The 72089-nt window shown below is 44.3% G+C and overlaps 1 pseudogene; it reads left to right on the plus strand.

The window, feature by feature from the left end:
- Positions 1–38375: 38375 nt before the first annotated feature.
- LOC126163238 (5S ribosomal RNA) lies at positions 38376–38493 on the plus strand (annotated as a pseudogene).
- The last annotated feature ends 33596 nt before the right edge of the window (positions 38494–72089 follow it).

The following is a 72089-nucleotide window of genomic DNA, read 5'->3' on the forward strand; positions in this document are numbered from 1 at the left end:
GGCAATACTGACCTTACGACTTCTCTTAGAAAATAGATTAACGAAAGGCAAACCTACATTTCTAGCATTAAAGGCTTAGAGAAAGCTTTTGACAATGTTGACTGGAATACTCTCTTTCAAATTCTAAAGGTGGCAGGGGTAAAATACAGGGAGCGAAAGGATGTTTATAATTTGTACAGAACCAGATGGCAGTTATAAGAGTCGAGGGACATGAAAGGGAAGCAGTGGTTGAGAAGTGAGTGAGACAGGGTTGTAGCCTCTCCCCGATGTTATTCAATCTGTATATTGAGCAAGCAGTAAAGGAAACAAAAGAAAAATTCGGAGTAGGTATTGAAGTCCATGGAGAACAAATAAAAACGTTGAGGTTCGCCGATGACATTGTAATTCTGTCAGAGACAGCAAAGGACTTGGAGGAGCAGTTGAACGGAATGGACAGTGTCTTGAAAGGAGGATATAAGATGAACATCAACAAAAGCAAAACGAGGATAATGGAATGTAGAATTAGATTAGGAAATGATACACTTAAAGTAGTAAAGGAGTTTTGCTATTTGGGGAGCAAAATAACTGATGATGGTCGAAGTAGAGAGGATATAAAATGTAGACTGGCAATGGCAAGGAAAGCGTTTCTGAAGAAGATAAATTTGTTAACATCGAGTATAGATTTAAGTGTCAGGAAGTCGTTTCTGAAAGTGTTTGTATGGAGTGTAGCCATGTATGGACAAGAAGAGAATAGAAGCTTTCTTAATGTGGTGCTACAAAAGAATGCTGAAGATTAGATGGGCAGATCACATAACTAATGAGGAAGTATTGAATAGAAGTGGGCAGAAGAGGAGTTTGTGGCACAACTTGACAAGAAGAAGGGACCGGTTGGTAGGACATGTTCTGAGGCATCAAGGGATCACAAATTTAGCATTGGAGGGCAGCGTGGAGGGTAAAAATCGTAGAGGGAGACCACGAGATGTATACACTAAGCAGATTCAAAAGGATGTAGGTTGCAGTAAGCACTGGGAGATGAAGAAGCTTGCACAGGATAGAGTAGCATGGGGAGCTGCATCAAACCAGTCTCAGGACTGAAGACAACAACAACAACAACAACAGTTTATGACGAATGATAGAACTGATACAGTCATATTTGAAAGGACCTTACTCCAAAGTCTTAAGTTTTTATGAACTCAGGAAAACATTCTGCGGATGAGTATATGGAATCTAACAGGATGGGTTTTCCAATGTTTGAAGAACGGAATGAAATGGCTATTTCCCCATTACAGCAAGTGCTAAGTTTTGTAGTCTCTTTGAAAAAAATAAGTCCAAAATCTTGAAGTAAGGTCCTTTTCTTGAGGAAGTAATTCACTCGCATTGTCAAATTACGTTTCAGTAGTGTTTTTAATTGTTTCTTTTTTACTCGAACATTTTCATGGTATTGTAACTCTAATCAAAACAGAATGGTGTCACTAATCGTCATCAGCAGCTGCAATGTTATGTACAAGGCATTTCATCAAATCATCGTAGAAATATCTATATTCAAGTTGAATATAATCAACTTCACGTTGTATGTATTGCGTTTTGTTTCTGTTAACAGCCACTGGTCCAATAAAAGCTTTTTCAAAATTAAAAACAACGGACATCTCCGGAAATAAAAGAGTCATGGTACTTTCACTACATTCCAAGACTATATCTGACACAATTTTACATCTCACAACACAGCTCATAAATAACAGTTAAACTACGAAACGGGTAGTTTAACACACGGTGCATTAGATGTTCGACAGAGAATATGCGAAGACAGTCGCCATTGAAAGGGCGTAATTCCATAAGTAAAGCCCTTTTAAAAATGACGTCATTCTAACGAAGTCCCAAAAACACATTTACAATGAGTGGAATAAAGCCCTTTTCAAGCAGAACGATATATCTGTGTACACAGAATCTGGTACCATTCTTGACTCGTCCTGTCAAAACCTGGGGTACGTTCTATTCAGAAATGACCGCGTCAATTGCTTATTAACAACACATGTTGACTAGTGACTTACTAGGCAGTTCCTTCCCTATTTTCATGCTTTATTTGGGGTGCGACGTGTAGACAACCTCCAAGATGGTGTACCCCGGGCAATGGACTGCTAAGGCAGGACGGCGAAAAGTCTACACTACCGGCAGCCGTACTACACTCATGCTCATAAATTAAGGATAACTGCAGAATGTGGTGCCACACGACGTGGCACTACACAAAACTGGCGCTAATAGCACAGGCACATAGGGAACACACACGACACAGATCTGTAAGTCCACGGTATTGGTGATAAGTTGAGAAAACCTTCCCGAAACACAAAACGCCACTGTTTCCTGCGCATGTACCCCGACATCAATATGGGATATGATCACCACGCACATGTACACAGGTTGCACAACTATTTAGCATACCCTGGATCAGGTGGTAGAGCAGTTGCTGGGGTACAACCTTTCATTCTTGCACCAATGCCTGTCGGAGCTCCTGAAGTGTCGTAGGGGTTTGAAGACGTGCAGCGATACGTCGACTGAGAACATCCCAGACGTGTTCGATGCGGTTTAGGTCTGGAGAACAGGCAGGCCACTCCATTCGCTTGATACCTTCTGTTTCAAGGTACTCCTCCAGGATGGCAGCTTGGTGGGGCCGTGCGTTATCATACATCAGGAGGAAGGTGAGACCCAATGCACCCTTCAAAAGGAGGACACATTGGTGCAAAATGACGTCACGATACACCTGACCGGTTACATTTTGTCTGTCAAAGACATGCAGGGGTGTACATGCACCAATCATAATCCCACCCCACACCATCAAAGTACGACCTCCATACAGGTCCCTTTCAAGGACATTAAGGGGTTGGTATCTGGTTCCTGGTTCACGCCAGATGAAAACCCGAAGAGAATCCTGTTCAGACCATACCTGGACTCGTCCGTGAACATAACCTGGGACCACTGTTCCAATGACCGTGTTCTGTGTTCTTGACACAAGGCTTTATGGGCTCTCCTGTGACCAGGAGTCAGTGGAATGCTCCTTGTAGGTCTCCAGCGGAATAAACTATGTCTGTTCAATTGTCTGTAGACTGTGCATCTGGAGACAACTGTTCCAGTGGCTGCGGTAAGGTCCCAAGCAAGGCTACCTGCAGTACTCCGTGGCTGTTTGCAGGCACTGATGGTGAGATACTGGTCTTCTTGTGGTGTTGTACACTGTGGACGTCCCGTACTGTAGCGCCTAGACACGTTTCCGGTCTGCTGGAATCGTTGCCATAATCGTGAGATCACAATTTGTGGCACGCAGAGGGTCCATGCTATGACCTGCTGTGTTTGACCAGCCTCCAGTCTCCCTAGTATTCTACCGCTCATAACGTCATCAATATGTGTTCTTTGAGCCATTTTCAACACACTGTCACCATTAGCATGTCTGAAAACGTCTGCACCAACACACCGCTGCTTGTGTGGACTGCTGCCACCGCCACCGTGCTACGACCACAGGTCAAATGCACCGCATGGTCATACCCCGAGGTGATTTAAACCCACAAACGGCCCACCAGAGCGTTGTTTCACCATGTATCAGTATTATCCTTAATTTATTAGCGTGAGTTTATATCCGTCTCTCATGGCTCCTCAAGACAGCAGCACAAGAAAACTATATCAAAGGCTCTTCTCAGAGCCAGACAAAGCATATGAAGAATTTTGTACAAAGTATTAGTATTTTAGAAATCAGTGTAGAAGAATTGACAAAAGAAAAATGTGACTACTTGAGCAAACTGGCCACAGACCGTGGACTGATATCATAGCCCTCCAGGAATCCCATCTAAACGAAGACAATATAGCAAAGGGAAAGGTTACAGGTTACGAAATGATGGGATACTTTCCATCATTTACACATGGCTCTATCATCTACGCCAAAAACTGGGTTTCTGATATTAAAGGAGTGTGCTGCCAAGTGGTCAGTGACACAGAAATGATAACCCTGGAGCTGCATGGCTTAACTGTTGTCTCAGTCTACAAATCACAGAACGTCCAGTGGCCCACCCCAGTCTTACCATTCGTACCCCAGCCGTGCATATATCTTGGTGATTTCAACAGCCACCACACAACCTGGGGTTACAGAAACGGTGAAATAAATGAAGAGAAAAGAGTGGATTGGGCAGAAGGAGAAAAACTCTATCTCAGCTATGATTCCAAAGAACTGAAAACCTTCGCTTCGGTAGGTAGCACACTGACAGTAATACTGACCTGTGTTTCCTCTCCACCGATGATAACTCACTCTCCTTGAGACATAGAAGGAGAGTCCTAAAGGGCTTCCCAAGAAGCCAACACCGCTCAACAATAATCAAAACTGGGCTGGAGATGCCCGTAACAAATTCCATTAACAAGCCAACATGGAATTTGAAGAAAGCTAACTGGGACCAGTATACACGAAAAGTTGACAGCAACCTACGCTGGGTAGCCTCAAAAGCAGAAAACCACAAAAGATTCGTGGGAGTCATAATTGGTGCAGCCAAACTTATTATACCTCGAGGCCTCAGGAAACAATACATCCCTTGCTGGGACGACGCAATACAAAACTTGTGTGCAGAATACCAACAAACCGAAAAACCTGATACTGGTAAAATAATACTAGAAAAGCTAAATGAAGCAAGAAAGCAGAAATGGATGGACCCGACGTCTAATTTAAATTTCACCCATTAAAGCAGAAAGGCATGGCGATTATTAAGAAAACTTGGCACTGCAAAAAACGTCTGCAATCAGCAGCCGAACATAACACTATCAGAACGGGTACTGCACATAAAATCAAGATCTGAGGAGGTCCCTGGAGACAATCACGAAAGAAAAAGTAAAGAACGAACTGAATGAAGTCAATAGGCACCTCCATGATAACATCACACTATCAGACCCCTTTTCTGAAATAGATATAAACGAGGCCATCAAAACACTGAAATTGAGAAAAGCTGCAGGACTGGATGGCATAATCCCTGAATTTATGAAACACAAAGGGGAAACTTCCTGGCAGATTAAAACTGTGTGCCCGACCGAGACTCGAACTCGGGACCTTTGCCTTTCGCGGGCAAGTGCTCTACCAACTGAGCTACCGAAGCACGACTCACGGCCGGTACTCACAGCTTCACTTCTGCCAGTACCTCGTCTCCTACCTTCCAAACTTTACAGAAGCTCTCCTGCGAACCTTGCAGAACTAGCACTCCTGAAAGAAAGGATAATTGCGGAGACATGGCTTAGCCACAGCCTGGGGGATGTTTCCAGAATGAGATTTTCACTCTGCAGCGGAGTGTGCGCTGATATGAAACTTCCTGGCAGATTAAAACTGTGTGCCCGACCGAGACTCGAACTCGGGACCTTTGCCTTTCGCGGGCAAGTGCTCTACCAACTGAGCTACCGAAGCACGACTCACGGCCGGTACTCACAGCTTCACTTCTGCCAGTACCTCGTCTCCTACCTTCCAAACTTTACAGAAGCTCTCCTGCGAACCTTGCAGAACTAGCACTCCTGAAAGAAAGGATAATTGCGGAGACATGGCTTAGCCACAGCCTGGGGGATGTTTCCAGAATGAGATTTTCACTCTGCAGCGGAGTGTGCGCTGATATGAAACTTCCTGGCAGATTAAAACTGTGTGCCCGACCGAGACTCGAACTCGGGACCTTTGCCTTTCGCGGGCAAGTGCTCTACCAACTGAGCTACCGAAGCACGACTCACGGCCGGTACTCACAGCTTCACTTCTGCCAGTACCTCGTCTCCTACCTTCCAAACTTTACAGAAGCTCTCCTGCGAACCTTGCAGAACTAGCGCTCCTGAAAGAAAGGATAATTGCGGAGACATGGCTTAGCCACAGCCTGGGGGATGTTTCCAGAATGAGATTTTCACTCTGCAGCGGAGTGTGCGCTGATATGAAACTTCCTGGCAGATTAAAACTGTGTGCCCGACCGAGACTCGAACTCGGGACCTTTGCCTTTCGCGGGCAAGTGCTCTACCAACTGAGCTACCGAAGCACGACTCACGGCCGGTACTCACAGCTTCACTTCTGCCAGTACCTCGTCTCCTACCTTCCAAACTTTACAGAAGCTCTCCTGCGAACCTTGCAGAACTAGCACTCCTGAAAGAAAGGATAATTGCGGAGACATGGCTTAGCCACAGCCTGGGGGATGTTTCCAGAATGAGATTTTCACTCTGCAGCGGAGTGTGCGCTGATATGAAACTTCCTGGCAGATTAAAACTGTGTGCCCGACCGAGACTCGAACTCGGGACCTTTGCCTTTCGCGGGCAAGTGCTCTACCAACTGAGCTACCGAAGCACGACTCACGGCCGGTACTCACAGCTTCACTTCTGCCAGTACCTCGTCTCCTACCTTCCAAACTTTACAGAAGCTCTCCTGCGAACCTTGCAGAACTAGCACTCCTGAAAGAAAGGATAATTGCGGAGACATGGCTTAGCCACAGCCTGGGGGATGTTTCCAGAATGAGATTTTCACTCTGCAGCGGAGTGTGCGCTGATATGAAACTTCCTGGCAGATTAAAACTGTGTGCCCGACCGAGACTCGAACTCGGGACCTTTGCCTTTCGCGGGCAAGTGCTCTACCAACTGAGCTACCGAAGCACGACTCACGGCCGGTACTCACAGCTTCACTTCTGCCAGTACCTCGTCTCCTACCTTCCAAACTTTACAGAAGCTCTCCTGCGAACCTTGCAGAACTAGCACTCCTGAAAGAAAGGATAATTGCGGAGACATGGCTTAGCCACAGCCTGGGGGATGTTTCCAGAATGAGATTTTCACTCTGCAGCGGAGTGTGCGCTGATATGAAACTTCCTGGCAGATTAAAACTGTGTGCCCGACCGAGACTCGAACTCGGGACCTTTGCCTTTCGCGGGCAAGTGCTCTACCAACTGAGCTACCGAAGCACGACTCACGGCCGGTACTCACAGCTTCACTTCTGCCAGTACCTCGTCTCCTACCTTCCAAACTTTACAGAAGCTCTCCTGCGAACCTTGCAGAACTAGCACTCCTGAAAGAAAGGATAATTGCGGAGACATGGCTTAGCCACAGCCTGGGGGATGTTTCCAGAATGAGATTTTCACTCTGCAGCGGAGTGTGCGCTGATATGAAACTTCCTGGCAGATTAAAACTGTGTGCCCGACCGAGACTCGAACTCGGGACCTTTGCCTTTCGCGGGCAAGTGCTCTACCAACTGAGCTACCGAAGCACGACTCACGGCCGGTACTCACAGCTTCACTTCTGCCAGTACCTCGTCTCCTACCTTCCAAACTTTACAGAAGCTCTCCTGCGAACCTTGCAGAACTAGCACTCCTGAAAGAAAGGATAATTGCGGAGACATGGCTTAGCCACAGCCTGGGGGATGTTTCCAGAATGAGATTTTCACTCTGCAGCGGAGTGTGCGCTGATATGAAACTTCCTGGCAGATTAAAACTGTGTGCCCGACCGAGACTCGAACTCGGGACCTTTGCCTTTCGCGGGCAAGTGCTCTACCAACTGAGCTACCGAAGCACGACTCACGGCCGGTACTCACAGCTTCACTTCTGCCAGTACCTCGTCTCCTACCTTCCAAACTTTACAGAAGCTCTCCTGCGAACCTTGCAGAACTAGCACTCCTGAAAGAAAGGATAATTGCGGAGACATGGCTTAGCCACAGCCTGGGGGATGTTTCCAGAATGAGATTTTCACTCTGCAGCGGAGTGTGCGCTGATATGAAACTTCCTGGCAGATTAAAACTGTGTGCCCGACCGAGACTCGAACTCGGGACCTTTGCCTTTCGCGGGCAAGTGCTCTACCAACTGAGCTACCGAAGCACGACTCACGGCCGGTACTCACAGCTTCACTTCTGCCAGTACCTCGTCTCCTACCTTCCAAACTTTACAGAAGCTCTCCTGCGAACCTTGCAGAACTAGCACTCCTGAAAGAAAGGATAATTGCGGAGACATGGCTTAGCCACAGCCTGGGGGATGTTTCCAGAATGAGATTTTCACTCTGCAGCGGAGTGTGCGCTGATATGAAACTTCCTGGCAGATTAAAACTGTGTGCCCGACCGAGACTCGAACTCGGGACCTTTGCCTTTCGCGGGCAAGTGCTCTACCAACTGAGCTACCGAAGCACGACTCACGGCCGGTACTCACAGCTTCACTTCTGCCAGTACCTCGTCTCCTACCTTCCAAACTTTACAGAAGCTCTCCTGCGAACCTTGCAGAACTAGCACTCCTGAAAGAAAGGATAATTGCGGAGACATGGCTTAGCCACAGCCTGGGGGATGTTTCCAGAATGAGATTTTCACTCTGCAGCGGAGTGTGCGCTGATATGAAACTTCCTGGCAGATTAAAACTGTGTGCCCGACCGAGACTCGAACTCGGGACCTTTGCCTTTCGCGGGCAAGTGCTCTACCAACTGAGCTACCGAAGCACGACTCACGGCCGGTACTCACAGCTTCACTTCTGCCAGTACCTCGTCTCCTACCTTCCAAACTTTACAGAAGCTCTCCTGCGAACCTTGCAGAACTAGCACTCCTGAAAGAAAGGATAATTGCGGAGACATGGCTTAGCCACAGCCTGGGGGATGTTTCCAGAATGAGATTTTCACTCTGCAGCGGAGTGTGCGCTGATATGAAACTTCCTGGCAGATTAAAACTGTGTGCCCGACCGAGACTCGAACTCGGGACCTTTGCCTTTCGCGGGCAAGTGCTCTACCAACTGAGCTACCGAAGCACGACTCACGGCCGGTACTCACAGCTTCACTTCTGCCAGTACCTCGTCTCCTACCTTCCAAACTTTACAGAAGCTCTCCTGCGAACCTTGCAGAACTAGCACTCCTGAAAGAAAGGATAATTGCGGAGACATGGCTTAGCCACAGCCTGGGGGATGTTTCCAGAATGAGATTTTCACTCTGCAGCGGAGTGTGCGCTGATATGAAACTTCCTGGCAGATTAAAACTGTGTGCCCGACCGCGCACACTCCGCTGCAGAGTGAAAATCTCATTCTGGAAACATCCCCCAGGCTGTGGCTAAGCCATGTCTCCGCAATTATCCTTTCTTTCAGGAGTGCTAGTTCTGCAAGGTTCGCAGGAGAGCTTCTGTAAAGTTTGGAAGGTAGGAGACGAGGTACTGGCAGAAGTGAAGCTGTGAGTACCGGCCGTGAGTCGTGCTTCGGTAGCTCAGTTGGTAGAGCACTTGCCCGCGAAAGGCAAAGGTCCCGAGTTCGAGTCTCGGTCGGGCACACAGTTTTAATCTGCCAGGAAGTTTCATATCAGCGCACACTCCGCTGCAGAGTGAAAATCTCATTCTGGAAACATCCCCCAGGCTGTGGCTAAGCCATGTCTCCGCAATTATCCTTTCTTTCAGGAGTGCTAGTTCTGCAAGGTTCGCAGGAGAGCTTCTGTAAAGTTTGGAAGGTAGGAGACGAGGTACTGGCAGAAGTGAAGCTGTGAGTACCGGCCGTGAGTCGTGCTTCGGTAGCTCAGTTGGTAGAGCACTTGCCCGCGAAAGGCAAAGGTCCCGAGTTCGAGTCTCGGTCGGGCACACAGTTTTAATCTGCCAGGAAGTTTCATATCAGCGCACACTCCGCTGCAGAGTGAAAATCTCATTCTGGAAACATCCCCCAGGCTGTGGCTAAGCCATGTCTCCGCAATTATCCTTTCTTTCAGGAGTGCTAGTTCTGCAAGGTTCGCAGGAGAGCTTCTGTAAAGTTTGGAAGGTAGGAGACGAGGTACTGGCAGAAGTGAAGCTGTGAGTACCGGCCGTGAGTCGTGCTTCGGTAGCTCAGTTGGTAGAGCACTTGCCCGCGAAAGGCAAAGGTCCCGAGTTCGAGTCTCGGTCGGGCACACAGTTTTAATCTGCCAGGAAGTTTCATATCAGCGCACACTCCGCTGCAGAGTGAAAATCTCATTCTGGAAACATCCCCCAGGCTGTGGCTAAGCCATGTCTCCGCAATTATCCTTTCTTTCAGGAGTGCTAGTTCTGCAAGGTTCGCAGGAGAGCTTCTGTAAAGTTTGGAAGGTAGGAGACGAGGTACTGGCAGAAGTGAAGCTGTGAGTACCGGCCGTGAGTCGTGCTTCGGTAGCTCAGTTGGTAGAGCACTTGCCCGCGAAAGGCAAAGGTCCCGAGTTCGAGTCTCGGTCGGGCACACAGTTTTAATCTGCCAGGAAGTTTCATATCAGCGCACACTCCGCTGCAGAGTGAAAATCTCATTCTGGAAACATCCCCCAGGCTGTGGCTAAGCCATGTCTCCGCAATTATCCTTTCTTTCAGGAGTGCTAGTTCTGCAAGGTTCGCAGGAGAGCTTCTGTAAAGTTTGGAAGGTAGGAGACGAGGTACTGGCAGAAGTGAAGCTGTGAGTACCGGCCGTGAGTCGTGCTTCGGTAGCTCAGTTGGTAGAGCACTTGCCCGCGAAAGGCAAAGGTCCCGAGTTCGAGTCTCGGTCGGGCACACAGTTTTAATCTGCCAGGAAGTTTCATATCAGCGCACACTCCGCTGCAGAGTGAAAATCTCATTCTGGACACAAAGGGGAACATGGAAGAACTTGGCTGAAGAAGTTCTACAACGATATACTCGAGACCAGAAGGGTGCTTCAAGAGATAAAGATCGCATACACATTAGCAATCCTCATATCTGGAAAGCCAGTACATGACCCCTCAAGTTATTGGCCAATTGCACTGGTGAGCGTGTGCTTGAGACTACAGACAGACAGACAGACATAAGCGCAACATATCAGGCTGGGTTCAGAAGCAAGCGGAGCTGCTGTGAGAAGGTCCTAGCCTTGACATCCTACATCGAGGCTGGATTCCAAGAGAAACTAAAGACAATAGTGGCCTTTGTTGATCTGTCAGCGGCATATGACACTGTGTGGCTAGATGGACTCCTGCTGAAGTTAAAAAAGCATGTCCCAAGTAAGAAACTGACGACACTTGTGGGAAATATGTTAATCAATCGCTACTTCAAGGTTAGCGTTGGACAAAAACAGAGCTAGTCATTTACCTTGAAAAATGGGCTCCCCCAAGGGTCCGTTCTAGCACCCCTACTCTTCAATCTGTACACCAGTGACATGCCAAACACTGCTAGCGCAAAGTTTTGCTATGCTGAAGACCTTGCAATAGCCGTACAAACCAGCACACTTGAGGAAGGAGAAACTATGTTATCTAGAGACTTAGAAACTCTCAACACATACTACAACGCATGGAGACTCCATCCAAATGCAGCAAAGACAGAAGTCTGCGCATTCCATCTAAACAACAGGATTGCGAAGTAGCTGTTGAATGTGAGCTTCTGCCAACAAAAGGTTAGACATAATTTCCAGCCTAATACCTTGGTGTCACACTAGGTCGCTCCCTGACGTACAAAAAACACTTGGAAAAAACAAGCCAAAAACTAAAGACGCGAAACAACATCGTAAAGAAACTAGCTGGTACAATATGGGGTGCCGACGCATCGACTCTACGTACTTACAGTACTTACGCTGGTGTACCCAGTTGCCGAATACTGTGTTCCAGTGTGGCAACATAGTGCCTACACGAGGAAGCTGGACGTACACCTGAACTAGTCGATGAGAATTATTACGGGCACATTAAAATCCACCCCGATCCCCCGGCTGTACACCATCAGCAATATCCCACCACCTGAATTACGACGCCAAGATGCAGTCGATCGAGAATGGAGGAAATTACACCACCCCGACTACCCACAAGACCTCCCAATTCATAGAGTCTTAAACAAACCTTCCGGAGACCGCCTAAAGTCTCGCAATCCACTATGGCGTAATGGAACGAACGATAAGAAGTACGACATTAAAGAGTGGCGCAAGAGGTGGACCGCTGCAACAATAGCATATCAAGGTATCCAAGATCCAACTGACAGCCTACCAGGATTTCATCTACAGAGAAGTGAGTGGAGAAGGCTGAACAGAATAAGAGCTGGCCACGCCAGGTGCAACGCTATGATGCACAAGTGGGGACTCCAAGATTCCCCAGCCTGTGATTGTGGGGCCCAAGAACAAACTGTTCAACATATTGTTAGATACTGTCCTCAGAGAAAGTATCCTGGACCATATAGCGACTTTATTAATGCTACTCCCTCTGCTGTTAGTTGGCTTCAATCAATGCTACTCCCTCTGCTGTTAGTTGGCTTCAATCATTAAATATTTAACTATGTTTAAATGTATCTGCATTTTTAACTTGCAATTATATCAGTCAAAGTAGTCAGTAACATGAAGTTAGTAATTTTCACAATTTAAAAATGTGTATACAATTAGTGCCAAAAGGTAAAACTAAAGTATATGTAAGTTCTTAACTAGACATACATGTAAAATTAAACTTTATGTACCTGTCAATGTTTGCTGTTCTTGCCATACGATAAATAAATTAATGCCTTATTTAAATGTGATTAAAATAGGATGCCGACATCTTGTTGGTGCGAGATCAGACGAAGCAGTAGCTAGATGAAAGTCGTTCTGACGATTAATTTATGTACACCGAGGCAACGTTGGAAATAGATGATAGAATTCAGCACAATCTCTTGCATACTTGTTCAGGAATTGAGCAAGGTACGTCGATGTACGTTCCTGTGCTCCTGTTTACTGCTGTGATACGTGCGGTAACACTGTGTCACGGAATTATTATTGTTTCATGTACGAGGTATGTTGTTGTTCTCTTGAATGTTTTTTTGTTCTTTTTTTCATCTAGTGAATTCACTATCGTCTGATGAATACATGTTTGGGCAATAGCCCCAGAGTAGGGCCATTATAAGCGAAAAGCGAAAACGTACTAGTACCACTTGTTGTATTCAAGAAGTTTTTTATTTATGTACTTCATTAGGTTCCAGCAAGAAAATGTTATTACACGTAGTCATATCTGGCAATCACTTGTGTTAATACAGGCATTGATAGTATTAAGGAGTCATTTGGAGAGTACTTTATCTTGGAACGGAGTTACTTACTTAGTTACTGACGCTACTTTGAGATAAGCAGACCCTTTATAATACCGTTGTATTCATTTATATGAAAGGGCATAGAGGCTGATTATTTTAGAGGGATTATTCGAGTCAGATGGCGTTGGAAACGTTTTCATGCGCATTATATATTTCAGTTTCCATATCACTAAATTTCCTGTCTATGGAGGTGGCTGAAGCATTTGCAAACAAACTAACATCTTTCGTTTTCGGTGTATCGTCAAAGGATATTTGTTTCTTGGTATACTTCTGCTCAACTGCTATTAAAAGTTCAATTTAATGTTTCTTGTGCAGTGTCACACTGTCTTGATAAAAATTTGGATCTGTCTGTAATATTATTGGCCACATATTTACTTTTTCATCAGTTCCAAACCAGTATTGTCGATCAGAATTCTAGACTATCTTTACCGTACTTCTTCTTGTGGGTTCAGATTACTTTGTATACACAGATGGCTTTACGCAATTACGATATTACCCTTTTATATATCATTTCTTTTTGAGGAATACAATATTTAAACAGTTTGCTGACATTATAGTGACAATATTTCAGCTTCAGTGATGCTTGAATGGAGCTACATATTCCCATATAATAATAAATTCAGTTTATTGCATTTAATTTCTGAACTGGAGTAACAATTAAATTAATGGAGTGGGAAAAGTTATCAGGATTTGATGACAGAATGGGCATACTTCTCTTCTTTCAATTAAAAACTTCCAAAATCAGCAAACAAAGAACTCAATGAGAGAAATTGTAAGTGGCTTAGCGTATTTAACATCCATGAATTATATGGGAACTCTTCCCAAAACGTGCTTGCCTTGTGAAAAGTTACAGTCCATTTGCGGATTATACTGTTTCTGATGTACAGGTGGGCATTATTTATGTTTTGAGGAAGTGTTGTTATAAATTGTCTTTAATTTTTCTTTTCAGTGATGCCCAATTTGTGTTCTATCCTAAGGTAACATTAGCTTGTGCTGTGAAAATAAGATTTATTCTGAAGTGGTAATGCTATTTCTTTTATGTTTTATGTCATCTATGATATGTACTTCCACACTTTTGTACGGGTGAAAGAGACATGTATAGTGATGACTGAGGAAGAGTTAGGGCTTATTATGTACTTCATTAGGTTCCAGTTGCAAAATAATTTTGCGGGAAGTCATAGCTGAGAATCGATGATCTGAGTATAGAAACTGACAGTATCTGAGACTCATTTGGAGAGTACTTTATCTTGGAAGATCGCAGTATATGTTTTGAAAGAGTGAGCTAAGAAAACCATAGCTGCCTCCCAGCTTTCTACTCTCGAGTGGCTTGTGTAAAAGACTGATATTACATAGCTAATTGAAGGACTTTGGATCAACTGGAGATATTGTGGATTCTGCTCATTTTTGTGAGGGGAGATAGACTCGTGAAAAATTTTGGTCGACTGGTTGTATGGGGAGGCCAGTTTGAGGTTGTTGTTTGGTTCTTGGTCGTATTACTGCTCAGTACATGATGGAGAAAACTACAGTTAGTCACAGTGAGACCAGGTAAGCACGTTTTGGGAAGAGTTCCCATATAATTCATGGATGTTAAATACGCTAAGCCACTTATAATTTGTCTCATTGAGTTATCTGTTTGCTTAATATAGAAATTTCTCTAGACTTAGGAATGTTGTGTACCATACGTGGTATGGGGCAATGTTGAACATAATGAAGGGTTGTTAAGGAAATTCGAGTTCTTGTGGATGACTGCAGGGGATTTTTGAATATTTCAGTTCTGCAGTGCCCTATGAGCAATTTACAGCTTGTACCATGAATTTGTAATTCACTACAATTCTTGTTCCCTGTCCCGCTCTAGCTGGCTGCATTGGAGCGGCTTGGTTAGGGTGCACGGTCGGCGGCTGTTGGGGGCGGCGATATGCATACGTTTTCAAAACTAAAAACTGATTCTGAAATATTCGCTGTTGTAATAAATAAAATAGCAGTTCAATAATTACCATGCAATATTACAATGATAATAATAATCATATATACAGTGAAATTTAAGTAACCAACCACTTCCGTATATTCTAGCGGTTACGAGCTGCTGCGTATTGCTACATTGACTTGTTGATATTTTTTTAATGAAGCCTAAACAGCTGGCAGAACTTGTACATGGTAAAAAGATTGAACATTTATACATATGTGCATGAGGTTTCCACCGGGAAAATTTCTGTTGCAAATAAAAGACAGTAAAATCTAATGTACAAAGTTGTAGCCAGTGGGCATGGCATGAATTGTGTATCTGCAAGGTGCGAATGTAAGCTTATGCACTGGCATGCTGTTAATTATTAAAAAAAGCAGGGAAATGATGAAGCCTGGTCCAAGTACACTCGTTACATACCTCTATTAGCGTAAGGGATGTGTACAAGGAATGGTGCTCCATTTGCAACTTTGTAACACGGCGCAAGAACTATGGTCTTAAAAAGATGGCAACCAGCAGGGACTGGATGCGTGTCGCTCCTTGCCAATGAGAATCAGTTGCAAACTCGGCAGGAATTGCTGCTGTTACTGAACGTAGGTCCATCTCAACCAGTTTTTGTGCGAACATTACAAAGGGATTTGGAGTAGGGTACTTCGTAAAAGACCATTTCTCACAGTGGTTAATAAAGCTGTACATCATCGGTAAGCAAGCAAAGGAAAAATTGAAACAACGGAAAAACTGGATAGAGGCTGAATGGAGGCTAGAAGTACGATCCGTCGAGTCGCAGTTTTGCTTCTTTCCAAATAATTCTTCTGTGCTTCACGGAATAAGCTTTAAATCTCTCCTACCTTACCAAATTATCTCGTAATCAGTCACCGCTCGTCTCTCAACAGACGGTACCTGCTCCGTTCATAACCTCTGCCTGCGCCACTGGAGAATCGTCTGAAGATGGTCGTAATAGGCTGAAACCGGTCTTGTTAGATTTCCCCATACGTCTTCCACTTCCCAGCAGTGAGTTACTGCATCGTTAGAAAACATTGTGTTCTGCATGCTATTTATGTTTTCATACAGATATTAACTGATCTATGTTTAATTCCTTACCATTATTGCTCGCATAATCTGGGACGTTCCAATATTACTGATATGTGCCAGTATTGATATTTTTGCTTTCGTACATGCGATATCGATTCGGTGCCAAATAGTCGATGAATTCGTAGTGTCGTAAGAATTACCAGAGTATCGGTGTCGGGAGTTTCTAATGAAGCACAGAAGAATAATAAACTTTCACCACTAATTTAATGAGAACTAAAATGCTTGCGATATCTAATATACAGAGGGCACCAGAGCAGTTGTAAAAATTTCACACATTGTTCAGTCCATCATGTCGGATTATGGCAGCTTGTGGCAGCAGAGGAAGGTAGTCACTACGCTACTGAAGTATTTCAAGCACTGATTGTATACTCGGATTGGTTTTCACAAACACAGCGTCATATGCATATTTTTTCTTGCAACCATACTGAATGCTTTTATCTTAAAGAAAAACTTTTAATGATGCACTACAATAATAACACATACACTATCTGATCAAACGTATCCAGACACGCTATTGATGCGGAGATGACCACTATATACTTCAAGAGGCGGACCTTCCACTAAAAACGAAAGGGGGAGTATTATGTTGTCAGTAAGGAAGCCGTGAACGCCGAATGGGCCGGTCACGACAATTCAATGGCTTCGAACATAGAGTAGTCACTGGATGTCATCTGAATAACCTATCCAACATGAGGATTGCAGTCTTTCTAAAGCAGCCCAATTCTACCGTTGGTTAAGTCGTTGGGAAATGAAAACGGGAAGAAACAACCGCAGCTAAACCAAGGCCAAGCAGATCTCACGTACTAATTGACAGGGAGCTTGTAAAAAATAGCAGGGGGACAGCGGAAGGAATCACCTGTGAGTTCCCAAGAGCTCCCATCCATCCAGTCAGCACAATAACTTTGAATAGGGAGTCAAAAGGAATGGGGTGCAACGGTCGAACAGCTCTTCGTAAGCCACACATTTCTATGGTCTGTGCTAAGCGACGCTCAAGGTGGTGGAAAGCCCGATGCTACTGGACAGTGGATGACTGGAAACGTTTGACTTGGAGCGATGGAGTCACGTTATACCTTGTGCCAATCCGATGGGGAGATTTAGGTTTGGCGTTACCTGGAGAATGTTACCTACTATGACGTGCATTGCCAACAGTGAGGAGGTGGTGTTATGATTTGTGACTGTTTCTTGTGGTTAAGGTGTGATCGCCTTATTGCGCTTAAGAAGCGCTAAATGCAGGAGGATATGACCTCATTTTATAGCATTTTATACTTCGTACTACACGGGGTGTTTCCGTAAGAGGGCGAAAAAATGTAACAGGACATAGAGAATGCTCCACTGCATAATTTGAGGTAGGGGACCCGGGGTCGGAGAAGTCAACTTAAGGAGGTATGGAAGTAAACTTGTCTACCGCTTTGTCTAGCATTACTGTTTTCCAACTTACTTAGAACTAACATGCAAAAAAGTATACATGTACTGTGCTGTTTATTAACAAGTACATTCTTTATATCCTGCAAGGAAACAAGGAGGACGGGACTGATTACCAGGAAGTCATGACGCAGTAGGCCTTCTGAATGGCCACGTGTACTTGAGGTTCGTGCAGAGTTCTACATGAGTTGTTGGGGAACGTACCCTTGGCTGTTCATGAGAGGATGTGGATACAACATCACGTTGCACAGCCTCACTTCATTGTGGAAGTCCACAACCATCTCAGTGCTCTATATCATGCTCGCTGGATTAGAAGGGGATGTCCTATTCCACGGTCTGCGAGGTAACCCCACCTGAATTCCCTTGATTGTTTTCTATGGAGGTATCTAAAGTCTCTCGTTCATGAGACGCCAGTGGGTACGGAGATGGAATTCCAGAATAAAATTTTCACTCTGCAGCGGAGTCTGCGCTGATATGAAACTTCCTGGCAGATTAAAACTCTGTGCCGGACCGAGACTCGAACTCGGGACCTTTGCTTTTCGCGGGCAAGTGCTCTACCAACTGAGCTACCCAAGCACGACTTACGCCCCCTCCTCATAGCCTTACTTCTGCCAGTACCTCGTTAGTTAGGTTTAAGTACCCTTAAGTCTAAGGGACTAATAACCTCAGATGTTAAGTCCCATAGTGCCTAGAGCCATTTGAACCATTTGAACTTCCACACAAAACACACTGAACGATGACAGCAAAACACCTTATTGAATCATTAGGTAATAGAATATTTGTTGTAAAGTTTAGTCTTGCATCATAAACGAAGTGCCGGCCGTTGTGGCCGAGCGGTTCTAGGCGCTACAGTCTGCAACCGCGCGACCGCTACGGTCGCAGTTTCGAATCCTGCCTGGGGCATGGGTGTGTGTGATGTCCTTAGGTCAGTTAGGTTTAAGTAGTTCTAAGTTATAGGGGGCTGATGACCTCAGAAGTTAAGTCCCATAGTGCTCAGAGCCATTTGAACCATTTGAACCATTCCCTATTTCCTGCTAAATTTTTGCACGCTCTTACGGAAACACCCTGTAGAGACTCCGTTTAGACACAGTGATTGTATCAGTTTGACTAAGCACCCTTTGATAAAGCAGCATCTATGAGGCTATGGTCTGTGGACAATAACATTCCTGAAATTGACTGGCCTGCGGACAATCGAAACCTGAATCAAATGGAAGATCTTTGGAATGAGGTATATCGTCGTGTTTCCCCATTGCCCAACATTACAACCTTCTCTGGTTTCGGCTCTTGAGGAAGAATGGGCTCAAAATGCCTCTGAGTACTATGGGACTCAACATCTGAGGTCATTAGTCCCCTAAACATAGAACTACTTAAACCTGACTAACCTAAGGACAGCACACACATCCATGCCCAAGGCAGAATTCGAACCTTCTACCGTAGCAGCAGCGCGGTTCCGGACTAAAGCGCCTAGAACCGCTCGGCCACAACGGCCGGCGAGGAAGAATAAAAAAAAATGGTTCAAATGGCTCTGAGCACTATGGGACTTAACATCTATGGTCATCAGTCCCCTAGAACTTAGAACTACTTAAACCTAACTAACCTAAGGACAGCACACAACACCCAGGAGGAAGAATAGGCTACCATTCCTCCACAGACACTGTCACCAGAGTTCAAGCCGTCCACTATTAGCCATCTCGATGCTTTTGATCAGGCAATGTACAGACAGTTGTGCATCATGCATTCCATACAAAACCTAACTGATTTTTTTTCTTCCTGCCTACGTTGCCTTTTCTTCACTTTCAAAATTTTCTGGTACTCATCTAGACGCATTCTGCTTGCAGCAGTGGCACCGTAGAACGACGCCTCGTAGACGACACCAGTGACGCGGAGCGTCGAAAGCTGTCGAGGCGGCGGGACGCGCGCGGCGTTGCCGCCGACGGCGCCGCCGTGGCAACAGTGTTGCAGCCGGCGCTACCTGGCCGGGGTTGCCTGGCAACGCAGGCCGCCCTCCCTTCGCCGCCCCCACTAATGCCTCCCGCGAGGAATCCTTCACACCGCGAGCGCGAAACCCATTCCTTCTCCTCGGCCGGCCGCCCTCAATCGCGAGATAGCGAATGATGGCCACTCTGCCGCCAGCCGAGAGCCGAGCGCCGAGCGCCGGCCACTCCGGGGGCCGATGCATTATTAAGATAGGCCGAGAAATATGGGGGCAATTCCGGCGCGATAAGACGCTAATGGTTTCAACTTTGCACTCTATCGCCGGCTTCCGAAATACGCATAAAATAATGGCGTCTGCGGGGCCGGGCGGCTGCAATCTTCCCGCCCTCCCTCGCCGCGGCGCGCTGGCGAATCGGCGCTGCGGCCGCCACCGCCGCCGCCGCCTCCGGGAAAAGCGGCTTTTATGGTGCTGCTCCTGGTGAACCGCCCTCGGTGGAGAGCGGCAGCGCCGGCGAGGCTGCAAAGGGCTGCGCCGACGCCCGAGAACAATGCGGGGGCGGTGGGAGCGGCGCACGACAAATTGGCTGCCCCCGGCTCGCCGCCCACTCCGACAAATTACCACGCCGCGGCAGCCGTGTGTTTGTGTGTGTGCATGTGTGCGCGCGTTTGTGTGTGTGTGAGGGTGGGTGTGGGTGTGGGGAGGAGGGGCGCACGTATTGCGAGAGCCTGCTGCCTCGTAATCCGCGCCGCCACACCCCACAGCCGATAGCCTGCCACCCCGCCCGCCCCCTGGGATATGTTTAATGGGATAGAATCATAACCGCCGCAGGGAAGAATATTGAATACATTAGGCTGCAGCCGAGACAGGGCTCTGTAACCACGACGGTCTACTGTGGCCGTCTGCAGCCTTGTCGAGATGAATCTACGCTCCAGCGCTAATAATGAGCGAAATACATCGCTTCAGAATTGTCCTCTAAAGGCCACTCTTCACCTCGTTTCGGGGAGGACTGTTTCGCAATATACAGAGACTATATAGTGTATATACTTTTTTAATATATAGCTTTTTCGATAACAGTACACCTATCCTTGATTTTATACATAAGAGGGCTGTTAGGGAAGCAAGGTCTGACCAATCGCGAAATGGAAACCACACTGAAAATCAAAAATGTGTTACTTGAAGTTTGCTACACCTTCCAGCTACTTCTCTTCGTAGTCGCCGTTCCCACTTAGACATTTGTCGTAGCGTTGTACTACATTTCCAGTACCCTTATCATATATGGTAGATGCCTTTGCTTTCAACCACTTCCCTACGATGGTCTGCATTCGTTGTCTGTGCAAAATTGTAGTCTTCATAATCAGCAGTTTATGGGAGCAGAGATGAACATCAGGGCAAGCAAAGTCCGGGCTGTACGGTGGGTGATCAAACACTTCCCATCGAAAACGCTGCAGGGGCGTCCTCACTGACCCTGCAGTGCGCGGCCGAGAATTGTCATGAAGAAGGAAATGCACGGTAGGTGTTACGTACGGTTGCAAATTAGGCGAAATCTCTCAGTGGGCACCTATACCTGGCGGGAGGCGCTATTGTTCTAGACATGTTTATGTGTTCACTGTGTGCTCGGAACTGAAAAGAGTGATGTGACGTGATCAACAGGCATACTTGAGACACTTCTCGACACATCTGTGGAAAGCTTCATCAGATTTTCACTATCATTTCGATTTCGCGTCCTATCGGACCTTAGTTTCCGCATAGCCTTTGCATTAGCAACAACTCATAAATTTGTAGGCAAATACATTATATTTTATTGTGGTGTTGAACAGGCTTCCAGGAGTGCCAGTCCTGCAAGTTTCAAAGGAGAACTTTTCTTTAATTTATTGGCTTTCGTAATGCCCCCATACAGCCATCCCAACACTGGAAAAGTTATGTTACAGTTTGTTTCGCGAATTCAGAGTATACGTTAGTGTAGGCTGTACCCTGGCACGAAGCTGCATAGGCGTAACAGAGCAAAGATTCCTACATTAAACATATTTTACATACACAGTGTACTGGGATGAGAAAACAAGACGAAAATGTAACACAGGATACATATAGATAGTATGCTGTAAAAATCCTATTGGTAACACTAGAACTAAAATATTCCGTTGTATGTGCTGCAAGAATTCAAAAGCTGCGGAAAGAGAATTGAATATTTTTGCAGGCCTATAAGTACCATCTAGACAGAACATGAGAACAGTATACAGAAATCAGTTTTGGGTATTACAGTCATATGTATAAATACAGCAGTATTCAGACACATACATCTAGGAGTTACATAGTGACGTACATTCATAGCTCGACCGTTACATATCCTGCTGAGCAGAACTTCGAAATATAGTCAATTAATTGTGCTTTGGTCTTCTCCTGGCGTTATAATTACAATAGCATTAGATTAGCATATCAGACAGCTATATCGGCATGCTGGCACTGTTGACAAATTCGCACTGTATTTTTTACGTTGCTGTATCGTTGTATGCTAACAATGTTCGGAGACTACTTGGGAACTGAAGACCAAAAGCCAGAAGATTACTTGCTAGCACATTTATGTGTAACGTGTTCCGAGATCATTGTGGGTTCTTATGGTTTGGATCTTCTTCCTCTCCGCAACCACATAGAAGGATGGCGCTTCAACTGAACCAATATAGGGGTTTGTTGACCTTTCCAATTATTCCATTTTGTGAAGTGGGGAAGTTAGGAGACTAGGTACTGGCAGAAGTAAAACTATGAGGACTTACAGTTACTATTGTTTGAGTAGCTTTTTTGGTAGAGCATTGGCCTGCGGAAAGCGAAGATTCCGAGTTCTAGGTTTAATTTTGCACACAATTTTAATCTACCAGGAAGTTTCTTATCCACATGCACTCCGCTACAGAGGAAAAAATCATTTTGTAAACATCCCACAAGCTGTGGCTAAGCCGTATCTCCTCAGTAATATTCCTACCACGAGTGCTAGTCGCACAAGTTTCGCAGGAGAACTTCTGTGAAGCTTGGACGGTAGGAGATAATGTAGTGGTGGAAATAAAGGTGTGAAAACCTGTAGTTAATATTCTTGGGTGGTTCTTTGGGTAAAACACTTTCCAGCGTATGGCAAAGATACAGAGTTCGACTCTCTTTCTTTCTTTTACTTGTGCCGTTTTTCCAGCGGATACGCCGGGCCGGCATGGTTAACCGGATGCGGCAATGTTAGCTGAAAGGGTGGCCGCACCCCGTACCCCCCGGGAAGGAAGTAGTGTACCCAAACTGTCTGCTACTAGTGTAATCCATGGAATAGTGCCAAAGTGTGCAGATGTCTACGCGCCGTGTAATTGAGGCGGGACGTGGGGACCAGCTCGGTATTCACCTAAGAGTTCGACTCTCTGTCTGGCATAAAGTTTTAATTTGGCAGCAAGTTTCATATCAGCCCACACTCTGCTACATAGTGAAAAAATACCGTACTAAGAGATTTTGCCACTTACAATAATCTAAAAATAACAAATTCACCTTTTGCTAAAGAAAAGAGGGATACTTAAGTACACTTTGGCCCGTAGAAATCTTCGATCAATAATTGACTACATTTTGGTAAACGATAAGCTATTTGGTCACATAAGGGACACAAGAGTTTATAGAGGAAAAGAAATAGGATCAAAGAAATCTCTAATAATCTCCACAATAGATCTTGTGATCTATTTTGTGTGAAAATGAATTGATCTTTTTGCGAAATGGAAGGAAATGACGAAACAAAACAAGTAACCAAAAGTATCAAAACGTTTATAAAGTATGCTTGCTTGATGAGAAGAGCATCAAGCATCCTTACCTAAGCAGACTAAGGAAAGTGCTAGCAAAAATTCAAACTAAAGATAATTCAGAAGAAGAATGGCAAAATCTAAAGAATGTGGCACATAGAGTAGCAGGAGAAGCTCTCAGTAAAAAAAAGGCCTAAAAATTATTTGAGGATCTACTGACAGCTGATAAAGAAAAACAGGATACATATATAGAAGACTTAAACATCTCCACGGCTGAGAAGAGGAAATATTGTAAGGAAAGAAGAAACATCGCTAAATGTGTAGTAAGAAAAGCACGCCAGGGACATTGGAATGGATTTATTTCTGATATAGAGAGTGATGTTCACAGAAGACAGCAAACATCGTATGAGGTTTTAAAAACTTTAAACACAACAAAAGAAAAGAAGTACAAACAATACTGAAGAAAATGAATTGGTTAATTATTACAAGGATTATGTTACGTATGATGATACACCACCAGGAACTGAAATTGATCCAATATATGAAAAGGGATTAGATGAAACACAGTCTGACGAAATAATATCTGCTTTATCATCGACTAAGAACAGAAAAGTGACCGGAAAAGACGGTATTAATGCTGAATTGCGAAAATATACAGAAATAATGCTACATGTGCGACAACTTAATGTTGGAGAAGCAAAGACTGTAAAGAGTGTAATATTGCTATAGTGGTAACAGTTATTTTAAAAAAAGGAGACAGAAACCTAAGCAATTAGGAAAGCAGTAAAGGAATAAGTTTTTGCACTCTGCATACAAGATATATGTTAGTATTTAAACACAAGACTCGAACACATAACGGAAGTAGTACGGCATGAGGAACAAACGGGTTTTGGGAAGGAATGCTCCACGATTCAGGTTAAAGTATAAAGTAGTGACACGCTTTCAGTCCTAATGCATCTTTCCCCCAAACGAGTAGTAACGCAGTGGGAAGCTTTGTAATCCATAGCGCTCAGTTAATTTAGTGTCTGATCTGTCATGTCATTCTTTTCGGGACATCCTGATATTGTATGGTTCATGTCTTCTCCTTCTACACACGTACAAAGATGATTGTCGATCAGTCCCAAGTGATGTAACTGTTTTTTTTTTATTTTTTTTAATGCCGTTGTTGAATTTTGTTCGTGGAATAGTTGCACCTGAGGATGTGTCTTCTGCTGATGCGAAGTCGGTCGTGACTTTCAATAAAGTATTTTACAGCAACTGCGGATCATTCGTTCAAAATGTTTGTAGTACCTCTAGGTGACATTGCGTTCCAGAAGCAGGACCTTATTTGGCCAGTTAGTCGGCCTGTCGTTGCCGCGAATGACGCTGTGGCCTTTGGCCCTGAATAGTGTGACTTACTTCTGCTGATTTTGATACGTAATGAGATAAACCACTGCTTGTTGTAACGCTCTGTAAAAAGAGTTTTTCAAGATCAAGACTGCAGCTCCGCTGAGGTAATAATATTATCCTAAATACGGTTTCCCGCGTTCTTAAGTACTGCTAAAATGTTTTACTAGCTCTGCCACCGTAATAACCATTTCAAAAGGTTACGTATAGCGTTCCCAAACACGGTATTGTCTGATCTACGACAGTACTCCTGATGCAATATGCATTCTCGGCCCCGCCCGTGTATAGTATGAGCGGCGATCAAAAAATTTCCGTTAACTTAACCGACTCCGATGCAGATGTATAAGCACAGACATCTACGCTTTCTTGTCTGTTCCAGGTGCGTGTTGCAAATGCGGAAACGTGAAATATGTTGATATTATTACCATATGCGTCCAAAATAACATGCTGTTATTCTTTTCTTGACTGTCGAAGGACAAACACCGGTAGACATCCATCGTAGAATGGGTGTGGAGCAGTATGCCTGTTGAAAACCATCATTGTGGAAGGAGTGCGCCAAGGAGTGCTGCTGCTTCATGATAATGCACGTCCTCATATCGCTAATTTCGTAATACTGTCCGCCCCCGGTGGCTGAATGGTCAGCTTGACGGATTGTTTATCCTCTGGGCACGGGTTCGATTCCCGGCTGGGTCGGGGAATTTTTCCCGCCCAGGGACTGGGTGTTGTGTTGTCCTTATCATCATCCTATCATCCTCATCGACTGCAGGTCGCCGAAGTGGCGTCAAATTGGAAGACCGATACCCGGCGAACGGTCTGCCCGACGGAGGGCCCTAGCCATACGATTAAATAAATAAATTTCGTAACCCTGAAGTTACGCCAAGTGGGAGAGACTAGAGCGCTCACCCTATAGCCCTGATCTCTCCCCACGCGATTCCCCCGCCTTCGATCCTTAAAAAAGGCCTTGAAGAGTCGACGATTCTACTCGGACGAGGACATGCAGCAGACAGTTACTTCTTCACGCAGCAGGACACGATGGTTTACCAAACGGGTATCTTCAACACGGTGCATAATAGGGATGTTCGTGTCAACGTTCGCGGCGGTTTTGCATATCGATTCTGAACTATACGGCCTTCGAACGGCAACCTTTTGATAGCCCCTTATATTCTGGTGTCCGTTATGTGCTAAGAATTGTTGTATCGCTTGTATACACACCCGTCTACAGCGGACAAAAAATTTGTCACTTTCAGAAGGCATCACGCCAGTACCGTCTAACACCGCCTCTAACCTGGAAGGTGTTGTCTTTAGTCCAAAGGCTGGTTTGATGCAGCTCTACATGCTACTCTATCCTGTGCAAGCCTCTTAATGTCCAAATAATTACTGCAACCTATATCCTTCTGAATCTGCGTAGTGCTTTGATCTCTTGGGCTTCCTCTACGATTTTTACCCCCCACACTTCCCTTCAATTATATATTGGTGATCCCTTGACTTCTCGGAATGTGTCCCATCAACCAATCCCTTCTTTTAGTCTTTTTCCCGACACAACTTTCTAGTCTCACTATTTCTATTTAGTATCTCCCCATTACTTACGCTATCTAACCACCTAATGTTCGGCATTCTTCTGTAGCACAACATTTCGAAAGCCTCTATCCTCTTATTGTCTAAACTGTTTATAGTCCGTGTTTCACTTCCATATAGGGGTGCATGCCAGACAAATACCTTCAAAGAACACTTCGTAACAACTAAGTCTATATTCTATGCCGAACATCTCTTCTTCTGGGACGCTTTCTTTGGCAGTGCCAGTCTACATTATGTATCGTCTATAGTTCGGCCATCTTCAGTTATTTCACTCCAAAAATAGCAAAATGAATTTACTGCATCTAGTGTCTCGTTTACCAATCCATAACCTGGATAACAGTCTCAGTTCGGGGAGGACAACAATGAATAAGTTTCTTCTTATGTGATATACTCAAATGAAGCCACGCTTTGGTGATTGGAGCCATCAGGACCGTGTACAGCCTTGTTTTCATCTTTGAAGATGGAAATGTACACAGAATATTCGTCATGAAGAGGTAGACGAAAAGGCAACACTTCGTCGCCAATGCTGAAAACCGGGTGGGGTTCACAGTAACTTGAGTGAGTGGGCCCGTGGTACACCCACAAAATTTCACATAATTACCTGAGGCCCGAACTACGCCCTCCACACACACACTGCGGGCTAAGCCCTCGGTCACTGGACGCGGAGGAAAAGGAAACATTGCGACCCGTCGGACCACACAACACGCCTCGAGTCAACTGGTGTCTTGTTCATGTGTTGGCTGGAACTTTGTAACCATGTAGCTTTTATGTACCTCTGTGAGCCATCGCCCTCTTGCGAGGCATCCGGCTCCAAATGTCCACCGTCTGCGGTTGTTTTGCAGTGGTCGCTCGGAAACTGTTAGAGATAGACTTGGATTTACTGGCAGTGGCAATTCCTGTCCGTTTCGAAAGTGATTGTCGTTCACAAGGCGAGACACACGTTTACGGTCCCTGTCAGCTAGGAATCCTTTACAACCGCCATTCTTACGCATGTTTCATGGCTACGAGTAGCGTACCATTCCTTGTCGACATGTTGGATATTCCACGTTGATACACCAACAAATCGGGCGTCATCGTTCACTGTGTGGTTATGGATACGTTCAAACACGACAGCTCCTTTCTGCGAATCTCTCACAGGTCTCCCTAGTTTTATGCACTGATTCCATTCGACCGACTGGAGCATACATTCAATCCATTGTCAATACTTGCACTGAGGTGAAAAAATTCTTGACATACCTTCTAATCTCGTGTCGGACATTCTTTCGCACGGCGTAGTGCAGCAACTTGAGGTGTCATGGACTGAATAAGTCGTTGGATTTCATCGTTCCATACGTGAAAGGACCTGGTACAATAGGACGTAGCCTATGGTACGCAATTCATAATGCTTCGCAGACTGTAGATGTAGATGTACATGTAGAACTGAGACTATTGTCAAGGTCTTGTGTCTGATGTGGTAACGTTACTTAATTCCCTATATTTTTTTATTTTATTTGACTATATCTTCAACATTCTGTTCTACTTCTACATTAATAGTAATAATGTTAGGTTGGTACATAAGTTCGTAGCCTTTTTGTTTTGCATGTCGGTATTCCGAGTGCTATTGGTTCATTTATTGATTCTCATTTTCCATTAGTAGTTCTGTGCTGCTATCTGAGTTTACATAGTGTCATTTTTTCATCTGGAGACAGCAAGTTGAGCTGTGGACGCTAGAAAATGGAGTGCCAAGCGGAGAAATCGGAACACTTCTTCTGCTTCAGTTCAATAGAAGAGTGACAGTAGCCGAGCCAGCTAGGAACAATGCCGCCGTGTATGGGGATAATGCTATGGAACAGAATACGGCAACAAAATGGCTTTCTCGTTTTAAGGAGGATCGTTTTGAAATTAGCGTCTTTCCATGTTCAGGAAGAACTTCAGGGTTTGATGAAGATCGTGTAATCGCATTAATCCACAGTGATCCATGTAAGTGCACTTGAAAACGGGCAAATGTGATGAACAGTGATCATTCCACCACCGTGCGACATTTATATGCGGTGTATGGATATCGTATGTTCTAATCCCAGACCCCTCCCCATGAACCATGGACCTTGCCGTTGGTGGGGAGGCTTGCGTGCCTCAACGATACAGATAGCAGTACCGTAGGTGCAACCACAACGGAGGGCTATCTGTTGAGAGGCCAGACAAACGTGTGGTTCCTGAAGAGGGGCAGCGGCCTTTTCAGTAGTTACAGGGGCAACAGTCTGGATGATTGACTGATCTGTCCTTGTAACACTAACCAAAACGGCCTTGCTGTGCTGGTACTGCGAACGGCCGAAAGCAAGGGGAAACTACAGCCGTAATTTTTCCCGAGGGCATGCAGCTTTACTGTATGGTTAAATGATGATGGCGTCCTCTTGGGTAAAATATTCCGGAGGTAAATAGTCTAATGGGACAGTTATCAGTAGAAATAAAACTGGCGTTCTACGGATCGGAGCGTGGAATGTCAGATCCCTTAATCGGGCAGGTAGGTTAGAAAATTTGAAAAGGGAAATGGATAGGTTAAAGTTAGATATAGTGGAAATTAGTGAAGTTCGGTGGCAGGAGGAACAAGAATTTTGGTCAGGTGAATACTGGGTTATAAATACAAAATCAAATAGGGGTAATGCAGAAGTAGGTTTAATAATGAATAAAAAAATAGGAGTGCGGGTAAGCTACTACAAACAGCATAGTGAACGTATTACTGTGGCCAAGATAGACACGAAGCCCATGCCTACTACAGTATTACAAGTTTATATGCCAACTAGCTCAGCGATCTCAGGTATCTGCCCACGGCAACTATTGCTACGGTCTGGATCGTGGTTTAAGTGCTCCTAAATACATTACAGTGGACTCTGTCTTTCAGTTGTATTTTCCTTTTTCCTCTATTCTGTCATGCAGTAGAACCTTCCACCTCCTCTCCTTCCTCCAAATGTAGCAGAGAGAACCAGCTTAGGGGTTATATAGTGATTTAAAAACCCAAGCGTGATGTCAGATTCCCGATTGATAGCGATCTCTGGCATCCAGCAGCGACAACTTATTGCTACAGAATGGACCATGGTTTAAATGTGTCCTCCGTATTGCTTCTCAGTACATCACCCGTGGACTCTGTCTTGAAGTGGTTTCTTCTATTGTCTCTATCCTATCACGCAGTAGAACCTTCCCCCCCCCCCCTTCCAAATGTAATGGAGAGAACCAATTTAGGAACTCTATAGAACTTCTAAAAACCCAGTAGCGACGTCAAATTCCACATTGATCAGTTTAGTGTTTCCCATAGCTGTATTGCGCGCACGCATGCGTTCGGTAACGGCAGGCATGGAATGCAAGCGTGTGGGTCTCTCCCCCAGGAGGCAGGGACGGGGGCTACCCTGTAGATGGGAATAGCGCGCTTTGTGATTGCTAGTTTGTGTGGTCGGTAGGTTTTTTTTTTTTTTTTTTTTTCACCAGATATGTTTAGTGGAACGTTGTGCTGGAGAAGGATGTTTGTGTTCTCAAACGTTGGTGCATACAAGACCTCGGATATATTTAGTGCTACTATCTATTTGTGATAGGAATTTCATTAACTGATTTGCATAATGTTTGTGTGTGACACTCGAACGTTGAAAATATGTTTTATTAGAAAGAAGGGTCGTAGTAAGATGGAGGTGAGTGTTTTAAGCGATCTATTTGACTCCTGTAAATTGTTAAACAATTAATTTGATAGGGTAATAAAAATGTCTTACTTCACTCTATTTTTGATATCGAAATTGCCTTAGCTCTCCCTTTGCCTCCAACATTAGCCAATAGGAAGAGAGACGCAAACCTCTGTCTGCATGTTTTGGGACGTTGGTTCATACAGACGAACAAGGAGTGGCCTCTTGAGAAAGACAGAGATAGGAGTTGAGCCTGGAATTTCTCAGTCAACACAATGCCGCCACTTGAGGCTTTGTTTGGGAGACACGAGATCAAAGGAGGACGATATGCGGTTCGCAGTCGGTAATATTAAGTAACATGATATATAATTAGGACATTGGTCGGTTTTGACCTTTGTTGCGGAACCCTGACGATAGACACACGCACGAGAGAACCCAGACGGTGGCTACTACACCACGCCGCACTTAATTCCGTTCATGATCAGTAGACCCCTTTTGCAGGGCTTCACTGTCAGTGCAGTATGATTGCTGCATGTTTTCTCTATCTGCACAAAACAGTTCATCGCTGAGGTTCTAGTAATTTGTCCATCTGCAGAAAGTGGCGTTGGGTTTCGAAATATGTCATGAACTTTTGAATACGTAATTGTTCTGATTTTGTCGTCTGTGCTTAGACAGCAGTAGGCTTCGAAAAGCGAGGAAAATAAAAAATAAGAGCCTTAACATACCTGACTCCAGCAGCGAATATGAACTAAGCCTACTCAACCTTTCCATGAGCGATCAGAATAAAAAAGCGCTGCAGTTGTTTAAATCCATTTCCTGACATATTCTTTAGAGAAACTACACTCCTGGAAATGGAAAAAAGAACACATTGACACCGGTGTGTCAGACCCACCATACTTGCTCCGGACACTGCGAGAGGGCTGTACAGGCAATGATCACACGCACGGCACAGCGGACACACCAGGAACCGCGGTGTTGGCCGTCGAATGGCGCTAGCTGCGCAGCATTTGTGGACCGCCGCCGTCAGTGTCAGCCAGTTTGCCGTGGCATACGGAGCTCCATCGCAGTCTTTAACACTGGTACCATGCGACACGCGACAGCGACGCGACAGCGTGGACGTGAACCGTATGTGCAGTTGACGGACTTTGAGCGAGGGCGTATAGTGGGCATGCGGGAGGCTGGGTGGACGTACCGCCGAATTGCTCAACACGTGGGGCGTGAGGTCTCCACAGTACATCGATGTTGTCGCCAGTGGTCGGCGGAAGGTGCACGTGCCTGTCGACCTGGGACCGGACCGCAGCGACGCACGGATGCACGCCAAGACCGTAGGATCCTACGCAGTGCCGTAGGGGACCGCACCGCCACTTCCCAGCAAATTAGGGACACTGTTGCTCCTGGGGTATCGGCGAGGACCATTCGCAACCGTCTCCATGAAGCTGGGCTACGGTCCCGCACACCGTTAGGCCGTCTTCCGCTCACGCCCCAACATCGTGCAGCCCGCCTCCAGTGGTGTCGCGACAGGCGTGAATGGAGGGACGAATGGAGACGTGTCGTCTTCAGCGGTGAGAGTCGCTTCTGCCAATGATGGTCGTATGCGTGTTTGGCGCCGTGCAGGTGAGCGCCACAATCAGGACTGCATACGACCGAGGCACACAGGGCCAACACCCGGCATCATGGTGTGGGGAGCGATCTCCTACACTGGCCGTACACCACTGGTGATCGAGGGGACACTGAATAGTGCACGGTACATCCAAACCGTCATCGAACCCATCGTTCTACCATTCCTAGACCGGCAAGGGAACTTGCTGTTCCAACAGGACAGTGCACGTCCGCATGTATCCCGTGCCACCCAACGTGCTCTAGAAGATGTAAGTCAACTACCCTGGCCAGCAAGATCTACGGATCTGTCCCCCATTGAGCATGTTTGGGACTGGATGAAGCGTCGCCTCACGCGGTCTGCACGTCCAGCACGAACGCTGGTCCAACTGAGGCGCTAGGTGGAAATGGCATGGCAAGCCGTTCCACAGGACTACATCCAGCATCTCTACGATCGTCTCCATGGGAGAATAGCAGCCTGCATTGCTGCGAAAGGTGGATATACACTGTACTAGTGCCGACATTGTGCATGCTCTGTTGCCTGTGTCTATGTGCCTGTGGTTCTGTCAGTGTGATCATGTGATGTATCTGACCCCAGGAATGTGTCAATAAAGTTTCCCCTTCCTGGGACAATGAATTCACGGTGTTCTTATTTCAATTTCCAGGAGTGTATATTCGATACACCACCTTGTATCCTGTAAATTCTTTAAATAAACAGTATTCCATACACTACACTCAATTTCCTGACAAATCCTTTGACTAAATGAAAAACTATGCTTCAAACACCGCCTTGTATCACATAATTCGTTTATATAAACAATATTCCACACATTGTCTAAATTGTTTAAACAATATTCCATACACCGCAATCGATTTACCACAAAATGGCCAGTCAACTGAGCCTTTTTCCCACCAATTTACATGTGGGAGAGGGATGGGAGAGTACTGGGGGTTTCGCAGAGGGGGAGCGGTTAATTAATCTATCGATTTAATTAATTATTCAGTCAAATAGATATCAAACGTGTGTTTCTATCGGTGAGGCGAGTTCCCAGAGGGAAGGGGATGGGGAGGGTGAGGGGAGTTGGAGGGATAGGAGGATAGGTGAGGATTTTATGGAAAACAATTTAACTGAACAATAAGCAGGACCTGTCAATCAAAAGAGAACAACAGGTTTACCCCTGAATGCACACTTTCCCCTGATGTAGGCAAACCGCATTGTGCACTGATACCAGCGTTGTTCCCCTACTGATGACGAACCAACTCCAAGGGTAGACGTTCGAAGAGACGCGTTGTGCATCATGGTGTGCTTCACTCTTTAAAGTTTCTAGAGTGTACGTTCTTGAAAGAGTCACAAAGTATATTGCTTCTTTCCATTGCTTCTTTCTACGTGAATCTCGCTAGAGTACCATGAAGATAAAAGTAGAGGGATTTGATCGCACATGGAAGCTTACCAGCAATCGTTCTGCCCGTGAACCACTGGAACGGGAACAGAAGGGAAGTGACACTGGTACCTTCCGCCACACACCACAAGGTGGCTTGCGGAGTATGGATGTAGATGTAGATAATGAATCAACAAATTGGGCAATTTCATTTGCAGTGTAGTCAAGGGCGCAGTCAAACACTTTATCTGCTTTCTGCAATTCCCATGCGTCTCTACCTTGAGTCATATTACATCGCTGATTCACTGGACCGATTCATACAGACACACACACTCAAAACACACACACACACACACACACACACACACACACACGCACACACACACACACACACACACACACACACACACACACACACAATCTCACTGCTGTGACTTACGAGGGTTGTCCAGAAAGTAAGTTCCGATCGTCGCGAAATGGAAACCACAGTGAAAACCAGAAACGTTTTATTTGCAACAGTTAGGTAAACCTTACACCTACTTCTTTACAAAGTCGCCGGTCCAACTTCGAGTGTTGTCGTAGTGTTGTATCAACTTTCCAATATCCTCGTCATAGAAAGCAGCCGCCTGTGCTTTCGGTCAGTGATCTGCACTGGTCTGCAGCTCGTTGTCTATGGAAAAATTTTGTCATCATTGCCAGCGGTTCTTATGAACAGAGATGAGACTCAGGGAGGGCCAATTACGGACTGAATTGTGGGTGATCAAACGCTTCTCATTGGGAACGCTCCCCGGAGCGTTTGCATTGCCCCTGTAGTGTGCGGCCGAGAATTGGCACGAAGAAGGAACTGCTCGACAGTTGTGTTATGTGGACTGCATGACACAGGCGAAAACCGTAACCGGGCCCTCATACTCGGCGGAAAACACTATTCCCTACGCATCTTTACGTACTCACAGTTCACTCGAAACTGAAAAGAGCGACACGGCACGATCGACGGGCATACTAGAGACAATGCCCAACACATCTGTATAAAGCTTTACCGGATTTTCCCAGTGGTTTCCATTTCGCGAGCGATCGGAACTTACTTTCTGGACAACCCTCATATTTTATTGGCGGGGGACGTGGCGGGGTTGGGGGGGGGGGCCACACATGACCACTAGGTACCAGTTATACATTATCCGTAACGTTCCAAAGCGTTCTCTGAAGAATTTGGCTGATATTTTGCCCGCCCTTGCTGTAGGGGTAACACCGGTTCCCATAACATCATCAAATTTAAGAGCTGTCGGGCTTGGCTGGCACTTGGATGGGTGACCGTCCGGATATGCCGAGCGCTGTTGGCAGGCGGGGTGCACTCAGTCCCTCTGAGGCCAGTTGAGGAGTTACTTGGTTGAGGAGCATTGGTTCTGGTCACGAAAACTGACAACGAGAGGGGGAGGGGTGGTTTGTTGAACACATGCCCCTCCATATACGCATCATAGTGATGCCTATAAGTTGAGGATGACACGGTGGTCTGTCGGTACCTTGGGCCTTTCGAGGCCTGTTCGAAGGGGGTTTTGATATTTTGTCCGGTAAACTTACTTTTAAACAAATGATGAAGATATAATTTCGGGTACAGTGCGAGCTCCTGTGCGGATTCTGTGACGGTGTTTCTGTGAAGCACGTAAATCACGGGAGAGGTTGCTGAGATCGGAACAGTCGCGCGACGCCTGCGACGCGGCGCCTTCCGCAAGTGCGTCGGCGTCGGTGCCGCCTGCTCCAGTGCCACATAAGCGAGCTTAACCCCTAAATGGAGAGATCCCGCCACCCTCACAATCTGCACACAGGCAGTTGAGTCGCTCCCTGGCGGCAATCAGAATCCAATTTGGGGCGGCGCGCGGCCGGCGAGAGGGCGGCAAGATTTACTGCCGGAATCACTCGGCCGCCCTGGGGACCGCAGGGGTGGACACGCGCCTCGGCCGCGCTGCCACCCAACTTGGCTGCCGCTGCCGCTGCCTGTGCACTTACCGCACTCTGCGAGTGATTCTATTGCGCCTACGCGAATACCGCTTACACAAGGCTAAGTAATTTAAATGCGATGGTAAATACCAGCGAAAAAAAGTCTTTGTTTGTTTACCAGCCGGCCGGAGTGGCCGAGCGCTTTTAGGCGCTACAGTCTGGAACCGCGCGACCGCTACGGTCGCAGGTTCGAATCGTGCCTCGGGCATGGATGTATGTGATGTACTTAGGTTAGTTAGGTTTAAGTCGTTCTAAGCTGTAGGGGACTGATGACCTCAGAAGTTGAGTCCCATAGAGCCATTTGAACCATTTGTTTACCATTACATGTCTGCAATCCAGTTGCACACCGAAATCAGCGAACCAACACCGTTATCCTATCGCTAGAGGAGTCAAAACCAAATGAAGCAGGTCGTCGAAAAAGTAGAGTATCTTGCAGCAATTCGAACGGTAACAATACAGCAACAATCCATGTAGAAATTACGGAATGTACAAAAATAACGCGCTTTATTACGGCACAGTGGCTAGCTTTCGCACGTTCCCACTGCGGTTAGACAAAACTGAACGACGAAGAACGAAGTCGCAGGAACCGGGAATCTCAAGAGAAATGGGAGCCCTGGCACTTCAAGTCCGGCTGTTTTCAGTCGATACGATAACGAAAAACGTTCACGGACAAGTTTTTTCAACATACTGGACGACATTTTGAGTACGATAGAGGTCTCCGCAAGCTGGGTTCTGAGGCTGTTCACGCTCAATCGAAAAGCCCGCCGAACTGAAGCTGCAGTGAAAATGTTGCATCTGTCTCAGGCCGATCTAGATGACCTCTTTAGGTGTCCGATCACCATGGAGGAGAGCTGGGTGTACCGCTATGAACACGAGACAAAGAAGCAAAGCAACCAATGGATATGTGTGGACTCACCAACACCAAAAAAGGCGAAGACCCAACCATCACCACCAAAAGTGATGCCGAGTGAGGTTTTTGGTATGCTATGGTGAAGAGCTAACAGACTTTGCGCGTAAGAGGTAAACCGTCACTGGTGAGAGGAACACAAGTAAATAAAATGTAGGTTTCTGGGAAACTGAACTCGATTAAAAGCCCACGCACTCGTTAATTGACTATCTATTCGCACGATCGGTTTCGCTGCGAGAAGCAGCATCTTCAGGTGATACTAGATAGATGCAAAGCATCCTTATCAATATATAATTAAAAATTAAGGACAGGCGACAAAATAAACCTAAATAAAAAGTACTTACGTAGTGCTCATACATTACCACACAGAGGTGCCCCCAACTTTCGTAGTCACAAAATCGAACCCATGAAGAGGGGAAGCAGTCAACTAACAGGCACAACTTTTGGGCAAACAGTGAACGGGATGAAGCAATATGAGACAAAGAATCGTAAATAAAACTAACACTTAGCATTTGGGCAAATAGTGCACGGGATGAGGCAATATGGCACAAAGAATCATAGTTAAATGTAATACGTATTATTAAAATGTAATACAGGAAGCACAATTTAAGATACCACCAGTAGAGCGTCTGTCTGAGTAACGTAATACATTAAGTAGTCCCATTACTACGAAGCCAAATAATCCCTAGAAGGAAAAAGCTATACAAGATGGAGAATCGGGAAGCAACAAGTTAATTAACTTATTGGTCCTACATGTGCATTCACGTGCCAGTTGTGTACAGACTAAGGACTAAAAATATTTTAAAATAGCTTATAAGGTTATGAGCCTTATTAAAAACATTCAACAATAAGAAACTAGTCGGAAACAACAATGAGTATGTCAGGTAGTCGGAGGTCCCATTTATTATGGAAATACTAGGAAACCAGAAGAACAGATTAATAAACTGTGTAAAGTATTCTGAATGCCCAAATATATCAATACATGAATTTTATATACTCCGTAGGGTATAGCGCTGTAGGCGGTCATCTGTATACTAAACTGGCGGACATCGACAAATGACTGCAGGCGTTAGTGAACCATGGAAGACCACAACATGGGATAGGCGCGGAGGTATTTTGAACTCCCTCTTCGTAGGGCTGGATTCTGTAACTACGATCACTGGCGACGTCTCCGCGTGCTAATATATGTCACACTACTGTAACTTCTTTTCACTGAGATTCATTATTATTGCCTGTCCTTAAATTTATTAATTATATAGATTACAAGCGTGTTTTCCTTTCTATGTGGTAACATGTGAAGATGGTGCTTTAACGCAGCGAAACCAAAAGTGTGAACAAATCATTAAGTAATAGCTGTTGGCGGTTTTGTTCAATTTACCGTGAATTTAAAGGACTGTAGCTCCCCATTTTATAAAGCTGCTTGTATTTTTCTGAGTTTCTGTTTCATAAATCCCTCTCAATACCTCGAGACTGCTGTTATTAATCAGGTAAAATAATTATTCAGTAGTTTATTGTTCTCCTTTGTCAACATGCCTCGTGACCTTTTCCTGGTCCTTTAGCTAAGATGAATAGCTTACCATAACCGCGTTGCAGTCTTGCGAGTCTGCTTCTTCTGATGTTATGATCGAGACTTTTCTTCCTGGTCTTCTGAAAAATTTAAATTTACTCACAAAACAAACGCCTGATTATTACACCGTAAACGAAGACGAGGGGTACATTAGGGTTATAGGTGCGGATGGATTTCATTCTATGAATTACTTCCTGCTTCCAAATAGTGTAAATTTCCTCACAGTTTCTTGTAGTTATTCTACACATTGTTTTAATTTTGAGAAATGCTTTTTTCTTCTAACGCATAGTATATTTTTCTTGTCGCAACGTATCCTTCGTTCGTAATTATTTTCTGTCTTGATACTGGCGGATATTCGAATGGAACTAAGGACTCTTCCTTACGTTGTCGTTGTGGCCTAGGTACAGTTAGCTGGTACCTTGCTTTTTTAAATGACGTTACTAAAACGTAAACGTAACGGTCTGTTCTGGCCCCATTGAGCGAGGAAAATTTCTACGGACAGACCACAAAAGAAATGTACCTATTAAAGCTGTAGTAATTATTAATTTGCCAAATACATATTTGAAATCACGGAAGCCATATAAGAGAACAGAACGTCTATAACCTAATAGACACGTTCAGAAAGAACAGGGAGAACTCGGAAATCATCATTTCATAACAGATCTCGCAAAAGCACTCAAAGATTCAACTTCCCAAGAAAGGGCTGGACTTTACTCATTCGTATTTGAAGCGACCATCTAAGATGCAAGGCCGTGCCTTACAAATAGAGACTTTTGGACAACCCGAATTGTGGCTATGGAGCACCTGAGGAGACTCTCGACTGTATCATCCAAGTGTAAGGAAATCTGGTGGATCAGCTGAGAACTTTGTAGAAGACACACCTCGTTCTATAAAGTAGATACAATATCTGGACATCGATGTGCGGTCAACAACTAATTTCACATGCTACATACCTTAATTTTGCGTGTTTATTATGTCATGTTCATCATGTCATTTTATACGTGTTTCACATTTGTATTCTTTTTTATAAATGTATTTGTATATGTGCTACAGCCAAGTGCCATACGACAAATCAGTAAAAGTCCGTTTATAACAGATTTTTTTTTTCTGACTGGTTTGATGCGGCCGACCACCAATTCCTCTCCTTTGCAAAACCTCTTCATCTCAGAGTAGTATTTGTAACCTACGTAATCAATTATTTGATGGATGAATTTCAGTCAGTTATTGCCTGATGTCTTGGGCAACGGCCATGCCGCAGTGGATACACCGGTTCCCGTGAGATCACCGAAGTTAAGCGCTGTTAGGCGTGGTCGGCACTTGGATGGGTAACCATCCAGGCCGCCATGCGCTGTTGCCATTTTTCGGGGTGCACTCAGCCTCGTGATGCCAATTGAGGAGCTACTCGACAGAATAGTAGCGGCTTCGGTCAGGAATACCGTCATAACGACCGGGAGAGCGGTGTGCTGACCCCACGCCCCTCCTATCCGCATCCTCCACTGAGGATGACACGGCGGTCGGATGGTCCCGTTAGGCCACTCGTGGCCCGAAGACGGATTGCTTTTTATTGCCTGAAGTTCTAAAAGATGTCGTACTATCCTGTCTCTTCCTCTTGACATGTTTTCTATATATTGCTTTCCTCGCAGATTCTGCGCATAGCCTCCTAACTCCTCATGTTATCAGTCACCTAATTTTCAACATTCTTCTGTGGCACACATTTCGGATGCTTAGGTTCTCTTGTGTTCCGCGTTGCCCACAGTCCATGTAATAGAATGCGAAGTTTTTAAAATATTTCGCGAATAATCACAACCAAAATCCAGTAACATCTCACAACTTACTCAAAATGCTTGTAGCTTAGGATGTGGTGTGTATACGTTTTCGGAAGGTAGTTGGTCACCAATGTAGTCAGGAGAGCTTCTGTGGAGTTTGTGAAGTAAGACAAGGAAGCTTTGAGCGTGGGACTGGATTACTCGGTAGTATTTCTGGAAGTTCTTAATCAGTAATAAAAATTTGGAGTACAACATCCTTCCATAGCTTTCTTGTCATACTATCTCGTTTTTTCTCCAACTTACAACAGTTACGTCCTATATGTTGGTTTTGAAGTAGCAGCTAGACATTTTAATTCTATCCTATGAAGTTAAGTACTCAAGTCTGCACGTCCAGGTTATTAGTTGTGGATTGGGTGCGTTGATGTCACTTGATGCTATGTTTCAATTTTTGTAGTAACTAAAATACTGACATATGCTTAACAGCACATTGTCAGTCTTCATGTTTTAATTCTGGACCTCGACGCTGGATACGCAAATTTAGTCTTTTGCCTTGCTAGTCCGTCATCGGGCGCCAACCCAGATTGGCGGACCGGGGAAAGCCTCCCACATATGGCTGGTTCATGGGAAATGAGATATCCAGGGCAGAACAAGCTAGCAACATGGGTGGCGTCTGTACTCCACGTGAGGGGTGGCCTTGAAATCAGATCGCGGATTGTGCTTCTCAACTTTGAGTCAAGATGTCTTCCGGAGATAAAGTACTTTCGGATTTCTGGGTAGGAGCAGCTTTAGTGTCAAAAATCCTACGTCTACAAAACGAGAGAAACAGTGTTTTCAAATATGCTTATACAATCATCGTTCGCTACTGGGAAACGACAGATTGACTTAAATAGAAGAGGAATTAGAAAAAAATTAACTGGGCCATTCTTGGCCTAAGTGAAGTACATCGTAAACACGAAAACTGCCATCGACTGAATTCGGGAAATCTCTTCTATTACTGTGGTGAATCAAATGGAAAATTATATGGAGTTGGGCTTTTAGTAAACAAAGGCATTTAAGACAAGATAGCAGTACTAGAAGGAACTTCAAGCAGAACTGCACGTTTGGTCCTCAGGAAAGTATAAAATCCAAACACTTCAAGCATATGCACTTGCTTCTAGTCACTCGGATGAGGAGACAGAAACCTTCTATGAGTGCCTGAAAGAAACCTGTGGAAAATGGATAGACTATATTTATACATCTATAATTCGTGATTTTAATGCCAAAGTTCGAACATACAAGGAAGGTGATTCAGTTATTGGCAACCATGGAATAGCTGAAAGAAATGACAGAGGTGAGAGATTGGTTCAGTTTGCAGAAGACATAATAATGATGATGAGGTCCCATACTCGGAGGAAGGTAGGGGCGATACGGGAGATCCACACCGGTGACTAGGGAAAATACTAGTGGAGGTGGTTTGGCATCGCCTTCCTTCGGGTGTAATGCGGATGAATTATGATAATGAAAACGACACAACACCCAGTCATCTAGAGGCAGGGAAAATCCCTGACCCAGCCTGGTATCGAACCCGAGACCCCATGCGCGGGAAGCGAGAACGCTACCGCACGACCACGAGCTTCAGACAGAAGATATAACAACAACTATTATGAATACTTTCTTCAAGAAGCATCCTAGTCACAAATGGACTTGAAGGGCTCCTAACTTTAAAATGAAAAGTGAAATAGACTTCTTTCTTGCCAACAGGCCTCAAGACGTTAAAAATGTCTCTATGCTGAACAGATTCAACACAAACAATGATTATTGATAAAGAGAGCAGGATTCGAATTGAGTGACTGAAACTAATTACGAGAAAAAGAAAAAATAAATAAATTTCGAAAACCACGAAAAAAGGGAAGGAGGAATTTCATGAAATAATTAAGAAAAAATTAAAGGAAAGTAAAGCAGAAGCAGCAACAAATATACTAATCACAACAAGTGAACAGTGCGTGGCTTGTGTAAATCTCGAAACCAAACAAAGAAGCTGACAAATAAAACGATAAGTTTGACAGACAAGGGAACAAAACTGTAAGTAGAAACAGACAAAGATAAAACAGAATATTCAGAACTGGACAAGGCTCTGAGAAAGAGGATGAAAGATGACATCGAGAAGTATGAAGAAGATACGCTAAAAGCCCGTGTTGAAAATACATCTAATTTAAAAATAACCAAGCGGAAGCTTAAGACTGGAAAGAATCAGCTAATAGCGTTAGATATAAACCAAGACCGAACTACAGATAAGAAGAAATACTCGAATATGTTGAGAATGTTTATAGTACTCTTTACAGTAAAGTCAATAATGAGATCTTAATCTTAGACGAACTGAACGCTTCTGTTTCGCATTTCTGGAAATATTCCTCTCAGAAATCAAACATGCTATAGACAGGATGAAAAAAGGAACCGCTACAGGTAGTGATGACCTCTCAGTCGATATTTTAAAGCTGATGGATGACGAATCTATAAAGCATTTAGCTAAAATATTTTCAGATTTTATGCACAGTGCAAAATTACCAAGGTACTGGAATAAACCCAAAATAATCCTAGTAAATAAGAAAAGTAATACTACAACTATAAAGAAGTATCGCCCTATCAGCCTCCTGTCCATACTGCACGAAATTTTTACTAGAATTTTCACTACCAGATTGAACACTGCACTTGACCCATTCAGCAAGCTGGATTCCGCGCAGGGTTTAGTACAATCGATCTTATCCTTCCTATATGCGAAACAATTAATAGAACAAGTATGTACTTCCTTTACCTTGGCTTCATAGATTTTGGAAAGGCATTCGATTCGACCAGTCAGCCAGCCGTATTTGAGGCTCTAACAGAGCGAGGAATAGAACAGACCTATATTAAAGTTTTGTACAACATAAACAAAACATCCACAGTGTTTGTGAATGTAGTCGAAGAAACCAATGAACCTACTATCAAAACGGCGTAAAACAATGTGACCCTACATCTCCAAATCTTTTTCCAGCTGTCTTAAGGAAAGAAATATCTAAATTAGATTGGAAAACAATGGAATCCAAATTCTGGGAAAGAGGTTAAATAATCAGAGGTTCGAGGATAGTATTTACTATCAGAACATAATATAGAACAACTCCAAATACTGTTTAGCGAACTGGCGTCACTCTGCTCTGATTCTGGCCTAAAACTGAACTACGATAAAATCAAAATCGTGATGAATGAATGAACACCGGATGGAAATATGTCTGCTGGAATTACGCAGTTCAAAGGGCACAGAATAATTCTATTTGGGTTATCTGATAAAAATGAAAGAAGATCTCGAAGAAGAGATGGCAGTTGGTCAAACAAGATTGGAGTGGAGCTTACCAAAAAAAGACCTAGAGGAAGACCACTGGACTGGTGGGACAGAGACTTATAAAGGACCGCCTGATTGAATTGGCAGCGGGAAGCTCAAGATCGACAGAAATGGAAGGAACTGCAGGAATCCTACACTCCGCGCCGGCTCAAAGAGGCCACATCATCACCTGATCGAATTGGTTGTTGTTGATGAATACGATGATGATACACAAGACGCCCTTAATTTGGATCCTGTGCTGATAATTATCCTATGTTTCAAGTTACAAAATTCGTCCTAATGTCATATCCTTATTAGGGTCATAATTAGACATTCACGATTGACTGACATAAGGCTCGGTAAAAATGACAGAGATATCGATTTTAATGTAGCTCCACTGAAACCGGCAATGGCATCATTGTCCATCAGTGGTCACGGAGGGACTCTCGCCCTGTTGATGTGTGTTTGATAGCTTACAGCAATTGATATATGATTTCCTCCACTGTACAGCATATCAATCTATACTTCTACGCATATATCCAGTCCATCACTTCGAAGATTATTAGAAATATGTCTTTTTACATTCATAATAGGATACTCTAGATTTTTTTAAAGATTTTATTTTAGGTGTCAAATAAAAGCCAGTGTCTTAATATTTATTGTAAATCTCTACCGATGACTCGAATGGGCCAGGATATTTCAGAAGAAATAATGAATGTTGTATGACTTGGTATTCTAGACTAATTTCAATAAACATTCTGTATAATAAGTGTACAATTTTTATTGGTCACAGAGAAACAGTTACAGACATAAGTTTGCATTTTGCGTGTTGGTACTCCAGCTGCTATGAGATAGTCTGTCTACTGCCAGTTTTGTTTTGGCACGATCAATAGACGCCATCATCGCCGGCGAGTTCAAACGCCCCAAGACTAGACCTGTGGCAGCACCAGCGCCTCAATGCGATGGCTCTGACAGTGGGCGCGACTCTACGAATACACCAGAGACCTCTGGAGCCAAGGAGACAGTCTGCGGTGTGCTGCAAAGCAGAACTCGGCGCATCACAGAAGACCGCAAACAGAGAGAGTCAGCAAGTATCATCGAGCAAGCGGACAGGAAGAAAGGTTAACCGTTGGATACTCGGTGACCGATAAGAAGTGTGTGCTGACCGAGCAGTGGAATCACGGCATACCAAACTCTGTTTGCTATACTGCTATCTGTCCATTTGCTATGGCATTTTCACGTGACGTCTTATACACTATGTAATCAAAAGTATCCGGACACACCCACAAACATACGTTTTTCATATTAGGTGCATTGTGCTGCAACCTACTGCCAGGTACTCCTTATCAGCGATCTCAGTTGCCATTACACGTCGTGAGAGAGCAGACTGAAGGGCACGGCTTAACTCACGGACTTCGAACGTGGTCAGCTGATTGGGTGTCACTTGTGTCATACGTCTTTACGCGACATTTCCACACTCCTATACATCTCTAGGTCCTTTGTTTCCGATGTAATAGTGAAGTGGAAACGTGAAGGGACACGTACAGCACAAAAGCGTACAGGCCGACCTCGTCTGTTAATTGACAGAGACCGTCGACAGTTGAAGAGGGTCATAAAATGTAATAGGCAGGCATGTATCCAGACCATCACACTGGAATTCCAGACTGCATCAGGATCCACAGCAAGTACTATGGCACTTAGGCGGGAAGTGAGAAAACATGGATTTCTTGGTCGAGCGGCTGCTCCTAAGCCACACATCGCGCCGGTAAATGCCAAACGAGGCCTCGCTATGTGTAAGGAGCGTAAACAAAGGACGGTTGAACAGTGGACAAACGTTGTATAGAACGACGAATCACGGTACACAATTGTGAGCGGCGGATGGTTGCTATTCTGTCGTTTTGCCCAACGGATTAATCTGAGATGTCCCCTTTACCCTGTGGCTCCTGCAAGATGAAATTTCCAACCCCACACTACTACAGAAGTCAGACAGACGCTCCTAACGTTCTAAAGAGAAATGCCTGAAAAACTTTCAGCAATAAATATCTTCTGGAGTCGTCTTCTGTAAGGAAATTACACTAAAATTCACAAAATTTCTTACGTAACTAGTGGGATACTTGGGTACTGGAGTAGTGCTAGTTAGTGTGAGATAAACATGAAACTAACGAAAATTATTATTTATTTTGCTAAAATTCTGAGAAATTACAATGGCACTTTTAGTTATGAACTGAACAAATTATTCCTGGTTTCTTTTCGGAATGTGAAGTTACCTCTCAAGGATAGGATTCGCTAAAGAAATTTCTATACAAAGTGTAAGACTGTTATTGACTTGGCAGAATGGCTGAGAGCCGCACCTACTCAACTTGAATAATTATCTATTAGAATGTTGCTAGGTACGGTCGAGGCTGTCGCGAGTGAAATGCAGTGAAGTGTACTGTTGTGGAGGAAATATGGGTTTCGCAAGAGTTGTAGTGCACAATACCGTAAGGTACAATGACTGCTGTCTGCGCCGCTCAATGCTGACAAATAAGATAACTCTCGTTCTATCTGGATTGACTTTCGCCAGTCAAACTCTCCCTACGCCTTGATGAAGTCAAGGACTCCTATTCGCCCCTAGTCTAACTATTGGCGTGGTACACCGGTCAGATAACCAGTCCACCGCGATGCCACTCAAACATTCGCTGACAGGCGTTTAACAGTAACTCTGTCCGTACACACCGCACAACAAGTGTGATGGCCAACACAGTGAACAACACTTAATCGCAAGGACTCAATATAGAATCGCACTCCGATTCACTCTCGACAGAGGTGCTCTCCCAGTGAAGTACTGAGGAGAGACTTGTTCCTCGCTCTTAGAGTACACGTACGAGCACGCACGCTCTCGTTACGTGTTCTCGTTCCAAGAGCGACAACGGAACGGCCCTTCTCCACGCCAAACGTGAAGGGGTATATCTTTCGGTCTCTTCCATTACTCCTTCAGTTCAAGGCGTCGGGAATATCGTCTGCCAATCAGCATTGCTCTTCTAAAACGGGAGGATGACGTTTCGTTTAAGGCGACCAATTCGGAAATCTGTAGCATCGGCGTTTGGCGTTTGCTGTCTCCCTGTGAAAATCTCTGAAACTGCGTGCTATATTTGTAGAGAATGAGTAGGCTGGGCGCTCCCACACAATGTAGCGGAATTTTGCTTTTAAGCCGAACACGGGGTCGTTCCTCCTTTCGCTCGGGCAAACGCTGTCCGCTCCACGTGCGTCCACCGGCCGACGTAGATAGGTTGGGACCGGCCTCCTGGCGTGCGGTTGCTCTCCCGAACTAAAAGCCCCTGCGACCGTAGTGTCTGGAATGTGTGTGTGTACGCCAGCCTCGAGAATTTCTATCTCGGAGCGCATTTGCGATTTACTAGTTAGTTGCATATCGTTTACATGAATTCATACAACAATGACTTTATCTTATCGAGTTTGGGTTCGAATGAAGCGTCTTGATGTGCGGAATATGATTGTGAGGGCGGAATATGTAAGCAATGAAGGTCAGGAGACCACGACGTCTTACACAATATGACGATCCGATGACATGTGTGGGTATGATGAATGCCAAGTGAACGTCATCTGCCAGCGTGTGTAGTGCCAACAGTAAGATTCGGAGGTGGTGGTGTTATGGTGTGTCGTGTTTTTCATAGAGGGATCTTGCACCCCTTGTTGGTTTGCGCGGTACTACCACAGCACAGGCCTACGTTGATGTTTTAAGCACCTTCGCACTTCCCAGTGTCGAAGATCAATTCGGGGATGGCGATTGCATCTTTCTACATGATCGATCACCTGTTCATAATGCATGACCTATAGTGGAGTTGTTACACGACAAAAACATCCCTGTAATGGACTAGCCTGCACAGAGTCCTCACCTGAATCCTATAGAAAACCTTTGGAATGTTTTGGAACGCCGACTTCGTGCCAGGCGTCAATGACTGACATCGATACCTCTCCTCAGTGCAGCATTCCGTGAAGAATGGACTACCATTCTCCAAGAAACCTTCCAGCACCTGACTGAACAAACGCCTGCGAGAGTGGAAGCTGTCATCATGACTAAGAGTTGGCTAACACCATTTTGAATTCCAGCATTACCTATGGAGGGCACCACGAATTTGTAAGTCATTTTCAGCCAGGTGTCCAGATACTTTTGATCATATAGTGTAGGCCCACCAACACAGTCACCTATGTTCCATCCACTGTGAAGCATTACAGTAACACTGGACTCGCATTCGGGAGGACGACGGTTCAATCCCGTCTCCAGCCATCCTGATTTAAGGTTTTCTGTGATTTCCCTAAATCGTTTCAGGGAAATGCCGGGATGGTTCCTTTGAAAGGGCACGGCCGATTTCCTTCCCTATCCTTCCCTAACCCGAGCTTGCGCTCCGTCTCTAATGACCTCGCTGTTGACGGGACGTTAAACATTTACATCCTCCTCCTCCATTACAGTAAACAGAATAATATGTGCCGTGGTGAGGCACCAAAATTGTTATGCCAAAACTATGTTATAAACTACTTCTATCTATAACTACAGCTCAGCACTCGCATAACGAACCACACTCTGGTATCAAAATGTGACATTATAGGGAGTGGTAGGGGTGGGATGAGCAGTGAGTGGCCATATCTTTAAAACTTTCTTTAGTGACATATCAAAAATAATTTTACAGCCAGTTTCAAGAAAATAAAACGGCTCAGTGCTAAATTCCAATACTCAGTGGTAATACACAAGAAAAACTGTGGGACAGATGGATGGCCTCTCAATCAGGCCAAAATACCAAAGTATTGCAATAATTACTGAAAATTTAAAAAACAGGTAGCAGACCTCCAAGGAACCAAATGTACGATGTAGTGTTAAAACAATGGAGTAATAAAATTACATTGGGCCTGCCTGCCAAAATAATTACAACTAGGACAGTTACCTAAAATGCCTATCAGACTCAAAATTAACTTATAGCACCTAAGCCACAGCACCACATACAAGCTTGCTATACCAATGAGAACTCTTGCCGTAAATAATGGGACACGTTATCTACAAGTTAACACAGATACAATCGACTGACACTAGCACCATGTATAACCAATATCGAAAAATTTTTAAATTACAACGAAACGAGGAAATGGTTTCAAAAAGTATCAAAATAGTTCAGATTTTGCATTGAAAGCGGATTTATGCCAATGATATTAACAAGAAAAAGCAAGGATCCTACACAATAATTGCAAAATGGGACTAGAGCTACTACCAGAACTCTAAGTACTTCCCCTTGGCGGCCGAACTCCTCTGAATGGGGGACTCCCGGCCCACAATGTCGTACGCCCATTTCCGTATGCCAGAGATTTCTTTAAAACATAGACGTATACACCACCTTGCAACAGGTAAAATAACATAGCTCGTTTCACTATTATGACACAATTGCACTGAATAACCGGGACACCGAATTGAGAAACAGAACCTATGATACAAGCATTAATCAATGGTACCTCTAGCACTGACTAGAAGTATACATACACCAAAATAAATCTGCTCTCTTCTGTGAGAACACTACCGACCGTATACTGCAGATAGCAAGAAACAAATTGCACCAGGAGTTTAGGGAAGCACTGTATGAAAACATACTCACAAAGCTCAAGATAGTGCCCAAGTTATGCCTTCCAGGAACGGACAGAATGGACTGCTGTATGTAATGAAAAAGATACTGGCTGTAGACATTGTGGCAGAAGATTTTCTAACTGCTGAGGACTTCTGCTTAGGACTTCTTACTCGTTTTGTCATTAAACTGTGTGAGACTAGTTCAGTGTGCAGCAGCATCTCCTCTGAACGTGGAAATGAACATTGCTTGAATAAAGTGAAACACAGCTGGTATAACAAGGTCCTTCAACAAGTGCACACAGAATTTCTACATGTACAGGCATTCCATAGAGAAAAATATGGCGGAAATGAAGTATGCATTTACCGCGGAGTCAACACATTCGAGAAGAACATGAATGTAAACGGTCATAATTCTCTAATTGGCTAAACGCAAATTGCAGAGGTATCGCATTAATGCTGTTTACTTATGAAGCCACTTTCACTTTTCACGGTCTAACAATTCTCGTAACTGACATTGGTGATCCGACGAAAACACACAAATCTGTGTGCAGACATATTTCCAAGAACGCTTCGCTGTAAGTGTGATGTGGTGTGACAGAAATCAGTTTATCGGGCCTGTTGTGTTGATGCATCGTATTAAAGAGACCTGATGACTAGACTTTGTTAGAGACAAGTCACTGGTGTTGCTGGAAGAGCTTCCTTTGTCTACAAGGCTGAGGACGTCCTTGCAGCATGATGAGGCCTCTGCACGTTCTAGTCGTCAGGTGACACATCGCCTAAACCTCAAATTCCCTGGAAGATGAACTGGCAGAAATGATCGCGTACGTTGGACAACTAGATGCCCGAGTCTTTAGATTTTTGCATGTGGAAATGGTTAAATGGTGAAGTCTACAAAGAGAAAAAATGAACAGGTTCGCATTACGGGTAGAGCTGCACATAGTATTGCCGAGAGAATTCGAAAGTGCACTAAAGTTTTAGGTGGAATTAATGAAAATGAACTTTGAATGTCATCATTTGCATTTGCCTAACTTGTGCTTCGGTTTTATTCTATTACTTCCTATAATAATTAGTATTTGTACAATAACAGTCATTCTTTTTTTCCTTGACAACGATTAGTTGTTGCTTAGCTGCATCACTAACATACGCGTTAATACAAATACTACCGTATAGTTGTAATCATGGACTGAATGGCTGATACTGTTTGAAAAAAAAAAAGAAAAACTTATTTTTCAAAACTGATTGCAATGGGCAGCTCTTCATTCACTGGAATTGGTTTACATGAATCGCAATCTGTCGGTCTGGATGTAATTATATTGTGCGATTTGTCAAGCTGCTGGACATAAGAGCGATCGCTGCGAAAAAGAGACAGTAATAACACTGAAGATATGACAAAAATATGAGAGAATTGGAAATCTTCGTTATTGGAAAACCAAACGAGCAAGAATGGTTAGGTGGCCTAAGCACATTTCAGGATGTAATGTCACAGGAAGACATTCTGGCCTAGATAGGTTATCAAGCATTTATTACACATGTCACGTGGTATTTTCCTTGTTTTGGTTCACAGGGGACTAAATGCCCATATTTCCTATAAAATTGATTAATTTTTGACATCATTAGCACTTTTTGTAGCAAAACCTTATACAAATGCATACCACCTTTTGCAGCGCGGACAGTCGCGGGATGGGCTGGAAGTTTGTCAGTGAGTACACTATTGTAGTGCCTGTGTTGTTAAGAAGAACGATGTAATATTACCTCCGACAAGCACGTAAGTCTGAAGGAACATTGCATTATTCTTCTTAACAATACAGGAATTGCAATATCGTATTTATCCGCTGATACCAAGCAGAGATTTTCAATTAATATGTCCTGCCCTGTACGGAAATCTTATAATGTGTGTTCGAGTACAGGTTGTGACGCAAGAAAGACGACGTATTGAAGTTGGGGGTCTAGCAGTGAGTCGTGCGCGGTTAGCCAAAGCAGTTAAGGCGACCGCTTGCATGTACATCTACATCTACGTAATTACTCTGCTATTCACAATAAAGTACCTGGCAGAGGATTCAATGAATCACCTTCAAGCTCTCTCTCTACCGTTCCACTCTCGAGCGGCACGCGGGAAAAACGAGCACTTAAATTTTTCTGTGCCAGCCTTGATTTCCCTTATTTTATCGTGATGATCATTTCTCCCTATGTAGGTGGGTGCCAACAGAATGTCTCCCCTCAATCGGAGGAGAAAACTGGTGACTGAAATTTCATGAGAAAATCCCGTCGCAACGAAAAACGCCTTTGTTTTAATGATTGCCACTCCAATTCACGTATCATATCTGTGACACTATCTCCCCTATTTCGCGATAATACAAAACGAGCTGCCCTTCTTAGTACTTTTTCTATATCTTCCGTCAGTCCCACATGATGCGGATCCCACACCGCACAGCAATACTCCAGAATATGGCGGACAAGCGTGTTGTAAGCAATCTCTTCAGTAGACCTATTACACCTCCTAAGTGTTCTGCCAATTAGTCTCAGTCTTTGGTTTGCTCTATCCACAATATTATCTATACGATCGTTCCGATTTATCTTATTTGTAATTGTAATCCCTAAGTATTTAGTTGAATTAACAACCTTCAGATTTGTGTGACTTATAGCGTAATCGAAATTTAGCTGATTTCTTTTAGTACTCGTGTGAAAAACTTCACACTTTTCTTTATTCATAGTGAATTGCCACTTTTCGCAGCATAAAATATATTATGTAAATCATTTTGCAAGTCGTTTTGATCATCTGATGACTTTACAAGACGGTAAATGACAGCATCATCTGCAGACAAACTAAGACGGTGTAAGTGGCGTGAATATAAGTAGCGTGAATAAAAGGACGGTAGGTGCAAGAAGCATGAAGCGCCCTTCGAATGTATCCTGATAGCTAAAAGAGCCACGCACACTTTGAATAAGAAAATGCTACTTGACACTGAAATCAATATAAAAGATAGGGTCGCCACCGACTCTAGCCACACGACAAGAAGAGGTAGCACTGAGTCGGAAAATTACTTAATTTATTAATAAGAAAAACTCACAAAAGAACATTCATTGTACAGTCATTGATAATGAATGGGATGTAGTTATTACGTAATATGATCCAGGCATTCTTCCCGTGAATCAAATATTGAGTAAAGTAAAGAGGTCGTGAACACCATGCGTAAGTGCAGCCTGCAGCAAGATTCGTGAAAACACGATCTATTCCAGAGCATTTGTTTCAGATAAAAAAAGGGACACTAATCACTACACCTGTGCACATGGAAACGCTATAGGTGGGCCAACAAGGAAAACTATAAGGTAAATGGCGAAGGTAACGGCGACGTAACATCGGTACACAAGATAAGATTGAAGGCAAAATTATTTATTCCTTAAAACATTGATGTAGTGCATCTATAGACTGCTGTTGCATGCTAACTATGTGTCACATGAGACAAAGAAAATTCACAAATACACAAAAATTACCAAGATCCGGAAAAGATTAGAAGCATACATACACAGATGTAGGCACATAAACATTCACACTGAACCGAGGGCACTTCAACATATGCAACTCCCTTGTGCTGCGTTCCTCTCACGGATCAAAGTCAAGACTGCATTGGGAATCAAACTGAAAGTCTACAAAAGCCTTGCATTCCCTGCTGCAACCCAGCAAGTAAATCTTTATAAGACGAAATTCGAGACCGAAAGCTAAAAGCTCCCCTCTCTATGTGAAAACGCGCCACGCGGTCAGTCCAACTCACCCTTCTTCGACTGGAGCACAGCTGTGTCCGCTTCCCGTACCGACGGCAGACTGCCTCCCGCTTCTCCAGCCTCTTCCACGCTCCGCGTGGACCGGAAAACCCCAGGATGCCATTTCCGCCACCAACCTAACGCAGGTGGATTTCTCCCAAGTAGCGGAAACCTCTTTGCCGACTTGACCACTACGAGAGTTGGCAATGAAAGGTGGCTACAGGACCCTTTCATCACCCCAAACGTCCCGGAGAAGACTGTGCCGCGAATTTTCTCGCCATGCTAGGAGATTCGCCAACAGTCTTCGAAACAAACATACCCTAACGAGTAACAATTGCAACAGTAAACAGCAGCACAAAGGAGTTGATTAATCTCTTATATCCAAGTGAGCTTTATCTGACCTTAGTCAATAATTGTGACCTCATGCGGTCCGCAAAGCAAACAGAACAAATTAAATTAAGCGTGATATACTACGCTAACATCATGTCATCTGACCTATTACGACCACAACCATGAGATATTATTTTAAAATTGCTTTAACCAACTATCAAAAGTTAACATAGAGACATAGGTGAACAGGTACATAATATATATAAATATATAAACAAATACAATGATGCAAAATCATTATCACGAACCAAAGCAGTATCATCTGGTGCTGACATATATAAAAACATGCAAGTGAAAGTGCAAAATACAATATTCACAACAAATACCGTGATACAAAATCATTAATGAACCCAGTGGTATGACAGCTGGTAAATAATCACCTATGGAAAATAAGACATGAGTACAAAAACACATCCAGAAATCAACTCGTTGACACGCTGTCATTTTTCAGTTTCGCCACATGGTTGTTTCACTGGGTATTCTCTTTAGGTGCTGGGGTGGGCGTCTCTTCTAAAGGCGACTTGGAGGATAAGCTACTAGGGGACCACAACACTGAACTGGGGAGTTCGCAGCGGCGTTGATTGTAACGTCCGTTGTAACCCAGGTTGTTCATCCTAGACAGCACCCCGCGACGTTGCCTCGTGCCCGTTTCCACCCTCTGCGTCCATACTGTGGGATGGTTCTGCGTTGCAGATTTGCAGGACATCGTCGCCTGTGGGCCCTGCCTCATCATCGAGAAGGCGGCTTGGCGGTCGTCGTCCGTGTGTTGTGGAGGAATGTGTTTTACCGACACACGCCCCCGTCTCCTGTCGTGTCAATGGGGAGACACGCGCTCTTCTGCGTCGCATCGAGGTCGACGTAAACTCGTGCGGGTGTCGGGCTCGAGACCCGCTTATCACCTCTTTGCACCGTCTCAGCTGATGCGTCAGTGGTGGGACCCGCGTCCCTCCGGGCAGTGGGCGTTACCTCACCGCAGCAGCAGTCTGGACTAGCGGCGCTCAGGGATCGGCGGCCTCGCCTGGTGTGCGTCATACTTTCCCTTTCGCTTGTCAGATGACTAGCGCATGGGGTAGAACGCCGGCCATCAGCTGGCGCTGCCGTGGTGACACGCCTGCGGACTCCGGTGTGAGCCTGCGCCTGGGGGAAGACCAGCGTCCCCTCCCCTCTGACGGGGAAACAGCTGTGACCGCTCGCCGCATCACTGCTTCGCCGTTGATACCAGGGTTCGGCAACGCCTGCCGGTGGACCAAGCCCTGTGCTTTCTGATGCGGAGGCTCCCTAGGCGGCCTTGCACCCACTTAAGAACTGCGCTCACAGGGATCGTTACAAAATATCATCTGTACAGATTACCACAAAATCTTCGGAGTTTCTCACTCCTGATCAATACATGGAATAGTGCCCAAATATACTTGACAAAAAGGGCCTTCTTAACATTACTAATAAAAAAAACAATGAAGAAAATTAAATAACCAATATTCAAACAAACAAAAAATCCTTTTTATAAAATATAGTTCCAGCATTACATCTGCTGTCAATCATTCAGGGTAGATCTTGTACAAGGTTTGGTCAGGATTTGGATAGGATTTGGCGCCGCTGCTAGCTACAGACACAAAACTCTACCTGCTCCTAACTACGCTCTCACACACAATCTACACATCTCGTACTAGTCACCATCACCATATAGCCCGACTACAATTCCCACATATAAACAAAATATTCCTTCCAACACCAATACCCATATCGTTGTTCATTGACTGCTCCTCCAAGGTTTGCAGAACATGTTTGCTGATCTGTGAAAAATTTCCGAGACTTCTTTTCTATGGACATTGCATAATAAAAGTTATGATTAATTAGACACAGAACGTTCATTCAAGTCGCATCTGGAATGGTAACTGTTTCAACATCTATTCATCAGACTAATGCAAAAGGTCAGTGGGCATAAAAATGAAAATAAAAATCATCCTATCCTATTAGCAACACATAAACACTTCGTCTTATAAGTACATAAAAAAATACTGTCAAAAGAAATCCATTGTCCAGGGCCATGAGTACCCAACTTACTTCTATCATAAGATACTCATAATGATTACACACTTACTCACCACATGTCCCCAGGGGTCCTCACCTACCGTCATGTTATTTTAGCTTGGAGGTAGTCGCATTGATTCTCTATTAAATATCAAGCTGCTTGAGTTTATAAGCTGTTTCCATATACATCTTCTGGGGTTTCACACCCTGGTGTCCTCAACCGTACCTAGTAGTATGTGACGGCAAGTTACACTTTCCAAATATCTTATAAGATGGCAACTCTGAAAATCAAACACTATTAATCTCCCTTCATACACAAGTCCTTCACCTACAAGTCACCAAGTTGCTTCATTAACATCGCAGTACATTTGAAAAAATCTCACTGAATCATGCTCACCTAAGGGGAATAAGAACACTACAACTGTAATTTCTCAACAAGAATTACCTTACGACCATTGACTCGCCACGCCAACACATCCGATACCTTTTTAGTCATCAAAGAACGAAAGCCATCTTACTGTAATAGGAAACGCTTCATATGAGCCTCATAATCATTCACATTCAGATGTTTTGAAACTGCACAACACTACTCCTTTCTGCTGACAAGAAGAAATAACTAATATTGGGGGACCCTTTACAATTCATAGAAAATATAAACTTTAATTTCAATCACACCAGAGTGAATCAAAACATTGGAAAATATACACTGTAATTTTACAAAACAGAGGCGACTGTGTTTACCGCAGGCACACCAATACTGTGGCCCTCTCTCAACAAATCTTCCCTAAAATCGTCTTCCTTTATTCAAATGCACATCAATATCATCGGTCCTCATTAAGTTTGACGCCAACCGAGCCAGCCAACTTGATCCCTTTGATTAGAGGCATTTGTCGGATTGTGCCGCGGGTTTGCGGGACGAATTTCAACACCCACTGGCGGACCACCCGTACTGTTTACGGCACCCCTGTTGTTGCTTGTTCGATAATTATTCTGGGGTCGGACACGACCACCGTTCCTAGGTCCGCTATAATTACTCCAATATCTCTGCTTATTACCATTTCTTCTGAACTCCCGGGGGTGTCTTTGATTTACTCTCGGTGAATGATGACGATTGGCATCGTTCGTTCTGCCCGCGTTCCGTGAGGAATCGCGACGCTGCCAACGCTCGCGCGCCCTGTAACTCTGAGGCGACCCGTTACGTCTGGAGTGCCACCTGTCTCTACGGCTGCGGCTTCGCTCGCGCGGCCGCTGCTCGTAGGCGCTCTGACCGTAATTCTGCGTGGTGCCATTCGCATCGCACTCAAGCTCTAAAAGGAAATTGCGAAACCCCTCTACGTCATCCTTACATCGTCCTGCAAGGATAACGTGCCGCAACTGCATTGGAAACTTTCCCAGGCAAATACGAATAATTTCTGCAGGTCCATAAGGATCGTCAAGATGTTCATTCGCCTGCAGCATGTGCTCGAACATCTGCACAGGGCTGGAGAATTTTGACCTGTTTAACTCTGGTAGCATAATGAGTCCGTGTTTTACACGACTTTGCGCTGCCACTGACCAATATATCGACAGGAAGTGTTGACAAAACTCCCCAAGAGTGTAGCAATTGCGTGCAATTGACCTCATCCGCGCCGCTGGCTCACCTTCGAGGTAGCCGCACATATACTCTATTTTGTGCGCACTGGGCCACGTAGGAGGGAGGCAGAACTCGAACTGCTGTAACCAGGCCCGCGGGTGAATCCCCGTAGCCGAGTTACGGAAGACTTCAAACTTCCTCACGGTCAGAAAATGTTTAAAGTCAAATTCGTGAGTTTCCCTTGGCGAACGTTCCTGAGGGGATCCGCGCCGTTCCCACCTGGTACGAGATCCGTGATCATGGCGATGATCAAATTCGCCATCGTTCCCGGAATCATCGTCGGAATAATGGCCCTTTCGTTCATTTCTTTCAACTTCATGGGCCTTTAACCCTTTTAGTTGAAGTTCTAGACGGGCAATGCGGTCACATATTCCCTCGGTAACCCCTCCTTGTTGTATGTTTATTTCACACTGTCCACGCCGACATTTCGTTATCGACCGTATTTCGTCAGCATCCGCTGATGACGAGGTAATCGTTTCCCTATTATTGTCAGACTTACGCGCCACTGCGTCTGAGATCCTGGCTATTTCTTCTCGCATCTCTCGGTGGACCGTGTCTTGTTTTGTTTGCGTAAGCCCTTGCTCTCGCTCGAGAGCTATTATCGCCTGGCTGAGGGTTTCTACCTGCGCGCTAAGGTGGACCGGCCACTTAGCCGCAGTGTCCTCTATTCGGGACACAAGAGCCGCGTGGTCACTCTGGCATTGTTCTGCTAACGCGCGGAGATCCCTGGCGGAATTTCGTCCTACTCGGGACTCAAGAGCCGCTTGTTCACTCTGGCATTGTTCTGCTAGTATACGTATATTCCCAGCGAACCTTTCTTCTTGCTCCATCACCTGCTTGCTAATGACTTGGTGTCCCTCTTCTAAGGCGGAGATGCGTTGGTCAATGATCGCCAGTTTCTCCCCAACACCCTGTACTATTTCACTAGTCAATCTTTTATTCGCTTCCTCGATATGCCTCCTATTTTCTTCTGCTTGTTTTTTATTCACCTCCTCGATATGTCTCCTATTACTGTCTAGTAACTGTCGTAGCATAGCCTGTAATGAATTTGCATCTATCGAATGATTCGAAATCACTACGGCGGGCTCAGGATGGACAACACTTGTACTTGCGTTTTCCGCGTTTCGTTCCTGGTCGGACTCGACGTTTTGACCTCGACCTTGTTCAGGGTTATTGTCTGGCAGGTTATTCCGATCGCGGCTCCCTGAACAGCTACGCGTCTCCATCATAAGGATAGTTACTCCGTGCTCCAAAATACAACAAGAATAATGCCAAAGTCTCCTAATGGACTCACAGTCCCCACAAAGCACCCAAGATTTACTATATGACACCGATACACGCCACAGGACAAGAGTCAACCCACACTTGTAACACAATTGAATACTAAATCACAATAGCTATTCAGTAATACATATACAAGATAAAACATGTAAGAAAATGCACACCTATATCATAAATTCACGTAAATTCTGTATCACAGAAAGACAACATACCAATTAGCACATCCAACCGAAAATAACTAATCCTCACTACGCATCAGAAGATCTCTGGTTTACCGAAATCCGTGAGCAGGGTAAGCCATGTGTAAGTGGCGTGAATATAAGTAGCGTGAATAAAAGGACGGTAGGTGCAAGAAGCATGAAGCGCCCTTCGAATGTATCCTGATAGCTAAAAGAGCCACGCACACTTTGAATAAGAAAATGCTACTTGACACTGAAATCAATATAAAAGATAGGGTCGCCACCGACTCTAGCCACACGACAAGAAGAGGTAGCACTGAGTCGGAAAATTACTTAATTTATTAATAAGAAAAACTCACAAAAGAACATTCATTGTACAGTCATTGATAATGAATGGGATGTAGTTATTACGTAATATGATCCAGGCATTCTTCCCGTGAATCAAATATTGAGTAAAGTAAAGAGGTCGTGAACACCATGCGTAAGTGCAGCCTGCAGCAAGATTCGTGAAAACACGATCTATTCCAGAGCATTTGTTTCAGATAAAAAAAGGGACACTAATCACTACACCTGTGCACATGGAAACGCTATAGGTGGGCCAACAAGGAAAACTATAAGGTAAATGGCGAAGGTAACGGCGACGTAACATCGGTACACAAGATAAGATTGAAGGCAAAATTATTTATTCCTTAAAACATTGATGTAGTGCATCTATAGACTGCTGTTGCATGCTAACTATGTGTCACATGAGACAAAGAAAATTCACAAATACACAAAAATTACCAAGATCCGGAAAAGATTAGAAGCATACATACACAGATGTAGGCACATAAACATTCACACTGAACCGAGGGCACTTCAACATATGCAACTCCCTTGTGCTGCGTTCCTCTCACGGATCAAAGTCAAGACTGCATTGGGAATCAAACTGAAAGTCTACAAAAGCCTTGCATTCCCTGCTGCAACCCAGCAAGTAAATCTTTATAAGACGAAATTCGAGACCGAAAGCTAAAAGCTCCCCTCTCTATGTGAAAACGCGCCACGCGGTCAGTCCAACTCACCCTTCTTCGACTGGAGCACAGCTGTGTCCGCTTCCCGTACCGACGGCAGACTGCCTCCCGCTTCTCCAGCCTCTTCCACGCTCCGCGTGGACCGGAAAACCCCAGGATGCCATTTCCGCCACCAACCTAACGCAGGTGGATTTCTCCCAAGTAGCGGAAACCTCTTTGCCGACTTGACCACTACGAGAGTTGGCAATGAAAGGTGGCTACAGGACCCTTTCAACGGATACAAACAAACTAAGATCGATACTCAGATTGTCTCCTATGTCGTTGATATAGATCAAGAACAATAGAAGGCCTATAACCATTCCTTGGGGAACGCCGGATATTACTTCTGTTTTACTCGATGACTTTCCGTCTGTTACTACGAACTGTGATCTTTCTGACAGTAAATCACGAATCCAGTTGCACAACTGAGGCGATACTCCGTGGGCACGCAGTTTGGTTGGAAGACGCTTGTGAGGAACGGTGTCAAAAGCCTTCTGGAAACCAAAAAATATGGAATCAATTTGACATCCTCTGTCGATAGCACTTATTGCTTCACGACTATAAAGAGGTAGTTGTGTTTCACAAGAACTATATTTTCTGAATCCGTGCTGACTATGTGTCAATAAACCGTTTTCTTCGAGGTACTTCATAATGTTCGAATACAGTATATGTTCCAAAACCCTACTGCAAATCGGCGTTAGTGATATAGGCCTGTAATTCAGCGGATTACTCCTACTTCCCTTTTTGGGTATTGGTATGACTTGAGCAAGTTTCCAGTCTTTAGGTACGGATCTTTCTGTGAACGAGTGGTTGTATATAATTGCTAAATGTGGACATATTTGATCAGCATACTTTGAGAAGAACCTGACTGGTATACAATCTGGACCGAAGGCCTTGCCTTTTTTAAGCATAAAGCCAGATATCCGCATTTGACTCGCGTTACGGCACCAATTTTCACTGACGTCATTCCCTTAGACAGAGGACGGATATTCGTAATTTCATCTGCGAATACATTTCATGTAAAGGCAGTGATGTTCTGGGAGGTACCGACAGGGATGCGGAACCATCCCAACTCCAGTGCCGCGCCCAGCTGGGCGAGTTTTCGTGGCTGAGGATCCATGACGGAACAGCCCCATCGACATGGTCCTGCAGATTCTCGATTGGATTTCAAACCGGAGAGTTTAGTGGCCACGGGAGTACGATAAACACATCCTGGTGGTCTTAGAACCATCCACGGACACTGTATGTGAGACGTTGATTGCCTCTTGGTAGAAGCTGTCGTGCCGAGGAAAACAAACTGCATGAATGGGGAGACTTGGTTCCCAAGAATAAATGCACTTTCTGTGGACTCTTTCCGGGGCCTTGGTGTTTGTGTTGTCCACATCATTTCATTATCATCATCATTCGTGACAGTGGCTAGATTGGAGTGTGTAAAAATTGGGCCGTGTAAAATTTGGGACTTTGTACGGCCGCTGACGACCGCGCAGTTGAGGACCCCACAAACCAAACATCATCATCATCGTCATATTGTGTTGATCCGTGTGCCTTCCAGAATGACGATACCGCTCAGGGAATGCCACGAAAACATTCCCCACACCATAAAGCATGTAGAATGTATGCTATCAGGCGTTTTAGCGTCAGACGCCAACGGCCATCTGTCCTATGAAGCGTAAAACATGGTTCATCAGAAAAGGCCATGCCACCTCTTGCCACTCAACAGGCTTCTAGTTGCGGTACTGGAGTGCCAATTGCAGCCCTCGTCGCCGATGAACAGCAGTCAACATGTGTGCAAGAGCCACGTGCCTGCTGCAGAGGTCCACACACAGCAACGTCCGCTGTACGTCCGTTGAGGAGTCACTGTTGGTAGCCCCTTGGTTCAACAGCTGCACGTCTATTCTCCCGCACACATCTCTGACATGTAGTGCACCTCAACTGCCTCGGCACCGATTTTGGATACCGCAGTTTAGTCATGCACGGTATACTCTAATCACGGCGGTACGCGAACGGTTTACATACTTAGCCGTTTCAGAAATGCTTCCACCGTTAGGCCGAAAGCCAATGATAATGAAAATGCCGTATGGCTAGGGCCTCCTGTCAGCTAGACCGTTCGCCTGGTGCAAGTCTTTCGAGTTGACGCCACTGCGGTGACTTGCGTGTCGATGGGGACGAAATGATGATGATTAGTACAACACAACACCCAGTCTCTGAGCGGAGAAAATCTCCGACCCAGTCGGGAATCGAACCCGGGCCGTTAGGTACAACATTTCGTCGCGCTGACCACTCAGCTACCAGGGGCAGACAAGCCAATGATCGTTCTGATTTGGACGTCTGAAAAAATCCCTCCGTTTCCGCACTGTGTTTCAGATCCTCCGACAATCCTTATACAGGATGTTACAAAAAGGTACGGCCAAACTTTCAGGAAACATTCCTCACACACAAAGAAAGAAAATATGTTATGTGGACATGTGTCCGGGAACGCTTACTTTCCATGTCAGAGCTCATTTTATTACTTCTCTTCAAATCACATTAATCATGGAATGGAAACACACAGCAACAGAACGTACCAGTGTGACTTCAAACACTTTGTTACAGGAAATGTTCAAAATGTCCTCCGTTAGCGAGGATACATGCATCCACCCTCCATCGCATGCAATCCCTGAAGCGCTGATGCAGCCCAGGAGAATGGCGTACCGTATCACAGCCGTCCACAATACGAGCACGAAGAGTCTCTACATTTGGTACCGGGGCTGCGTAGACAAGAGCTTTCAAATGCCCCCACAAATGAAACTCAAGAGGGTTGAGGTCAGGAAAGCGTGGAGGCCATGGAATTGGTCCGCCTCGGCCGGCCGGTGTGGCCAAGCGGTTCTAGGCGCTTCAGTCTGGAACCGCGCGACCGCTACGGTCGCAGGTTCGAATCCTGCCTCGGGTATGGATGTGTGTGATGTCCTTAGGTTAGTTAGGTTCAAGTAGCTCTAAGTTCTAAGGGACTGATGACCTCAGAAGTTAAGTCCCATAGTGCTCAGAGGCATTTGAACCATTTTTTTGGTCCGCCTCTACCAATCCATCGGTCACCGAATCTGTTGTTGAGAAGCGTACGAACACTTCGACTGAAATGTGCAGGAGCTCCATCGTGCATGAACCACATGTTGTGTCCTACTTGCAAAGGCACATGTTCTAGCAGCACAGGTAGAGTATCCCGTATGAAATCATGATAACGTGCTCCATTGAGCGTAGGTGGAAGAACATGGGGCACAATCAAAACATCACCAACAATGCCTGCCCAAACGTTCACAGTAAATCTGTGTTGATAACGTGATTGCACAACTGCGTGCGGATTCTCGTCAGCCCTCACATGTTGATCGTGAAAATTTACAATTTGATCACGTTAGAATGAAGCCTCATCCGTAAAGAGAACATTTGCACTGAAATGAGGATTGACATATTGTTGGATGAACCATTCGCGGAAGTGTACTCGTGGAGGCCAATCAGCTGCTGATAGTACCTGCACACGCTGTACATGGTACGGAAACAACTGGTTCTCCCATAGCACTCTCCATACAGTGACGTGGTCAACGTTACCTTGTACAGCAGCAACTTCTCTGACGCTGACATTAGGGTTATCGTCAACTGCACGAAGAATTGCCTCGTCCATTGCAGATGTCCTCGTCGTTCTAGGTCTTCCCAGTCGCGAGTCATAGGCTGGAATGTTCCGTGCTCCCTAAGACGCCGATCAATTGCTTCGAACGTCTTCCTGTCGGGACACCTTTGTTCTGGAAATCTGTCTCGATATAAACGTACAGCGCCACGGCTATTACCCCGTGCTAATCCATACATCAAATGGGCAACTCCGCATTTGTAAACACTGCACTGACTGCAAAACCACGTTCGTGATGAACACTAACCTTTTGATGCTACGTACTGATGTGCTTGATGCTAGTACTGTAGAGCAATGAGTCGCATGTCAACACAAGCACCGAAGTCAACATTACCTTCCTTCAATTGGGCCAACTGGCGGTGAATCGAGGAAGTACAGTACTTACTGACGAAACTAAAATGAGCTCTAACATGGAAATTAAGCGTTTCCGGACACATGTCCATATAACATCTTTTCTTTATTTGTGTGTGAGGAATGTTTCCTGAAAGTTTGGCCGTACCTTTTTGTAACACCCTGTATACCCTCCACAGCTAGTGCTCTCAGTTTCCGTCTATGAGTGGTTATTGCACATTGACGTCGAATATTACATGAATACCATTGGAACGTGTATTGAGAGGCTATGCTGTAATGCGAAATAAAACTTCGTTACTTTTACTAAACCATTATCAAATATCCCTAATTTCATTAAAGAGACTTGTTTTTTTTAGAATTTCAACTGTTAAGCTTTCTTTTGCATGTGTGTGTTCTACCAATACCACCACTTGCAAAGTAGATTAGGAATCAGATTAATAATGTTGCTCAGGGAGCATATGTTCGCTTTATCGGGCAATGTGGATGGTATCGTCAGAATCAAAATAATGAGGTCACTGTAAATAAGTGATTAATTTGGCACTTACCTTGAATGGATTCCCTGGTAGATTTCGTCGAAGTCGTTATGGCTCATCTTGTTGATTCTAGGGTGATTCCACTTTGGCTTCTAGAAGCTCCGGATCTGTATTTTAGCAATATTTGAAGACCTAAAAAATGCGTTTTTCAGGAAATTCTTAATGATCAAACAATTCCAGATGGGAACAATGGCATATTAGAAATAATTTTTGACTTGGTGTTCACGATCCACATTTTTAATAAACTTCTTGTAAATTCACATATACTTCTTCTTAATTGTCACATAATCAAGAAAACAGTTTTGTATCAATCTTCACATATTTAATTTCCACTTAACACAAGACTTGACTGTTCTTTTTCAAAGCGAAATAACAACATAACTTCTGCAAAGTGAAACAAAAGACTTCTCTGTGCGCATTCACGCCAAAACGGTTACAAAAAAGTCAAAGATTATAACAGTCTCACAGAAATGAATACACATAAGAACCATATCACTGTAATATATCGATACATCGGAGTACTTATACATTAATAAAACCAAATGTGAATATTGTCACAAAAATATGTCTGTTACTTCGCAGAAAAGTAGTTCGATATTACTGGTATCGAGAACTGGGGTTGGAGTGCCGCAATGGTCACGTAAATAAAGAACCATTACAGTGTGCTGTGACAATGTTATCCTCTCATCTACGGAAGTAACGTTATCCGCTTTGCGATTGCTGAAACAAATTTTTGTAAACTTTATTCTTATACTCAGGTGTCTGCACGTATAACCTATTTGTATCAACTTCCCTTCAGACAGTCAACTCTTCAGAGTTGTCGTCATTAGCCGGTGGTTTCCAATAAACCTACAATAAAGTTTTCCATCTGCAGTCAAAAAGACTTTGTGATCAGCTCATGTGTAATACACGTACTTGTAACTTCCACTACTAACGGCAGCACTACGCTAGAAAGCATGAATGTTGACCAGAGTTAAAGTATTTAAGAATAAAAAGCCAGAGCGCTCTCTTGTCTCGAAGTAAAACCCACTCACTAAGTGGCCCAGTTGTACGATATCTTTATATACCTAACATTTCTTCTCGACGTATGTATCTATTGCCGGCTATGTTGTTTGAAGGCAGTCAGTCGAAGAGGTCTGTTCGCCAAGTCGGGACACGTTTCACGTGCCTCGAGCCAGCATCCACCGGGACTCTGCGTGGCGCTTCGCTTTATAGCGGGCCGTAACCGTGGAGCCGGACAGTTACAAGAAATACCTTAAGAAGCGATTCGAGTCATTAATTCCTGAGCGCGGCCGTAGAAAAAGCGCGCGGCGCGCCGGAATTGTCTGCTGGTAGCCCGCCGCCGCGACGCTGACAAGCAATAATTGTGCTTTTAAAAAGCCGTTTTGTCGAGAAAAACAAAACGTCTTCCTTAATTTAGAACAGTGTAACGACTTAATGATAGCCGTTACGCCGCGTACGTGGCTATTAAGTTTCACCTGGTGAAAATCTGGTCTAGCGTACGAGTAAATCATGTGGCTGGCCGAACTCTGGAGGGAGGCGGGGCCGGCGCTGCCATGAGCGCCCGTGTGTGAGGATCTCAGTGTATGGACCACTCCACCGTCGAGGCTGTTCAGGGATCAAAGAAACACCCGTGAATGGAAAGAAAAACACTGGTCTCTCTTGTGCGGCGAGAGTCGCACGGGACAGTATCATACTGAACTGGTGAGAGATACTTGGTTGCTCTGCAGTATGACAGAAATTTGATAAATTATTGTATGTTTACCTGTGTCGACAGTCCTGCATTATTCTGGAAGTGACAGCAATTTCCACCTTTACTGTTATTAAACTTATTTATTCACCACATGGTAAATAAACTTAGCAGTTCTTTCATTTCTAAAACTTGATGAATTGAAGATGGGCTGTGCCATTTTGTCTGGCTCCTCTAGCAGCGTGATACTGTGGAAGTCGATATGTACTGAGACTGTACTCATGTACCAACAAAAAATTTTAATTGCGTAATTTAATTTTTTGAGGCTATAATTAATAACATGACTTCACCTCGTACACGACACGCCGCACGACAATTCCTGTTATGAAAGTGACTGAAGGATTGGGACAAACTATGGACAAACAACAGGCGACAGAAAGGTATCATTCTGCTTTCGTTACACCAAAAATCTTTATTGTTTGTATATTACGATTGTAATTTCGACATTCTGTCATCGTCAGGTGGTGGAAACAATCAGTCCCTAAAAATTACACAGAGGTTACAAATTACATCATAAAGAAAAGTAAGAATGTAGAATTACTTATGTGGGACAATGGTTCCTATTAAAAATCATGAATTTCTCATGTACGGCAGTACGGTAACAAACATAACAAAACCAAAAACATATGGTAGTTTAAATCCGTCCATTCTTCCGAAAACCACACGAAAACACATATTACCGCAGGTTAAAAAGTGACCAACACTTGAAATGATGATAAAAACTGTATCTGTAAGAAACACGTAAGTCAAGACGCATGTAACCAGCGTGTTGGAAGAAACACAAATGGCGGAAAAGTGACAAAGATCTCATATACTACGAACATAAACCTGAGAGCGCAAAGACGCTAGTCAGCCATAGTCGATATCATACTTTTATGAACATCTACACAGAAAGGAACAGATATGACGAAAAATTTTATCAAATAAAATAGAGATGATAGATAACACTGACAAGTAAATGAAAATCAGTTAACTCTAAGTACATAAGCACATAACATCAATCGTGACTGTCACATCAAATAGTAAAATTAAAGTTGCTTGCCAATCAAAACAAACGAATTTTTAAATATAATTTAAAACAGCCAGCAAACTTAAGTATTAAAATAAAAGCATGCACGTGTAGAAAATGCTATAACAATCAAAACACACGCCAATGTGAACATTCGTTTAAAGCAAATAACAACAAATACTGTTAAGTACAACCAATCTTATAACAGCTGGTGAGTCGTAAGATAAAAGTATTACAATGACTATTATATGGTTTATGGGAGCAAACTTTTGGACATTGTCGACCTCGATATTCTGCTTGCTAAACTCACAAATCAACAATTCTCATCAAATGCTGTACTCTGATTCCACCGTACTTTACATCTCGCAAACAGTATGTAATGGTTGAAGCAAAAAGTCAAAATAGAGGTTTGCGGTATCAACAGCCCGCAAGGATCAGTATTGGGCCCATTACTCTTCTCATTATACGTTAAAGATTTGTCAGCTACTCTCTTTCATAGCAAAAATCAGCTATAAGCTTACGACATTCAATTATATCTAAATGCAAGTCTAACAAACCCGTGCACAGCCATCCAGCATGTAAACTCCGATTTACTTGCCCTGTCAGAGTGGGCACAAAGCATAGGTTTGAAAATTACGTGAGTTCCCTTAGTTGCTCGTAATGCAGTTATTATCCGTCTGTTCAGAGAATCTCTTCCGCCATTAATCCTAAACGGCACATAAGCTTCACTTCTGCTACTAAGAACTTGGCGACAATTCTGAAACATCACTTAGACTGGGCTGAACACAGAGCTAAAGTTTGCAAAAAGCTGTCAGGGTCGCTTCACTTATTACAGAGATATGAAAAAGTATTTACTTTTGAGCTTACCTCGTCGTGACACCAATACTACTCATATTTGACTATGGAGACGCCATTCTGCAAGGACTTTCGTACGAAAGCTCACTCAGGCCGGAACTGGAGATGAATGCTTGTATGCAATACATTTGTGACGTACGTTTTATCTACATCACACCAGTTTACGAACAGTTATCATGGGTACGTTCCAAAAAGCGAAGAGACTATCATTCCCTGTTTGATCTATCGTCATCATAGTCACTGCATTCCCTCTTATCTCTCTTCAAGCCGTAAACTAATATCTGAGCACGACAGCAGAAATACTCTTTATCAACAAAGTAAAATTCTCTTTGTACCATCTCTTAACACTACCATATTCCCTAAATTATTTTCTGTGTCAAGACTCCTACTTTGGAACAATCTTCCTCAAAATATCAGATAAATTAAATTCTTTCCAAACTTCAAAAGGTAGGTTATAGTTCACCATCTATCACAGTAGCCATCCCTCTCACATTCTGTGCATCTGACTCTCGTCTGTCCCTCTCCCCACAAGAGTGGGCCTTAAGGACCGAATCTGCTAAGGCTAGTCAGCCGGTGTGGCCGTGTGGTTCCAAGCGCGTCAGTTTGGAACCGCGTGACCGCTACGGTCGCAGGTTCGAATCCTGCCTCGGGCATGGATGTGTGTGATGTCGTTAGGTTAGTTAGGTTTAAGTAGTTCTAAGTTCTAGGGGACTGATGACCTCAGTAGGTAAGTCCCATAGTGCTCAGAGCCATTTTTTGCTAAGGCTAAATAAGCAATACGTTTATATAAATGAGCACAAACAGTAACTGGGATCATTATGAGGATATTCAGAACCACTGGTTGTCTAAACTGCTTTAAAGCCCAGTTAACGGTTATGTTGCAGATTCAATAGCAGGACAGAATTGAAGCTGTCAAAATGTAGAACTTAGCTGCTTTTTGTTACACTGACTTTCGAATATGGTTGCATTCTCTGAACATTTATTAAGTCATGTCCAGACGGTTTCGTTGTACTTAAAAACTCACCCTCAGGTACATTCAACAGGCCGCCATTTCGTTAGTCAGTTGGCTTTTGGCTAGTGGCTTTCACCGTCCAGAGGCTCACTCATGACTGGAGGTCTTTCCTAGTACCGTGTTCGTGAATTCCACTGTTGGCGGCGCCGAGCGATGTAGTTCAGTCATAGTACAATATACAGCCTGTTTCACTGTTACATATACAAACGAGTAAAGGACAACAAGCAAACAGTTGTAATAAACACATGTGTGGGAACCAATGGGTTTTCCAATATGATGTATTGCGACTGAGTACATCAATGCCTTATAAGGGAGTACCGAAACTTACATACGTAGTTGAGGACAAACACATTATAAGTGTTCCACAAGACCAACGTTCATGTGAAGCTAGACTGGCGGCGCGGAGTGGCCGCGCCGTTTGAGGCACCATGTAACGGATTTTGCGGCCCCTCCCGCCGGAGGTTCGAGTCCTCCCCCGGGAATGAGTGTGTGTGTGTTTAAGTAGTGTGTGAGTCTAGGGACCGGTGACCTCATCAGTTCGGTCCTTTATGAATTCACACACATTTGAACATTTGAAGCGAGACTTTAGTGAGTCTCCTCATCGATGCTCGTACGTGTTCAGAAATCCGAGGCGTGCTCTGAATGCTCTGATAGCCAGCTTCAGTATGTTCCCGGGCTTCATTGACACAATCAACAGACCTGGAATAGACCAAAGCTTTTAAATGACCCAACTGAAATCCACTTACATAAAATGAGAAAAGAAAAGCACACTAGGAAGGGCAGACCCACGATAATCGCATCATTTTTCCTTTGACAGTTCACATTTATTTACAGTACACACTACACTAATAAGCGGAATACAATATTAACCATGACAAAGACTGAGTAACAGGACAAGGTCATAAGTAAGACATTTCTTAATTAAAGCAATTTTGCCTCAGAACAATGAAAAGAGTTACTGTTCTCAATCAAATGGCTCTGAGCACTATGGGACTTAACTTCTGAGGTCATCAGTCCCCTAGAACTTAAAACTACTTAAACCTAACCAACCTAAGGACATCACACACATCATGCTCGAGGCAGGATTCGAACCTGCGACCGTAGCGGTCACGCGGTTCCAGACTGTAGCGCCTAAAACCGCTCGGCCACCTCGGCCGGCAAAAGAGAATTACTGTCCCAAAGTCTTAAGAACAAATCGCCACTTAAAAAAAAAGCACACAAATTTAAATAAACATCTGCAGATGCTGTTACTTAATCACAAGTCCAAACATTCAGTCTTTAGAACAGACGAACCATGAAAATGCCAACAGTTACGATCCAGCAAGATTTTCTTTTACATGCATGGAATGAATACAATACGGAAGTGATGTGAAATAATTAGAAATAATTCTCAAGCAATGACCACTAGAGAAAGTATGCTCAAAGTTTCCAAATATTATCACAATAAGAACAGGTTGAAATAGTATGATTTAGAAAATGTGAGGGTTAATCATAAATCGGATGATGTTACCGATTTCAGGAAAATGTAAAATGTTTGGCGAAAAATATTAAGCTATGAGCTTGCAAATAAGAGTTTAGTTTAAAAAAAAAAACATAAGAAATACGCTGCTAGGGCGAACAGCTCCACTAAGTTAATGCTGCGCAGCCACAAACTGTGGTGCCACCGCCAGACACCACACTTGCTAGGTGGTAGCCTTTAAATCGGCCGCGGTCCATTAGTATATGTCGGTCCCGCGTGTCGCCAGTATCAGTGATTGCAGACCGAGCGCCGCCAAACGCCAGGTCTAGTCTAGAGAGACTCCCTAGCACTCGCCCCAGTGGTACAGCCGACTTTGCTATCGATGGTTCACTGCCTACATACGCTCTCATTTGCAGAGACGACAGTTTAGCATAGCCTTCAGCTATGTCATTTGCTACGACCTAGCAAGGCGCCCTATTCAGTCACTAACAGATAATATTGTGAATCATGTACCGTCAAGAGCGACGTTCATCATTAATGGATTAAAGTTAAGTATCAGACTAATTACGTCCGCTTTCTGAATTCTCATTCCTTGTCATGTTCCAGACCTCACGTCAGTATAGTTCTTCCCTCCTCACGCCAGCCTGCGTGAGCTAAAACGCGTGCATTTCGGCCTCCTCTAGTAACACGGTGTTGGCTCTTCTGCCAACACTACACAAACATTCCCAGAAAACACCATGCCGGTGCACAACAGCAACGGGTCCTCGCTGCGGAGAGCCACTCCAAACAGCAGACCCAAAACTCGTAAATCTAAGAGCTGTTAACAAACAGGTGAAACAAAAGATAAAAGATACACGTTAACAATATGCAATTCGTCCACGCCTTAGTAACTTAATGGCATAACACGTTCGAATCTCTCATCAGACTCAAACAGTTACGTTAGTCAAAACTGCACACAGCAATCACCGCCTAAAATAACATAACACGGTAAAATGATGGCGTAATAAACGTCTTCACTGAACACGGTGAAATCACTAATCCTAAAAAGCTAATTGAAGTAGATAAACAGTGAATAAGTCTACTAGGCTGCACAGCCACAGTTCGACAAATTTAATTAGAAGATTAAACGATAAATCCAAGGAAATGTATCAAGGCGTTAAAAACTATCATTTAATAAACCAGATTTACCACAGAACTTATGTACAGTTTAACAACACTGAATACTCAATTTCACTAAACACTAGAGTAACGACAATTGCCCTGCCAGCTCACAGGAAAATAACACTGATTAGAAAGCTTGTGGCGTAAACAAACAGTAAGGCAAAGCTTCAAGTAGCAGTTACAATCGCAAGCAGACCCCTTTTGACCAGTAATTAAACGGGCAAAAAGTTCTTTTGAGATCCATAAAGCGAGAATCATAAGAGGCGAGCATATCTTAATTCGAGCGATACGAACCATTGCTACACCAAGAAGTCGTTATTACATAATTTCAGGCCAGTGCAAAACGCCAGCATCCAAAAGCGCACAGCATAGACATAAGGGAAGACAATTCAGCAGAAACACACTGGAGGGCGTGGTGAAAACGTCGATGCAGACACTAACAGTAGACTCGCAACCAACTGGTCTGCGCTCAAACAGACCGAACGGTCCACACATAGGACAGTCCTACCACAGTCCGTGTCACCTACCAAGACACTCCCCTCACGACACGCTCCGACGTGTTTTCAAGACCCTGCGCCAGCGGTAACACACAGGAAACTAAGGGTAATTCCTGCCATCTAGCGAAGTGCTAACAAACGAAGGGGGTAGAAAAGATGAAACGAAACGGCAGGGCTCACCCACACAAAAAAAGAAAGATCCAACGGGTTCGAGTCTGAGGGACGCCGGAAGCGAGCCATGACCTACACGTTTGTTGACCAAAATTCCTACTGCGTATTCCCGGACAGCAACATGGTAGTTCGCTGTGTACACAATCGTGCATGTACCACGTGGACATCATATCGCCATGAGAAGTGCAAATGTAGCTGTAGATATCAACGTGCTGTAACATTGACATGATTCTACCCTCACATACGTTGCATCACGGAAAGCATCGGTTTCTGGACATGTGTTTGCTTGTTTCATCTCCCTCTTCTCGCTCTTTTCGTTTGTAGCTAAAATGGCCAAGACACCGCGTATATGGCTCCCCACTTGCGATTTTATGTAACCTTCTTCAAATCTGTATCGTGGTGGAAGATATTTTGCTGTGCTACGCAGTTCATTGTGTCCTATAACGACCATAAATGTGCATATTTCAAAACAGTTCTGCATCCGACTTTCCACAGTACATTTTTAAGCGCGGTTTTTCTGCCTGTAGTGTTGTCATCTGCTGCAGTAAGTCAAATTATCGTCTTTTGCTTCCGTTTTGGTGGCTATGCACAGTTCAGCTTTCACATGTTGGACGTGTGTTGATAATTCAACGTATCTGATAGATGTAACACCAGAAAAAATAAACCAGCATCGCGTAGACGTACACACAATCCACAGAATGTACAACTCACTATGGAAAAGGAAACACAAAAGTAAATTCTCTTTCTAGAGATAGCCTAACTACAAAGAGAGAAAGAAATGCTTACAAGTCTGATGTTCACGAAAACTAACAGCAGATACAACAATATATGCTACATTAAATTACTCTAAAAACCATAAATTGGTAGCCTGATTTCATCTAAAGGATGTCCTCAGCATTAACAACACAACATAGAGAAGGCGATGTCATACAGAGCTCAACTTTGAATCACTACTGCTGGTCCTTACAAACATGAAAACAAAATGACATTGCTAGTTAGGAATCTCATGATCCAAAAGAGACATTTAAGCGAACATACAATGAAGAGCCAAAGAAACTGGCACACCTGCCTAATATCGTGTACAGCCCCACCGAGCACTCGGAAGTGCCGCAACACGACGTGGCATGGACTCGACTAATGTCTGAAGTAGTGCTGGAGGGAATTAACACCATGAATCCTGCAGGACAGTCCATAAATCCGTAAGAGTACGAGTGGGTGTAGATCTCTTCTGAACAGCAGTTGTAGAATTCTCTTAATTACTAGCTGAGATGTAGCAGCATGGTGCGAATGAAGGAGAGAAGGAATCTGAGGGTTTAGTGTCTTGTCGAAGTTTGTCATTAGAGATAGAGCAAAATATCTGATTTGGAAACGTGCGAGAGGAAATCGGCTAACTTTTCAAAGGAATCGTCCCGGTCATATCCTGAAGCGAAAGACGGGAAATCAAGGAAAAACTAAATCCGGATGTCCAGAGAAGGA

This window comes from Schistocerca cancellata, chromosome 2 (genome assembly GCF_023864275.1).
Source record: "Schistocerca cancellata isolate TAMUIC-IGC-003103 chromosome 2, iqSchCanc2.1, whole genome shotgun sequence".
NCBI classification, from domain to species: domain Eukaryota; kingdom Metazoa; phylum Arthropoda; class Insecta; order Orthoptera; family Acrididae; genus Schistocerca; species Schistocerca cancellata.